Source organism: Poecilia reticulata, unplaced genomic scaffold, assembly GCF_904066995.2.
Source record: "Poecilia reticulata unplaced genomic scaffold, P_reticulata-male-v2 Scaffold_30, whole genome shotgun sequence".
Lineage (NCBI taxonomy): Eukaryota > Metazoa > Chordata > Actinopteri > Cyprinodontiformes > Poeciliidae > Poecilia > Poecilia reticulata.
The window spans coordinates 173,578-245,666 of NW_027675128.1; the positions used below are offsets into that span (position 1 = coordinate 173,578).

At 40.5% G+C, this 72,089-nt stretch overlaps 1 protein-coding gene, 2 long non-coding RNA genes and 3 pseudogenes across 6 annotated transcripts; all 6 read right to left on the minus strand.

Annotated features, from left to right (window-relative positions):
* Positions 1-4,851: 4,851 nt before the first annotated feature.
* On the minus strand, positions 4,852-10,239 carry LOC145550274 (NLR family CARD domain-containing protein 3-like; annotated as a pseudogene). Its single transcript, XR_014086182.1, has 3 exons — positions 9,125-10,239; positions 7,807-8,391; positions 4,852-5,529 (listed from the first exon to the last, which is right to left on the minus strand). The product of XR_014086182.1 is annotated as an NLR family CARD domain-containing protein 3-like (transcript).
* Positions 10,240-20,801: 10,562 nt separating this feature from the next.
* Positions 20,802-22,436, minus strand: LOC145550283 (uncharacterized). Its single transcript, XR_014086192.1, has 2 exons — positions 21,029-22,436; positions 20,802-20,935 (listed from the first exon to the last, which is right to left on the minus strand). It is a non-coding gene; the product is annotated as an uncharacterized LOC145550283 (long non-coding RNA).
* Positions 22,437-22,470: 34 nt separating this feature from the next.
* LOC145550278 (NLR family CARD domain-containing protein 3-like) lies at positions 22,471-30,572 on the minus strand (annotated as a pseudogene). The gene is made up of 6 exons (XR_014086185.1): positions 30,545-30,572; positions 29,589-29,869; positions 27,435-29,159; positions 24,902-25,079; positions 23,787-23,959; positions 22,471-23,266 (listed from the first exon to the last, which is right to left on the minus strand). The product of XR_014086185.1 is annotated as an NLR family CARD domain-containing protein 3-like (transcript).
* A 3,098-nt stretch (positions 30,573-33,670) lies between these two features.
* LOC145550281 (nuclear factor 7, ovary-like) lies at positions 33,671-35,263 on the minus strand. The gene has a single exon (XM_081604326.1). The coding sequence runs from the start codon at positions 35,057-35,059 to the stop codon at positions 33,671-33,673; it is 1,389 nt and encodes a 462-aa protein (XP_081460452.1). The 5' UTR covers positions 35,060-35,263.
* Positions 35,264-41,081: 5,818 nt separating this feature from the next.
* Positions 41,082-60,233, minus strand: LOC145550273 (protein NLRC3-like; annotated as a pseudogene). The gene is made up of 8 exons (XR_014086181.1): positions 60,141-60,233; positions 58,574-58,608; positions 57,573-57,858; positions 55,398-57,146; positions 53,377-53,555; positions 52,258-52,435; positions 41,987-42,134; positions 41,082-41,481 (listed from the first exon to the last, which is right to left on the minus strand). The product of XR_014086181.1 is annotated as a protein NLRC3-like (transcript).
* An 8,942-nt stretch (positions 60,234-69,175) lies between these two features.
* LOC145550282 (uncharacterized) lies at positions 69,176-71,194 on the minus strand. The gene is made up of 2 exons (XR_014086190.1): positions 70,350-71,194; positions 69,176-69,552 (listed from the first exon to the last, which is right to left on the minus strand). It is a non-coding gene; the product is annotated as an uncharacterized LOC145550282 (long non-coding RNA).
* Between the last annotated feature and the right edge of the window lie 895 nt (positions 71,195-72,089).

Sequence of the window (72,089 nt, forward strand, 5' to 3'; positions counted from 1 at the left end):
TGATGAACAGCTGATGTTTCTCTGTTTCTTCTCTGAACAAAAGTTTCAACAAATTTGAACACTAAACATCTAAATAAAACAAGTAAAATTACAACTGTAAGAATGATAACAAACATAATAATCTAACACGCCTTATGCCGAGTGTGTATTGGACGACCTTTAAAATATTGGGACCTCATGAACTCAACATCTGCTCAGAATTGCCAAATAGACCAATTTATCTCAGATTGTTAATCTTATCTTGTCCAGAAAGGATTCTTTCCAAATCAGTTTTGGTTCCATTTGTGCTTTGCACGCAAATGGAAGGAAAGGGGTCAGTCAGGTTGACCAAGAGAGGCGCCAAAATCCTTTTGCAAAAACAACTCCTTAAATAGTATTCCACTCTTACATAATCCACACTATTCCGCTTTCAAGCGGAATCCTAATTAACCTTACCAGTTGTTTTGTTAATTGCTATACTAAGTTTACATAGCTTCCCGAGAGTACAACTCTGTATATAAACCTTTAGAAATATAGATAAAAGTCACTTAAAGTGAAATAATGAATAGTGGGGGTAAACATTGTTTCTGAGTAACTTAATTAATATAATAATTCCTATACATTGATTATACACAATTGGTCATTGATTTGTGTTATTTCCAGGAAAAAAACTACCTTATGGTCCCCGCTCGCCATGGGCGACCACCAGTATTCCATAATCTGGCACAAATGTAACACAATCATGGATCTACAGTGACCCAAATCACCCAAGTCTCAAAGTGCCCACTATCGAATCAACCTCTTCTGACTGAGAGAAGGAAGAGATACGCAAACTAGCTGTTGACATATACGAGCCAGATTGAAACGGATCTTGAAAATCAGTACCAGACGCTGCCAGGGCTATAGTATCATCGTCTAAAACGGAGAGCCCTGCCCATGCTTTGCCCTGGGTCTGGGTCTCCAGTGAGAACAGAGCCACCAACGTCTCTAAGAGACTTGAGCAGTGCTTTCATCTGCTCCAACTCAGAAGTAAGATGGGCCACCTGCCCAGATAGGCCCTCTGAATCCCTGGAGCTCTTCTTGGTCCTCTGACGTGGAGGCTCCATAGCCTCAGGAGCCATACGCTTCACAGGCTGGCTGGCACCTTGAAAGTCAGCCAAATGAGCAGTACGCAGGGACAAGGGCAGAGCAGAACAATTAGGGCAGGCCACATCAGTCAAGGCCTCGTTTAGGTGAACTGGCCCCAACAAGAGGGACACAGATCATGCCCATCCTCCAACTAGAGAGGTGCCAAACAGACTCTGCAGCACGGCACATCCAGCATCTCACGCTCACAAGACAAGGTCAGTCGAGCTGAAATCACCACTCTTAACACTTAGCCTAATGGACTATGGAACCCGGTCGAGCAGAAAACGCCACCAGGGGTTCCAAGCAGAAAAAAAGCTGCAAGGAGCACTACGACCACCGTAGCACAGTTGCAATATTGTATGAGGCAAGCCGAACACGGCTGCACAACGTTAACAAAAAGAAGCCGAAGCGGCTATGCTAATAATACAAGACAAGCCAACACAGCGGCACAATATAAAAAAAAACAATCCTGAAAACGGCTGCAATACAATTAACTAAAGGCAATCCAAACGCAGCTGCCACAAATGCAAGCCGATACGGCTAAGCAACAAGCCGGACGGAGTTGGCTAACGCCGTACCAACAGCAACAGGAAAATTGACGCGGGAAGCGAACAAGCTGCCGCTCCAGTCGATTAAAGAGAGAAAAACGACTTACCAATCAAAGAACAAAGTTGTATCAATGAAGAGTTTGCGCAGCCTCTGGAGGGCGAGAAAATCCTCTCAGCGCTGACCGTAGTCTCGAGGCTACCAGCGACAAGCAACAATCAAATTCTTACCACCTATTCAACTGCATACGAGAAGATGAAAGGGACTGAGCTGTCATTGTCACGTGACTATATAGACTTACCGGTGTCACCAGGGGTCACACGTGACCATGTTGGTATAAGATTCTCGACATGTACATGCGCAAGAGTGATCATTCAGTGCTTTAACCACCGCATCTGGCGGTAAGTAGGCATGAAATAGAACTGTTGAATATTTAGGAGGTTGTAAGTTTGTCCTGGTTTACCTGCCCTTTGTTCACCAAGATGGTGCCCATCACTTCCGGTTCACACTTATCATTAACTGTTAATAATCTTAATGATGTTATTAGGAAACATGCCAAGACATATTTAAATGTGTCATCTGCTATAATAGATTTAACAAAAAAATAATGATGTTAAACAGCAAGAGTTAGCATGGCAGAAACCAAGTTGAAGCGTGAAAATAAAAGTTTTATTCTTTACTCTGGACTTATTTAACCTCCAAAACACCACTACTGGCCACTACTCTCTACTGTCCCCTGCAGTTTGAATAATTCATGTCAACAGAAATGTAGCTTAGGTATTATTTCCCTTTTGTAGCTGTTCAAACTAAAATGTCCCCTTCTAATGACGTTCATCAAAAGTTAAGCAATAATTTTGAATGTCATAAAGTAAACCTTTTGATTAATTATTTAAAATTACAATTTATTAAGACGATGTGAAGGTTAATCCTCAGAGCTGGTTGGTGATCTGGTGGAGTCAGAGCTTCTTCTGAGACAGAAAGTCTTCAGTTTCCTAACACTTGATTTCTCTGGCTTCCTCTTTCATCTTCATTTCCTTAAACTGCAAACATAAGAAGATAAAATCATTGATGAACGAGTTACAACAACAACCTCACAATATCAAAGTCTCTCTGTCAGACTGAGCTCAATTAAAACCAATTTATGAAGAAAACTATATTAAGTTGTAACAAACAGCCTCCATGCAGTTACACCATGAAGCTGAATGACGTTAACAGAATAAATCATAGACAGTTTTATAAAAGGAAATTTGCAATTGGTTTATTTGTAGATCTGAAAACAGCCTTTGATACCATCAATCATGACATCTTACTAACACTGGAAATGTCTGGGATTAGGGGGAAGCATTATACTAGAAGCTACTTTGGACAAAGGAAACAGTTTATAGAACTAGATAATCAAAATCAGTGTCATGATATGAGGGAAGACAGGAGAAGCAATCGTCGGTTGGAAAGCCGTACTTCTTTATTTAGCTAGAGCGCGAGGTAACAGCATGAACAGCTTCTTATTCAAACTCGTTTTCGGTATATCTTTCTAGTGTTCCCCCAGTGGTCAGGAAACCAAACTACTGTTACACTAGATATACAATGAAAACTAATCTCACAACAATCCGATTTACTAAACATGTGGGGTTCCACAGGGATCATTTTGGGACCCGAACTGTTCAATTTGTAAATAAATGGCATAGTCAAAGTAACAAACCTTATAAAATACATTATATGTGCAGATGATACAAGTATTTTCTGTACTGGAGAAAACATTCAAACCTCTCAGAGGTGGAAATGAAAAAACTACAACAATGGTTCAGAAACAATAAATTATCACTAATGATATTCGGAAACTGTAAAAAACAATAAAATAATGCAATTAAAGTAACTATTGATAGTGTTGATTTACAACAAGTCCATGAAATCAATTTTTGGGTGTCAGATGATAAACTTAGCTGGAAACCACAGATAAAATCTAAATTAGCCAAAAGTGTAGATGCTCTGATGGGATTAGATTTTTACTGGACAATACATTCAACTTGGGATGGGATGGGATGGGATGGGTGGATGGATGGACGGGAAATACATACAAAACAAATGTACAGCTTTTATACGTCACACAAAAAATCTATCTGATACATAAAGTGGGATGTTGGGAAACAAACCAGTTATTTATTAAATCAAATAAACTGAAATTCTGGGACTTTGTAACATTTAAAACTATAAAATTCATGTTTAAGGTCAGAAATCAGCAACTTCCACCCAACATACAGGAAATGTTTAGTGACAGAGAGGAGGGTTATAGTTTAGGAGGAGAAGGAAATGAAAAATAAAACAATGTATTCGAACAACCAAAACAGTTTTTGTTTATCGGTGTGTGGAGTAAATGTCTGGAATGGACTGAATGATGAGTTCAAAACATACAAATATAAACAAGTAAAAAAAACTGTTAAAATTTTGCTTATTGGTAAATATGTTGTATAGATGAGAGTTTCAAAGACCAAAATGATATTGATGATATTAAAGATGTATCAATAATTTTACATGTGAGATTTAAGTGTCATGTGGAAATAATCTCAGTTTATCTGGTGTTTGGAGATTTAAATGTTGATGAATATGAGGGGCAGGAAATCATAAGATCTGCTGCTTTTAAACAGATAATGTAACATTGCATGTCAGCTGGGCCTGATTGTGGAGGTTCTGGTTGATCCAATAGGTGTGTAGCTGAAACGTCCCTAGGGGACATTTAGCCAGGAGACTGATTCTCTCTCCAGGAGAAACCCACTAAGTCTGTGCCAAGAGATGGTCAGTTTTTACAGTTCACGTCTCCATCATCATGAGGAGGATCCAGGATGTCGGAACCTGAAACGTCCGTTTGGATTAAAATGTCCCAGAATCTGAGGACAAACCTGGAAAACAGAACATCTCAGCCAAGTAAACATGAGACACAGAGACAGAATCCACATTTCCTCCAACAACAACGTGATTAAAGTTAGAACGTTAAAAATAAAAGACTAAGAGAAGCATCAGAGTTCATTTTAATAAAATCCTGAAGAATTTCACAGAAAAGCTGTAAAACATGAGGTAAAGAGGACAATCAGGAGAAACGGGTTAAAGTCACTTCAGGAGGAAGAAGCTCCTCCAGATGATTACAAACTGGTTCAGCACATTCACTTTTTTACATGACAGAAAACTTTCTACCAAATGCCTCACAGTAGTTTACATCCCACCTCCACTAGAATAAAACGTAATAAGATCAGATTTTATGCTGCAGGTTCAGGTGAAGGATCGGTTTGGGATCAACGGACAGAACCAGCAGAATGACGCAGCTGCTGGTTTCCTCCAAGCGTTCAGTGGATGCTAGGCTACGCCGCTAACGCTAACCGCTTCCGTCAGTCGCTGGCGGCCATCTTGCTAAAATAAGTCTCTATTTAAAAATAATCCTGAGTTAAACGACATTGTGAGTCACGCGGGTGACCTCTGACCCCTGGTAGCGGTGGCCGTCTCTTCGGTGAGTGTTTTCGAGTCATTAGTTCGGAGCAAAGCCCGCCGGGAGGGATTCCTCCATCACTTCCTGTCTGGCTCATCCGCAGAAATAAAATCCTCCTGCTGCAGCTTCGCTCCGCTCGGCCGTCCGATCAGACGTCCGATCAGACATCCGATCAGACGACCTCCGGCCGCCACCGCCTCTCCTGGGCGCCGCCGTGCGCCGTCGCGCGCCGCCGGATGCTCTGGCCGCTCGAGATGAGGTTGGCGTAGCCGGGCGTGTGCGAGAAGGCATAGGCGGAGCGGCGGGAAGCTCGGTTTCTCACAAAGGCTGAGGGCTCGTCCTTCCTCCTCCTCTTCCTCCTCCTCCGCCTGCTGCAGGTATTTACTCTTGTTCCTCTGGACCTGCAGGCGGCAAACAGAACCGTTAAAAAGATGAAACAGTCAGCGGATAGTTCCCACAGGATGTAAGGAAATGCAAAACAAAAGCATATCAGAGTTTACATTGAATAAGTAACAGTAAAATCACATGTGAATAAGTTATTAAAACAACGATGCGTCACACTCATTGCACTTCCTGTTTGTCGTCTTTGTTGTTTCTGCCAGTAGTAACATCCGGTCACATGACTGGTGATGCGAAAAACGATTCCATTACAGTTTTTAAAGATACAGTGATAAAATGCAAACAATGTAGACAGAAAAACAACATCTGAGATTACCTTCAGAAATTTCCAAGAATAAATGAGTTTTCTGATAACCAAAAGTCAAAAATTTGAGAGAAAAATTCAAATTTCAAGATTAAGCTCAAGTTTTCCAGAAAAAAATAGAAAATTTCTGTTTGGAAAGTAGAACATTTTTGACAAAAGTTAGAAATTTCATTGTTTTTTCTAGAAATTTTAATCTGAAAATGTGATTTTTACAACTCAAATTATTATTATTTTTTACATACAAGGACATTTCTGAGCCCCAAAAGCCAAATATTTACGAGAAAAAAACAGGCAATTAAGATTCATCTCAGAAATTTTCTCTCATTAATCTGAAAAAGTTTCACATTTTTAAGGACATGTGAGAAACATGTTCTTAAAAATGACATGTTTCTCACATGTCATGTGAGAAACATGACATGTGAGTAAGAATCTCGGAGTAAGAATCCAGTTTTGCATTCACTGGATTTTGCAAAAGACTTTTTGTTGCAGACTGAAGCTTCTGAAAGAGGCCTTGGGGCAGTGCTTCTGCAGGGACCACCAGAGGACCAACATCCAGTTGCCTACATCAGTCACAAGCTGCTACCAAGAGAGAGGCGATACGCAACTGTGGAGAAGGAAGCCATGGCTATTAAATGGGCCCTTGATTCATTTAAATTTTATTTGCTAGGAAGAGAATTCACACTTCAGACTGATCACAGAGCCCTCCAATGGCTAGAAAGAATGAAGGACACGAATGGGAGAATCACCAGATGGTATCTTGCTATGCAGCCATTTCGGTTTAAGGTTCACTACATCCCGGCAAAGACAACACCATTGCTGATTACTTTCTCGATGCCAGAGGAAGATCAGGAAGTGGGGGAGTGTGTGATTGCAGAATCCATGGCCACACTTTGAAGTCGGTAACTTTTATGCACAATTTGTTTTTCATTCAAACACAACACTTTAGTTTCAACTCGGTCCATCACAATGCCACAGAGGAAACTGGGAGCAGACCAGACACATGATGCTCCCAGTTGTGGGTGAAGCAGTGAAAGTTCTCCAGGAACTGAAGAGGCTGGGATGTCTAAAGAGGTGAAGCTCATGTCTCTGCAGTGGTCTGTCCATCGTCTCAGAGGTTTGGATGTCAGAAGAATTGTTGCTAAACTCCTAAAGAGCTGAAGAGCAAAACCCTTGGAGGAGACGGAGCGTTTGGGTCCAGCAGCATCTTCATGGTGAAGCAGTGAAAATTCTCCAGGAACTAAAGAGGCTGGGATGTCTAAAGAGGCGAAGCTCATGTCTCTGCAGGTCTTCATGGAGGACAGCTAACAGCTTCAACAAAGGCGTCAGATGAAGAGCTGATGAGGAAAATGGTTCCAGCTCTGGAAGCAGATTCTCAGAGATTTGGGAGGATCTGACAGAATCAGGACTTTTTCTGGAACCAGACAACAATCACCATATTTTGGTCTCAGTTCCAACTCAGAGGTAACTAGTAGGAGGAGGAAGAGGTGAGGATGATGATGGGATGAAGAAGATCAACACTGTTCACAAAGTTTATAATTAATGCAATGGTTTATTTTAATGGTCCAAATTTCCATCAAATCTAAACAATTATTTTATAAAAACAGTCGAGATACTAAAGGGGAATTATGGAGCAGCAGCTCAATGAGTGAAGAGGAGATTAAAGTTTAAAACATCTCTCTGGCTGATTGGATCTTAGAGAAAACAAACATTTTCTAGAGTTCAGGGTTTTCTATTCATTTCAACCTGAAAACTGATAAAGTTAAATATTTTAAAAAGATCAAAATGTCTAAAAACCAGAAGCTGCAGCTGTCCTGGATGAACTGAATGTTTAGATGTTTGAATGGCTGAAATCATCCAGAGGATGAAGGAAGTGGTTAAAGGTCAAAACTTCCAGAATCAACTTGAAGAAAGAAGAAGAAACAGGAGGATAATAGTGCTGAGGCAGCATTCACACAATGAAAACATCTGGACTCACCAAGCCTTTCTGCAGTTCCTCACAGCTGAAGCCAGTCTCAGTCGTCCACCATCTGATGTCTTGTACTTCTCCAGGTCCAACTCATCCAGAACCTCTGACATCTGCAGCATGAGGCCAGAGCTGAACAGTCAGTCTCTGAGAGCTCTTTCCCTAAATCCAGCAGCCGTTGGATCTCCTGATAAAATGAGACGTCGTTCATCTCCACCAGACAGTAGAAGATGTTGATGCTTCTGTCAGCAGAGATTCTGTTAGTGTTCATCTCCTTCAGGTTGGTGATGATTCTCTGGAAGGTTTCTGGACTGTTCTCTGTTTGAGCCAGCAGATCTTCTAAGAGTCTCTGGTTGGACTCCACAGTGAGACCATGAAGGAAGCGGACAAACAGGTCCAGGTGGCCATTTTACTGCTAAGGGATTTCTCCATGACTTTCTTCATGAACTAATCTAGAGATGTTTCTTTGTATTCTCCAGGAACGTCTTGGTCACCTCTGACCTCCTGCTGGTGAAGCAGTGGAGCATGTAGATGGCAGCCAGAAACTCCCGGATGCTCAGATGAAGAAAGGAGTAGACGGTGTCATGGTGGATTTAAGGTTTCGAACCCACATGCAGGAACACACACGAAGAGATCAGTAAGTGCAATAATTTATTTACAGTATGTACAAGGAGATAGATTGCCACTGGAAGGAAGGTGGGTCCAGGAATCTCTCTGGGGCGACTGCAGGCAAAATGGAGATGGCGAGTATAAAGATGGTGGGAAATGACTAGACTACAGGATAAAGTTGTGCTTACCAAAGTAAGCAGGTAAAGTCCAGCAGAGGGGAGTGGGTGCCAAGAGAGGGAGTAGTGTAGAGGACGTCGGTAGACCGACGGTGATTATGGCGTTGGAGGGCGGACAGGTGGATCTGAGGAGGCTCGGAGGAACAGCGGAGGGCTTCCAACTAGAGGGGAGTCACAGGAAGGGGTAATCCTTGGGGGAAGGCTTCCCAGAGACCTTGTAGATGTCCTGGAAAAAGGTAACAAGAGACTGGTCAAAAGGCTACTAGGAGAAACAACTTGAAATACGTTTCTGAGAAATAACTCAGTGGGCTGATGTACCACTAAAGGCAACACTCTGGCAGAGAAGTGTTGGAAGCCCACTGTTCTTATACTCCTCCTGGGAGATGATGATGCCAATCAGGTGTGTCATGTAGAGCCTGTCAGCACACCCTCCTGCCAAGATCCAACCCACTGGCACCCTCTTCTGGGTCATTGGTGGTGCTGGAAAGGAAAACAATCTAACCCCACAACCTGGTACCCAACAGACGGAGATGTTGCGCGTTCCTCTCTCCTTTTTAAACATCTGAGTGAAAACTCCTGAGAACAACGCAGCATCTTTGATGTTGATGCCGCACCGTTTGAGGTCTTTATCATAGAAGATCAAGTTTCCCTCCAGCAGCTGATCTAAAGCCAGACTACCTAGAGACTCAATCAGCTTCTTGTTCTCTAGAGCTTCTTCAGCTCCTTCTTTATACCTTTCCTCCTTGATTGTGAACTGAAGCAGCAGGAACACTATATACATCTCAGTCAGGGTCTTGGGCAGCTCTCCTCCTCTCTGGTCTTCATCATTTCCTCCAGAACTTTAGCAGTGATCCAGCAGAAAACTGGGATGTAGCACATGATGTGGAGACTTTTTGATTTCTGGATGTGGGCGATGACCCTGCTGGCCTTCTCCTCTTCATCTCTGAATCTCTTCCTGATGTACTCCTTCTTCTGGGGGTCAGTGAACCCTCTGACCTCTATGGCCCTGTCAATAGATTTATCTGGGATCAAACTGGCTGCTGCAGGTCATGTGGTTATCCAGAGGAGAGCAGAGGGAAGCAGTTTTCCTGTGATGAGGTTTGTCAGCAGAACATCCAGTGAGGTGGACAGGATTCTTCTTGAAGTCCAGAGGAAGTCGACTTTCATCCAGACCATCAAGATGAACAGAACCTGAAACTTTTTAAAGCTGTGGATTTCTGTGTCTTTAATTTGATCAAAGAAGTGATGAATCAGTTCCACCAAGCTGAAAGTTTCTTCTCTCAAGTTATTCAGCTCTCTGAAAGTGAATGGAAATATGAAGTCGATGTTCTGGTTGGTTCTGCCTTCAGCCCAGTCCAAAGTGAACTTCTGTGTTAACAGTGTTTTTTCCAATGCCAGCTACTCCCATGGCCAGCACTGTTCTGATCCGTTGCTTTCTACCAGGGTTGGATTTAAAGAAGTCTTCCAGGTTTATTTTTGTTCCTTGATTAATGGATGCTGTTTCAAGCTGTCTGACCTCATGTTCCTGGTTGACCCCTGCAGTTCCTCCTTCTAAAATGTAGAGCTCTGTGTAAATATTCAGAGAGGTTTTCTCTCCACGTATTGCAATGCCTTCACAGATAGATTGGAACGTGTCCAGAAGAGACTCATGTTGGTCATGTTGACATCGATCAAAATCTGAACAAAGAGATAAAACACAAGATGAAACACTTGAAAAAAGGAAGACTCAATTGATTGAATTTTAATTTGATTGTTTCTATATCAGGATGTTTAAAGAAAGAACTCAATCAAATTATAGACCATGAGGAAGATTTCATTCAGAAGAAACATGAAACATTCAAATCATGAAACATTCAAGTCATGGAGATTTATGGTGCCGCTTTGCTTGTTAATAAATTGACTGGACTACAAACATCATGCTGAACATTCAATGTGTTTTCACACTAAGAGTCGCCTCCTGCCAATCTACAAGAAAACTTTTCTATATTTTCTGACCTACAGCCCAGCAGGTGGAGTGCAACCATAATGCTCCATTTATTTTTGTTATAATTAGTCACTGTTGGATGAGTTCACTTCCACCCAGTCATGATTGGTGAAGGGACTAACTAAATCAGAGGAGTCGGAGGACAAACTCAGCTGGTTGGACAGAGTAGGATCTATGTTGAGAAGACGTTTGATCATCAATCTACTGTCTCTCTGTCCTTTCTTCATCACCGCATCGATGGTGTCGCGGGCCTTGTTTGCTCTGGTTTGGTTCTTTGGAAGAATTTCTTCTTTCTCTGAACTTTCAAAGATGACATCTACCTCAAGGCCATCAAGGAGCTGATTCAGGATTTCCTCAGAAACTCTCTTCACAAACTCATTGAGAACCTTGAAAGTATTTTCTCTGCAGGCAGAAATCAGAAACATAATTAATTCAAACTGATGTCTAAGAGAAAACGTGATGAAGATCAACTATTCATGCTGCTCCATCCAGAGATTCAGAGTCTGTTGATCAGCTGCTCAGGTCTAAACCTGTTGTTGTGTTTCTGCCTCATATCTGAGTGACGACCACTTATTCTGTCTACATGAGACCAAATGAAGCTTTTCGTTCATCACTTTCTTTCCTCAATGCAGGAAGAACAATAAAAGAAACACCTTCTAAATATGGAGCTGCACTATTTTAGGAATAAAGGAAATTATATTATTGGTAAATATTGTGATGAAAATATTGACTGATTAACATTTTCATCACTTTTCTTTCTTCATCTCCATCTCTAAACTTTAGCATATCTGACACCAAGTGTTGGAATAAAAGACACAGAATGTCTGACATATATTATTAATAAATGATGTGATTACTGGATAAGTTAATCAGTATATATAGTAATATTCCTGATGTTAGAGTTATTATGTTTGTTATCATTCTTACATTTATAATTTTATGTTACTAGTTTTTATTTAGAGGTTTAGTGTTCAAACTTGTTGAAACTTGGGAGACAAAATTAAATCTTCCTTAATCAAGCATGTTTGTACAGATGGTGACTTAGATCTTCCTGGGAAAGTCCTGAGCTGTAGAACCTATGTGTTAATTTAGTTTCTGTGTCTCCCCTCTGTCTGTCTGAATTCACATCCTACTGTGAAGATAGGATGTGGGTTTCACCCCCTCCATTCCTGTTCACACCTTTCTCTCCCCTGCTAATAAAAGAGACAAACAAACTGAAGGTTTTCAGAACGCTCTATGAACGGCTCGGAGGAGCAATTGATAGAGTTTTTCTCCTTCTGCAGAAGTCGGCTAAAAACTCATATACGTTGTCTGTGGTTCTCTTTTTCCATGTAGGTTTCAGAAAATACCTAACACCTGAAGTATCAGAGCTGCTGGCCTGTTCTTCACTTCGGTTCCTTTTAGTTTCACCAGAGCTTCACTGAACAGGAAGCATGAAAACAAAGACACTGAGGCTGAGCTTCATCACATGGCAGCAACACAGGCTGTGATTGGTCAGTTTGTTCCTTTAAGATTCTTCATTTCTGCTTCTGATCACTTACCAAAATCCTGTTTCTCTGCCATCTTTTACCTGGAAAACATGAAGATTCGTTATGTTTCAGACTTTATTTCATGAATAGTTTATTTTATGCAGTTGGAATGGGAACTATAAATACCCTAAAAGTACTTATTTAAAACACACAAGCACAGACCCCTAAAGAAAAACATAATTATGTAATCATGAAAGCTACAATGTCAGAGCAAACTATTAAAAAACATCTGTGGTATAAAAATACATTTATCACATCTTTCTTTACAAGAAATGACGTTCCTGACTGTTCGTCTGATTTCCTTCAGGTTGAGATGTAAACATCTTCACCTCTTGCTTTTTGCCATCTGACTGTAATGTGTGGCTCCTGCCACCAGGTGGCAGCATCAGCTGCAGAAAGCTCCTCTAGTTTTCTGCTATTCTGGCTTGAAAAGCCCAACTTCGGTTCCCAGATGCCTAAACAACAACTTAACACATTTGCTACAGTTTTACTAGAAAACTAAAAGACTCACTGCAGCCATTTGAGTCAAAGGTCAAAATCCTGCCACCAACCCAAAGAGGAAAAGCTGCAGTGATTCTGAAGAGACTCTCAGTTCATTTATATTACATAAACACAGACATTTAGCACTGAACCAAAATAAAGATTTAACAACAAGTAGATTTATTTACTTCACAAGGAACTTTGATTTGTTTCATTAAAACAAGTTCAGACTAATGGAGAAATGAAGGCTGGAAATATCAGTGAAAGATTTCAGTGATTAAAATATTAAACATTTAAACAGTTACTATTAAAAGTAAATTATTACTGTGACTGAACCAATAATTATGCAAATATTTGCTAAATTATTTTAAAAACTCAGAAATAGAGCGATGGTTGGAGTGGAGGAAAGTTTTCTTGGTATAAAAGAAACTTAAACATCTGAGCTTTCACAACCAAATCTCAGAGTTTTAGTAAACTTTTTACTTGTAAGGTCAAATGTCAAAAATATAAAGAAATTAAAAATAAAACAAAACATTTGAACCCAAATGGCCGACTTCCTGCTGGGTGTGTAAATCTGGTCCAATAGTTTTTACAGGTTTTGATGTTTTAACTCAGTTCAGGTCTAAATAACAGCTATGGATGTTTTTAAATACTCTAGGGGGCGCTGTGTTGTTATGTCACCACAATCACTGATTATTGATCAATAATTGATTGAAATATGATCAGCTGTCCTCTGTCACCACAGACTGATTCAATCTACTGATAAAAGCCCAGATAAATCCTCTCTGATCAATAAATTATTGACTTCTTATTGAAATATTTTCCATCCACCAACCAGAACCCATATATCTCAGCCGGGCCACAAACACTCAGAACCTACTGGTACCAGTTTGACTCCACTATAAAACTGGGAGCAAACTCAGCTGGTTGTCTGAGTTACAGATGACAACTCAGAGAAAATCAGAGTTCCTGCTTGAAATCAGGAGCTGCAGCTCTGAACCAGAACCAGAACCAGGCCCAGTTCTGGTTCTGTCCAGCAGCTCAAAGAGAAAAAACCCAGTCAGGACTGGAAACCAGTAGAAAGTGGAGTTAAAACTCCCCTTAGACAGACCATCTGATAGACAAATTGGCATCACTATACAATCACAGCCTGGGGCCAAACAAAGTCCATCCGAGGGCCACAATTGGCACCCGACCCCACATTGAGCATCCCTGTTGGAATCTGTGAAGCGTGATGGAAACACTGTTTGTGTGGAGAACTCTGCCCCCTGGTGGACATTAAAGCAGGTCATTCTGCATGTGGATTGAAACTTAATTAAAGTTTAATATCACTGAAAGCAAAAGGTTGTAGTTATTTTAAAGTTTTTACTTTATTTTTCTTTATGGCCAGAAAACTTGAGATTATCGTTTAAATACAAGCCCAGGTTTCACTGCTAATTCATGAATATTTAGATGACAAATGTTTGCAAAATGTCCAGAATGAATCTGTTTTATATGCTACAAAGTTTTAATATGTTAAATTTACCAATAAAAATATGTAAAAGTTTTATTTATTTATTCTTTATTTAATTCCTTTCAAAAGAAGAATAAAAGTTTGGAGTTTAACTTTCAGACACATGATAAAGAATTTTAAAAAACGTGATGTTTTGGATTATTTAAAGCAAAACTTGTTGAAATATTTATTAATAATATTAAAATATTTGTTTCTGATTCCAACACCAATACAAACACTTCACTGCCATTAATATTAAAACATTAGAATCTCTCATTCTCAGTTTTAATTTCTATTCTATTCACAATTGTGTCTTTATGAAAAGTATTTATTTGTTAGATATTTAGAAGAATAAAACCAACCAGAACATGATGAGGCTGAAACAAATCGATGTTCTTCAGTTTAATAAAAACCAAAACCATACCGATGTTTTCAGAAGATGAAGGACAACAAACAGGATGAGAACCAACCAATGATTGACTCCCTGTAGATCAATCAGGTTGATCTTAATCTGCTCCGTTAGACTAGCAGGAAAAAAATGGAGATAGAGCGACACCAAGCGGCGACACGCAGTACTGCAGTGGTTAAACAGAACCCAGGTTCGGTTTTATCTGATTTACTACCTTAATTTGAGATATAAACATTTATGAAGCTACTATTTAATCACGGTTTTATACACATTTTCCTATATATTTTTTAAAGTATTCGGATTGAACTGGAAGCTGATTTGTTCTCTCAAAGAATATATTTATTTTTATTAATTATTTTAATTTCTCATGCAAATGAACAAACCAGAAGCAGATTTATATTTATTTCACTTCAAACATCAATTCCTCTTCTGCCCTCAAGTTTTACAAATCACTAATGTAACAATGTGAACAGAACAGTGTTATATCGACCACTTGTGGTGCAAGTCGACCACTTGTGGTGCAATAAAACAACCAATATAAAAAGGACAATATTTATTAGTACAAAATAAGAGGATGTATATTTGCAAAACAATAAGTAAACAAATAAATGAAAAACTATGGAAAAGGAAATCAAAGGAAATCAAAAGGAACAGCAGGGTGCAGCAACAACTGCAAAAAACAAAGAAACAAAATTACCAAAACGCCTATTAAATCTTTGAAATATAACCATGCAATTCAATTAAAAATTAAACAAAGCCTACCTGCAGCGTCGATCAACCACACGCCCAGGTAAAGCACTTGTCAAATTACAACATGTAGTGTGACCCTATATAAAGAACACCAAACACTGAGTTGATATAAATCAAATTAAAAGAGTTTTGTCTTTACAATAAAAAACACACACAAACCTGATGACAAACAGTGGAAGGCGTGGGCCAACACACCTGGTCCAACACAGAGGAGATTGACAATCTGCCACCAGTCCCGACAGCTTCCCTTTTATGGGCGCTCAGATGTGGAGGCAGCGACCCCTGGTGGTTCCACCTGTTACATTCCCCCCCATCATTATGCATCGGCGACCCGACGATGTACATAAAAAACTATTGCCCAATAACTGAATCATTTCTTTAGCACAGGACAGGGCAGCCTGTAAGGGTTGGAATGCTGTCCAGCAGTTTTCCGAGCTGACCTCCTCGGCTCAGGGATGATGGCGGTGTCAATCTCCTGTGCGGGCTTTTTGCCAGAAAGAGGCTGATCATCAGAATTTACATCTACAGGAATAACATCATTCTCAGCCTCTGATTGAATCTCAGATTCAGGCAAATCCACCACTGGTTCATCACCCACCTCAATATCTGTCCGCACATCTTCCAAACCATTTCTCTGATACCCTTCCCCCCCACTATTTTCAGGGACACTTCTAAGCTCGACCCTATGGACCTGACGGAGGGGCCCCTCCTGACCCACAGGTGCTATAGAGTACACTACCCCTCGCTCAGAAGGTGGACGAACCACTTGATAGGGAGTTGAATCATAAAAATCCTGAATTTTGCTGCGACCCCTCACTGAATGGTTTCTCGCATACACCAAGTCTCCTTCCAGAAAATCTGGCGCCACATCCTCATCCTGATGTCTCTGAGCCCTTCTACTCTCTACCTTTTGGCACACCATTTCATAGGCAGCATGGAGTGATTTTTGGTGCTCTTCAACCCACTCTTCCAAGGGCAGGTCAGGTCCTCCATCACTCTCACCCACACCCACAAATAAATCCACAGGCAACTGTGGTTTTCTACCAAACATCAAAAGTAAGGCGTCATACCAGTGGATTGATGGACAGTTGTATTATATGCAAAGGTGACTTGGGGAATGTGCCGGGGCCACCTGCGTTTCTGTTCAGGTGAAAGAGTTCTTAGCAAATCATGTAAAGTGCGATTAAAACGCTCACACTGCCCATTCCCCTCAGGATGATAAGGAGTGGTGTGGCTTTTCTCAATTTTATAAACTTTGCAGAGCTGATGAACCAACTTACTCTCAAAATTTCTCCCCTGATCAGAATGAATCCGGACAGGGGCCCAAAAAGTTGAAACCAGTGCTTCACCAGTGCCTCTGCAACAGTACTGGCACGCTGATCTTTTGTGGGGACAGTCTGTGTAAACTTTGAAAAAACATCAGTCATTACAAGGACATTTTCTCTGCCGTCTGTAGCAGGTTCTAAAACTGTAAAATCTATTGCCAGAATCTCATTAGGTCTAGATGCTTTAATTGTTCCCATATAGGTTTTAACTTTGGGCAACACAGCCTTTGACACCACACATCTCTCACAGTTTTTACACCACTGCTCTACATCTGAGTACATATTGGGCCAATAAAACCGGGACCGAATTAGCTGCAAAGTCCGCTCCACCCCCTGATGGCCATGATCATCATGAAGCGAACGGAGGACACCTTCCTGCAAACACTGAGGTAACACCACCTGTTCAACCTCTGTCTACCCATCAGAGACCTGAACACAGCGATAAAGGATCGATTCTCGCTCCCTAAACCGATTCCACTGCCGAACCAATTTCCGGGTAACTTTATCAAGGTCATTCCTCTCTTTAGCATCAGGCATCCTACCCCTCGTCCAAAATTGCATAAAAGAACGATGTTGGGATCCTTACGCTGCAATGTACACAGGTCAGCACCTGACAAACCAGGTAAGACACTGATCTCTTCCTGTACTCCAGCAAACCCCTCACATATACCAGAGCCAGCCCCTGCTTCTCTATGTGTGGTATGCTGACGGGACAATGCATCTGCATTGGCGTTTTGAGAACCAGGACGATATTTCAAAGTCAAATCGAACGCTGCCAGTTCCGAAACCCATCTCTGCTCTGTTGCTCCGAGCTTTGCTGTAGCCAGATGACTTAATGGATTATTATCTGTAAAAACTGTGCATTTATTACCCAGCAAATACTCTCTGAACTTTTCTGTAACAGCCCACTTAAGCGCAACAAGCTCCAACTTCATGGAGCTGTAGTTATTCATATTCCGCTCGGTGGGCTTCAGACTGCGACTAGCGAACGCTATAGGGCGCAATCTACCCCCATGATCTTGAGAAAGTACTGCTCCTAACCCCGCATGGCTGGCATCTACTTCCAAAACAAATGGCTTCTGGAAGTCTGCATAGGCAAGAACAGGAGTTGTTATTAATGCAGCTTTGAGCTTGTGAAAACTCTGCTCACACTCCTCATCCCAGAAGCCACCCAAGGGCTTCTTGGGGGTTTTGCCTTTTTTTCCAGGAGGGAGCATTCTAGCAACAAGACGGTTTAAAGGGGAAGCCATGTTCGAAAAACCACCAATAAACCTCCGATAGTAACTGGCAATCCCAAAAATGAACGAAGTTCAGCTAAAGTAGCAGGTTGCCTCCAGTCACGTACTGCCGCTACCTTGTCTGGGTCAGTAGAGACCCCTCTTCTGACACCACATGACCCAAATATCTAACCCTCTTCTGAAAAAAATGACATTTTGACAACTTAACCTTTAGCCCCTGGGTTTCTAGTCTGGAAAATACCTGATTTATCTTTCCAATGTTGTTCCACTGATGATGAAAAGACAATTACATCATCTAAGTACAGTAGTAATGACTGGTACAGGCAATCTCCAAACAAGCGTTCCACAAGACGCGGCAAAGCACGGGCTGCGTTACACAATCCAAAAGGCATGCGATAAACTCAAATAATCCAAATGGAGTGCAAAAAGCTGTTTTTTCCTTGTCTTTCTCAGCCATCTCTACCTGACTATACCCACTTGCCAATCTAGTGTTGTGAACCACTGTGCCCCAGCCAGAGCATCCAAGGATTCATCAATTCTGGGTAAAGGAATGCATCCTTTCTGGTTTTAGAGTTTAGTTGTCTATAGTCCACACACATGCGCAACGTTCCATCCTTCTTCTGAACTAAAACTATTGGTGAAGCATATGGACTGCTGCTTTCCCTAATAACATGACTTTGTAGTAGCTGTTGAATATGATTGCGAACTAAATCATACTGAGAAGGGACAATGCGTCGATAAGGTTGTCGCACTGGTGTTTCATCCAGCAGGGGGATCTCATGGTTATTAAGTTTGTACTACCCACATCCAGATCGCTCTGGCAAATACTTTGTTATATTTTAACAACAATTCCTTCGCCTGTTGTTTCTCTTTACCCTGCAGGTTTTCAAACTCGGGCAAATTCAAGTCTGTGTTAGACACAGTAGTTTCATGACTAGCAATTAATGCCATACAACTGTGAGAGTCAACAGAAACCTGAATCTTAGAATCATCTGTCACAGAGTAGCAGTTTGAACAGTGGCCACAACTCTACGAGGTGTTAACCACACATCAGATTTTCCTACATTAGTAATGGGAATGAAGGCACCACCCTTTGCCGCCTTCACTAAAGAAGGTGAAACCAACAATCCTCCGGGAGGCTACCCCCTTCAGGACCCAGAGGTTCAACAAACAAATCGATTGGTTGGTGTAACGGCATCTGTGGGCATGTCACTGGCACATGACAGAGGCTACCAGCTGGAACACAGAAAGGTTTCCTACCCTGCACTCTGACCTGATGAGGGTCAGGGGAGCTGACCATCACTTCCATCATTTGGCAGTATCTCAGCATTCTTCTCCATCCCGAGGTGCTGACTTGAGTACAGGTGCTTCCCAAAGGTCAGAGCCATACAGCCTATACAGCTGTGGTAAAGAGGTTCAAACACATTCATCCCCAAAACACCAGGTACATTCAGTTTCTTTTGTCTCATGTAGCTGTCTGTTGGATCCTCAACTATTAATACACCTCGACAAGGAAGCAACACCCCCAACACAACAACATCGAGCTCCACATAGCCATGGTAAGGAATCTTTAACCCATTTGCTGCCTTTAAACCCAACCAACCACAGTCCTTTAGTTCTTTATCAGACAAATGAGAAAATTGTTTTTAAAAAACTTTCTGTTACAGTGGTCACCATAGAGCCGCTGTCCAACAAACAATTTATCCTCACCCCAGCAAATTCCACCTCCCCCTGTGGACATTCACCAACTAAATTACATGGACTTGATTCATTGTCAATAGAGCCATGAAACTGCCCACCAATGTTTGGCTCTGCACACTGGCGGGTTCTAGTTTTCCGTTTGCTTAGGAGGAATAGCTTGTTTAGGCTCAGTGCTAACAAAAGCCGTACAATTTCTGGCAATATGCCCACTTGTTCGCATCTGAAACAAATTGGTTTTCCATCAGCAGTGCGTCTAGGACGAAAATTGCGAGTTCTAGGGGAGGTAAAGTTTGAGGGGCCAAAGCCTTCATGACCAGTTCTAACTGGGCCTGCTGAGCTTTTAACAAAGTCAACAATTCCCCATATTCAGAAGTGCGAGAGACTGAGCTTTCACAGGAGACAAACTTTCGTCAAGAATTGGATTATTAGATTTGTGTTTAGATGACTGATTTTCATGTTGTGCCATCCACCTAATGGCCTCTCCTCTAACATCACGAATCGTCCATTCCGGATTAACATGAACCAGATCTCTTAGCCTCATTCTAAGAGCCTGTTCTCTCACACCATCACAGAACTGGTCACGTAGATCTGTAGAGGAGTTTAAGGCTGCTTGTGCATCATTTTTTATTATCTGATCCATAAGGTCCATAAGAGCATGAGAATAATCAATCAATGATTCTCCTTCAAATTGTTTACGGTTAAAGAATCTACGCTGAAGTGAAATTCTGAATGCATACAACCATAAACATCTCTAAGAACATCAAAAATACATTTCACATTCTCCCTTTGAGCTGCTGGTAAGAATTTAATTTCAGTCCGAGCAGCGCCCTCTAGATGTTCATAGATAATCTGCGCACGTTCTTTTTCTGTGTTTCCTCTTGTTTGCACATAGTCTCTCATCAATTCAATCCATTCGTCCAAAGTCAGTGACTCTGCACTATCCAGTTTCCCAGAAAATAGTGACAGTTTCTTATCCTGCTGCACATAAATAACAGGATTGTGCCTTACAGGTTCTGTAGCTCCTGAAGACGTTGACAGTCTTTCCGAGTCCATTGCTGCCAACGTCGCCAGCTGGCGTTCCAGATCCTTTATTCGCTGCGACATGGCCTGCTTATCGCGCTCATCCCCGGCTTCAGCGCCACTTGATACGTCCATGTTGATGCCTTATGTCACCAGCGAGAACTTCACCCCGCTGCCCCTGCTGTTCCTTAATAACTTAAATCATACAATTAAAAATAAAAATAACTTCCCGCAATTGTTTGCCAAACAACGCCAAATGTTACGACCACTTGTGGTGCAATAAAACAACCAATATAAAAAGGACAATATTTATTAGTACAAAATAAGAGGATGTATATTTGCAAAACAATAAGTAAACAAAATAAATGAAAACTATGGAAAAAGGAAATCAAAAGGAAATCAAAAGGAACAGCAGGGTGCAGCAACAACTGCAAAAAACAAAGAAACAAAAATTACCAAAACGCCTATTAAATCTTTGAAATATAACCATGCAATTCAATTAAAAATTAAACAAAGCCTACCTGCAGCGTCGATCAACCACACGCCCAGGTAAAGCACTTGTCAAATTACAACATGTAGTGTGGCCCTATATAAAGAACACCAAACACTGAGTTGATATAAATCAAATTAAAAGAGTTTTGTCTTTACAATAAAAAGCACACACAAACCTGATGACAAACAGTGGAAGGCGTGGGCCAACACACCTGGTCCAACACAGAGGAGATTGACAATCTGCCACCAGTCCCGACAGCTTCCCTTTTATGGGCGCTCGAGATGTGGAGGCAGCGACCCCTGGTGTTCCACCTGTTACAATTTAGTCTTAATTTCTGTAGTTTATCTGTTAGTGATTCAGGATTTATACATTTTATTAAGCAATAGTTTGCCAACTTGGTATCTTTCTAGTCAGCAAGATATCAAACAAGCATGGAAGTGAAAATTGACAGGACTTCTCTGGATCGCTCTTGTTTTGAATTAAATTGATTTACAGTCTTTAAATCTAAGTGACTATTTTTATAGTACTTTTATAAAAGCAAATGTTGATATTAAAGCCCAGAACCTCCACGTAATGTATTACTAAATGATTATGTTAGCTGTGATGCTAGCGGGCATTGGTATTGTCTGAAACAGCAGCGTGACGTAGATAAAGCTGCTTCCATTGGCCCCGCCCCGATGACGTGATCCGCAGCTGCAGTCACATAATTTGTTTTACAACTTTGTTTAAACTTTGTTAGTAAATATTAGCTATTTAAAAAAACTGTATTACATGTAAAATGTCTCGTTAATTTGATCAATAAAACATCAAACCAGGAAGTAAAAAAGTAAAACACAAAAACAATCAGAGTTTCTGTGGGACATCCAGTTCTAAACTGGTTCAACTGGTTTCTGTGATGGAAGCTGAAGTTTCTCTGCAGTTTCCAGTAAAGCATCTTTTTATCTGTGGAGCTTTGAGGAACATTTTCCTGTCAGCAGAAGAAGAAGCAGCAGAGAAAGAGGTTTGAATGTCTTTCCTGATTCAGAGCTGAACTGAAATGATTCCCATGTTTCCATCTCAGACCATTTCTGGTTCCAGGATGAAAATGAACCAGAGAGAAAAAAGATCAACTTTCCAGTTGAATCCAGTTCAGATCAAAACTCCATGAAGCCTCTAAATCAGGGGTGTCAAACTCCAGTCCTCGAGGGCCGGTGTCCTGCAACTTTTAGAAGTGCCTCTCCTGCACCACACCTGAATAGAATAATTAGGTCATTAGCAAGGCTCTGGAGAACTGAGGAGGTAATTAAGCCATTTGATTCAGGTGTTTTGTACCTGTGGCACATCTAAAAACTGCAGGACAGCGGCCCTTCAGGACTGGAGTTTGACACCCCTGCTCTAAATGGAGCCCAGTTTGAATCGGATCTTTATTGATCCACAGAGACAACAACATCAGACACTAAATGATGTCTGATGTCTGATCCTGATGATGACAGAGGTCATCATCAGGATCCAGTCAGAGTCTCTTTAGACTCAAACTGCTGCAGCTTCAACCTCTGAGGATCAGCAGGACACAGAGACCGTTCTCTACTTTACAGAGATCAGTCAGAATCGTCAGAATCGTCCCACCTGCAGAGAGAAGAAGGAAAGAGAGATCAAAAATCAGTGAGTGTTTCCAGGCTCTCTCCTGCAGCAGTCAGTGACGCAGCACATCCAGTAGACGGTTTCCAGGCTGCAGTCAGACTGATCTCAGAGCTGTGACCAAGATGAACCTGATCAGTTGTTTCCTGTTGAACTGAGAGAACAAGCAGATCTGAGATCAGATCTGCTGCTGCCACAGTTTGATGAATGAGGACCACTGTCTCTAGACATGCTGGACGGCTGGAGTCCAGCTGGACGTCCTGGAGACATGGACACAGCAACAACACTCATCTTCACACCAACACAGGAACACAGCAAGCTGCTGCTGCTCTGATTGGCTGGTTGCTGTCTCTGTGTCCAATCAGGAAGCCTGAACCATTCTCCTCCCACTGAGAAGCTGCAGCTTTACTGGGAACACTGGAGCTTTGCTCTGATGCTAACTGGGTTTAGCTCAATATGCTGACAGCAGCTGGACTCACTACAAACATTTACTTACTCTAAAGTCTTTACAAGATCCTTCAGCTGCTGAACATCTGAATCCTTCAGGTTGTTTAATCTCAGGTCCAGTTCTGTCAGACGGAGGCTGTTGGACTTCAGAGCTGAGGCCAGAAAATCACAGCTGATCTTTGAAAACCTGCAGCTCCTCAACCTGAATAAAGAATAAAAGATGAGCTGAAGCCAACAGGATGCAGGTGAACCAGTCCAACAGAACCAGTTAAAGATTCTCATGAATATTAAAGCCAACAAGCTGCTGCTTCAATAAAGACCTGCTGACTTCAGAACCAGAACCAGAACCAGAACCTGGTACTGGGTCATGATGTGTTGGAGGATTTTAGTCAGTAAAATCATTCCAGGTTCTGATCAAAGTGTTGAAGCATCAATCATTGATTATTGATTTGTTCCTGTCAGATTCCAGGAATTCACTTTTCTAGACTGGGTTGAATGACCTTTGACCTGCTTGACCTGAGGGGATTTCTACACACTGGGGGTCCGAATGCTGTCCTGTTCTGACCTCAGATCAGCAGGTCCAACTCAGAGGGACTAAATTAAACTCTGGATCCAGGAACAAACTCAGAAAATATTTATTAGATCAGAAGAAATGAACTTTGATTTATGATCAATTATAGATAATTATTCACTGAAATATCAATAATTATATAATTACATACTCCAATGTTTCCAGTCTGCAGCCTTCAGTCTGTAGAAAACCACAGAGCTCCTTCAGTCCAGAACCTTCCAGGTTGGTTCCGTCCATGTCCAGATATGTCAGATGGGTCGGGTTGGACTTCAGAGCTGAGAACAAAGACGTGCAGCTGGTCTCTGACAACCTGCAGCTCTCCAATCTGAATAAAGAATAAAAGATGAGCTCAAGCCAACAGGATGCAGTTAAAACTGAAATATGAACAAATAAATAATAAAATGTAGAAAATTAATTTCCCTGAATGTAAAAGAAACTTGATGAACTGATTCTAACATCTGATCCAGTCAAACTGGGTTAAAGAGTCCAAACCAGCAGAACCAGAACATTTGATCAACAAAGAAACTCAAAGTTTTCTCTGAGCAGCAGCCTGGATGAGCTGAGCTATTTCTGCTGGTTCTGATCATCAGCTGGAGACCCGACTTGGTAACCGGATCAGAACCACTCAGTTTATCCATGAATGGCTTTGGGTTCTTCTTAAAGCTGCTGAAATCAATGGAGGCCATTATTTCCTCAGGAGACGAGACCTGATGAAGCTTCATCACAGAGACGAGGCTCCAACCGACTGAAGAGGACGGTTCCTCTCTGACCCGGCCCAACAGAACCACAGCTTCAGGACAGAGGGAGGAACCTGCTGCTGCAAACCTCACTGTCATTCAGCTCATCTAGATTTGCTTTTCTACAATCAGTCACTTCTTAGATGTTTCATTAATGGTGATCTGAACTGGTCAGTGTTTGTGGCTCGACTGGAGGATCAACATTTCATTCTGGATGTAAAGATGAGAATCAGAAATAAAACCATCTGAATCTTTACCAACCAAACTGAAACATATCCATCATTAATTAACTTCATTTGGATTATTTTACTCAGTTTGTTCATCAGTCAGAAACATTTTAAAAACTGAAAAGGTTCAATAATCTCAAAGTCTGAAATAAGAAATGTATTTATTTATAAGGTCAAACTGTTTGAAATTAAAATCTGACATTTAAACAAGTTGTTTTAAAATATTACAACTAAATATTAATGAAACTAAGGATTAAAGTATCAATGAATAATTTTATTGTATAAATAGAGAAAACAAACCTCAGATTCTTCACTTTACTGACTGAACTCTCCAGGATCTCAGACACATTCTTCATATCAGAATCTCCACCTTCATATATCCAGATCAGATTTATTTCCACTTCAGTCAGATGTTGGTTGGACTTCAGAGCTGAAGCTAAAACTTCACATTCAGCCTTTTGGATCGAACAGCCACCAAGTCTGTGATGAGAGAAGAAATAAATTCAGTTCTAATGAAATCAATCTGGATCATAAACAGGTAAAATATGATAACAGTGATGTCATCATGATGTCATCATCTGATCAACATCTGATCTTCAGTTTCCTGAGTTTGACCCGACAGAGAGTCTGTGCAGCTCCTGACTACAGTCCAGGTTCTGGTTCTGGTTCTGGTCCAGGCTTCATGTCCTCAGACCTTCAGCTCAGTCAGATGTTGAAGATCTTCTATCATCTGTGAAGGAAAGTTCAGTTTCTCTGCAGCATCAGAGCCTCAAAGGAGCTGCAGCAGCTGATGCAGAGGCTGACTGAGCTGGATGAAGGAAACTACTGGAGATGATGGAGAGGAGGAGGAACTGCTCACAGACTTTGACTAGACCGTTTGGCTCCTTGAGATCTTCCACCAAGCAGGAAGTGAGTTATAAATGAAGTGAGCAGAGCAGGAAGTCCAGCCTGCTGTGGACCTCTGGCCTCTCTGGGTTTGTTTAGCCCATATCTGCTGCTGCAGCATCTAGAATCCTCCTCATCAGTAATAATAGTAGCATATTCTATAGAAACGCGGCTCCCAGCAGCAGATGATTAAATGATGCCTGTGGATGGCCAAATCCATGGCCACACTTTGAAGTCGGTAACTTTTATGCACAATTTGTTTTTCATTCAAACTCTTTAGTTTCAGTAAAACATTTATTAGTTGATTTGGATACATTTGTTCTTTATGTTGGCGCGCACATTTAGTTAGCATGTGTATTTGTATCAACTTAAGTTCATTTGTTTGCTTCAGACTGACCTTTTGCTTGTGTTTTGCCGGTACTTACCAGCCTTGGAGTGGCCAGACAAAAGATGGAGGCCAGGGCTCAGCAGGCTTAAATGCTGATTGGACTACACCACTAGTTCCTGCTGGCAGGGGAAATTTGTAGTTTCTTTGTTTTGATAAGTTTTGTATTCAAGTAAATATTAGTATTTAAACTTTAATATTTTTGATTTCATTTTGAGAGTCTTTAGTTTAGCCAAACTTAGCTGTACTGTTATTGTTTTTGTGTTTGTAATTGTTTTCTGTTTAATTACCCCTGTTGTGTCTTAATTGGTCTGATCAGCCAGTATATAAACTCTGTGTGTCATTTCTTTGTTAGGTCAGTTATGTTTGTGCAGCCAGTTTTTTTACATTTTTGCCTGAGTTCAGTTTTGTTTCTTTCACCTCTTTTATGAGCTGAGTTCATCTTTTTGTCCTTTTATAATCTTTGGGTTAAAATAAAAAACCCTATTTTTCTAATTAATATCCTGTGACTCCTCCTGTTTTAACTCGGTCCATCACAATGCCACAGAGGAAACTGGGAGCAGACCAGACACATGATGCTCCCAGTTGTGGGTGAAGTAGTGAAAGTTCTCCAGGAACTAAAGAGGCTGGGATATCTAAAGAGGTGAAGCTCATGTCTCTGCAGTGGTCTGTCCATCGTCTCAGAGGAACAAAGGTTTGGACGTCAGAAGAAATTGTTGATAAACTCCTAAAGAGCTGAAGAGCAAAACCCCTGGAGGAGACGGAGCGTTTGGGTCCAGCAGCAACTTCATGGTGAAGCAGTGAAAGATCTCCAGGAATTAAAGAGGCTGGGATGTCTAAAGAGGTGAAGCTCATGTCTCTGCAGGTCTTCATGGAGGACAGCTAACAGCTTCAACAAAGGCTGCAGATAAAGAGCTGATGAGGAAAATGGTTCCAGCTCTGGAAGCAGATTCTCAGAGCTTTGGGAGGATCTGACAGAAACCCAAGACTTTTTTCTGGAACCAGACAACAATCACCACATTTTGGTCTTAATTACAAACTCAGAGGAAAGTAGTGGGAGGAGGAAGAGGTGAGGATGATGACGGGATGAAGAAGATCAACACTTTTCGCACAGTTTATAATTAATGCAATGGTTTATTTTAATGGTTCAACTTTCCATCAAATCTAAACAATTATTTTTAAAAAACAGTTAAAGATCCTAAAAGGTGAATTATGGAGAAGCAGCTAAATGAGTGAAGAAGAGTTTAAAGTTTAAAAAGTCTCTCTGGCTCATTGGATCTTAGAGAAAACAGACATTTTCTAGAGTTCAGGGTTTCTATTCATTTCAACCTGAAAACTGATAAAAAGTTAAATATTTTAAAAAGATCAAAATGTCTAAAAACCAGAAGCTGCAGCTGTCCTGGATGAACTAAATGTTTAGATGTTTGAATGGCTGAAATCATCAAGAGGATGAAGGAAGTGGTTAAAGGTAAAAAAACATCCAGAATCAACTTGAAGGAAGAAGAAGAAACAGGAGGATTATAGTGCTGAGGCGGCATTCACACAATGAAAACATCTGGACTCACCGAGCCTTTCTGCAGTTCCTCACAGCTGGAACCAGTCTCAGTCGTCTGCCATCTGATGTCTTGTACTTCTCCAGGTCCAACTCATCCAGAACCGCTGACATCTGCAGCATGAAGGCCAGAGCTGAACAATCAGTCACTGACAGATCCTTCCCTGAATCCAAAAGCCGTTGGATCTCCTGATAAAATGAGACGTCGTTCATCTCCACCAGACAGAAGAAGATGTTGATGCTTCTGTCAGCAGAGATTCTATCAGTGTTCATCTTCTTCAGGTTGGTGATGATTCTCTGGATGGTTTCTGGACTGTTCTCTGTCTGAGCTAGCAGATCTTCTAAGAGTCTCTGGTTGGACTCCACAGTGAGACCATGAAGGAAGCGGACAAACAGGTTCAGGTGGCCATTTTTACTGCTAAGGGATTTCTCCATGACTTTCTTCATGAACTCATCTAGAGATGTTTCTTTGTATTCTTCTCCCAGGAACGTCTTGATCACCTCTGACCTCCTGCTGGTGAAGCAGTGGAGCATGTAGATGGCAGCCAGAAACTCCCGGATGCTCAGATGAACAAAGGAGTAGACGGAGATGTTGCGCGTTCCTCTCTCCTTTTTAAACATCTGAGTGAAAACTCCTGAGAACAACGCAGCATCTTTGATGTTCATGCCGCACCGTTTGAGGTCTTTGTCATAGAAGATCAAGTTTCCCTTCAGCAGCTGATCTAAAACCAGACTACCTAGAGACTCAATCAGCTTCTTGTTCTCTAGAGCTTCTTCAGCTCCTTCTTTATACTTTTCCTCCTTGATTGTGAACTGAAGCAGCAGGAACTCTATATACATCTCAGTCAGGGTCTTGGGCAGCTCTCCTCCCTCTCTGGTCTTCATCATTTCCTCCAGATATTTAGCAGTGATCCAGCAGAATACTGGGATGTGGCACATGATGTGGAGACTTTTTGATTTCTGGATGTGGGAGATGACCCTTCTGGCCTTCTCCTCTTCATCTCTGAATCTCTTCCTGATGTACTCCTCCTTCTGGGGGTCAGTGAACCCTCTGACCTCTATTGCCCTGTCAATAGATTTATCTGGGATCAAACTGGCTGCTGCAGGTCATGTGGTTATCCAGAGGAGAGCAGAGGGAAGCGGTTTTCCTGTGATGAGGTTTGTCAGCAGAACATCCAGTGAGGTGGACTTTGAAGGGTTAGTCAGGACAGGATTCTTCTTGAAGTCCAGAGGAAGTCGACTTTCATCCAGACCATCAAAGATGAACAGAACCTGAAACTTTTTAAAGCTGCGGATTTCTGTGTCTTTAATTTGATCAAAGAAGTGATGAATCAGTTCCACCAAGCTGAAAGTTTCTTCTCTCAAGTTATTCAGCTCTCTGAAAATGAATGGAAATATGAAGTCGATGTTCTGGTTGGTTCTGCCTTCAGCCCAGTCCAGAGTGAACTTCTGTGTTAACAGTGTTTTTCCACTGTTCTGATCCGTTGCTTTCTACCAGGGTTGGGTTTAAAGAAGTCTTCCAGGTTTATTTTTGTTCCTAGATTACTGGATGCTGTTTCAATCTGTCTGACCTCATGGTCCTGGTTGAACCCTGCAGTTCCTCCTTCTAAGATGTAGAGCTCTGTGTAAATATCATTCAGAGAGGTTTTCTCTCCACGTATTGCAATGCCTTCACAGATAGATTGGAACGTGTCCAGAAGAGACTCTTTGAGGTCATGTTGCCATCGATCATCAAAATCTGAACAAAGAGATAAAAACACAAGATGAAACACTTGAAAAAAGGAAGACTCAATTGATTGAATTTTAATTTGATTGTTTCTATATCAGGATGTTTAAAGAAAGAACTCATTCAAATTATAGACCATGAGGAGGATTTCATTCAGAAGAAACATGAAACATTCAAATCATGAAACATTCAAGTCATGGAGATTTATGGTGCCGCTTTGCTTGTTAATAAATTGACTGGACTACAAACATTATGCTGAACATTCAATGTGTTTTCACACTAAGAGTCTCCTCCTGCCAATCTACAGGAAAATTTTTCTATAGTTTCTGACCTACAGCCCAGCAGGTGGAGTGCAACCATGATGCTCCATTTATTTTGTTATAATTAGACACTGTTGGATGAGTTCACTTCCACGCAGTCATGATTGGTGAAGAGACTAACCTAAATCAGAGGAGTCAGAGGACAAACTCAGCTGGTTGGACAGGGTAGGATCTATGTTGAGAAGACGTTTGATCATTAATCTACTGGCCCTCTGTCCTTTCTCATCACAGCATCGATGGTGTCCCGGGCCTTGTCTGCTCTGGTTTGGTTCTTTTGAAGAATTTCTTCTTTCTTTGAACGTTTAAAGATGCCATCTACCTCAAGGCCATCAAGGAGCTGATTCAGGATTTCCTCAGAAACTCTCTTCACAAACTCATTGAGAACCTTGAAAAGTACTTTCTCTGCATGCAGAAATCAGAAACATGATTAATTCAAACTGATGTCTGAGAGAAAAACGTGATGAAGATCAACTATTCATGCTGCTCCATCCAGAGATTCAGAGTCTGTTGATCAGCTCCTCAGGTCTAAACCTGTTGTGTTTCTGCCTCATATCTGAGTGACGACCACTGATTCTGTCTACATGAGACCATATGAAGCTTCTGGTTCATCACTTTCTTTCCTCAATGCAGGAAGAACAATAAAAGAAACACCTTCTAAATATGGAGCTGCACTATTTTAGGAAAAAAGGAAATTATATTATTGGTGAATATTGTGATGAAAATATTGACTGATTAACATTTACATCACTTTTCTTTCTTCATCTCCATCTCTAAACTTTAGCATATCTGACACCAAGTGTTGGAATAAAAGACACAGAATGTCTGACATATATTATTAATAAATTATGTGATTACTGGATAAGTTAATCAGTATATATAGTAAATATTCCTGAAGTATCAGAGCTGCTGGCCTGTTCTTCACTTCGGTTCCTTTTAGTTTCACCAGAGCTTCACTGAACAGGAAGCATGAAAACAATAAAGACACTGAGGCTGAGCTTCATCACATGGCAGCAACACAGGCTGTGATTGGTCAGTTTGTTCCTTTAAGATTCTTCATCTCTGCTTCTGATCACTTACCAAAATCCTCTTCCTGTTTCTCTGCCATCTTTTACCTGGAAAACATGAAGATTTGTTATGTTTCAGACTTTATTTCATGAATAGTTTATTTTATGCAGTTGGAATGGGAACTATGAATACCCTAAAAGTACTTATTTAAAACACACAAGCACAGACCCCTAAAGAAAAGCATAATTATGCAGGAAGTCAGCCATTTGAACCCAAATGGCTGACTTCCTGCTGGGTGTGTAAATCGGGTCCAATAGTTTTTACAGGTTTTGATGTTTTAACTCTCTTCAGGTCTAAATAACAGCTGTGGATGTTTTTACATACTGTAGGGGCGCTGTGTTGTTATGTCACCATAATCACTGATCATTGATCAATAATTGATTGAAATATGATCAGCTGTCCTCTGTCACCACAGACTGATTCAATCTACTGATAAAAGCCCAGATAAATCCTCTCTGATCAATAAATTATTGACTTCATATTGAAATATTTTCCATCCACCAACCAGAACCCATATATCTCAGCCGGGCCACAAACACTCAGAACCTACTGGTACCACTTTGACTCCACTATAAAACTGGGAGCAAACTCAGCTGGTTGTCTGAGTTACAGATGACAACTCAGAGAAAATCAGAGTTCCTGGTTGAAATCAGGAGGTGCTGCAGCTCTGAACCAGAACCAGAACTAGGCCCAGTTCTGGTTCTGTCCAGCAGCTCAAAGAGAAAAAACCCAGTCAGGACTGGAAACCAGTAGAAAGTGGAGTTAAAACTCCCCTTAGACAGACCATCTGATAGACAAATTGGCATCACTATACAATCACAGCCTGGGGTCAAACAAAGTCCATTCGAGGGCCACAATTGGCCCCCGACCCCCACTTTGAGCATCCCTGTTGGAATCTATGAAGCGTGATAGAAACACAGTTTCTGTGGAGAACTCTGCCCCCTGGTGGACATTAAAGCAGGTCATTCTGCATGTGGATTTAAACTTAACTAAAGTTTAATGTCACTGAAAGCCAAAGGTTGTAGTTATTTTAAAGTTTTTACTTTATTTCCTTTTATGGCCAGAATATTTGAGATTATCGTTTAAAATACAAGCCCAGGTTTCACTGCTAATTCATGAATATTTAGATGACAAATGTTTGCAAAATGTCCAGAATGAATCTGTTTTATATGCTACAAAGTTTTAATATGTTAAATTTACCAATAAAATATGTAAAAGTTTTATTTCTTTATTCTTTCTTTAATTCCTTTCAAAAAGAAGAATAAAAGTTTGGAGTTTAAGTTTCAGACACATGATAAAGAATTTAAAAAAACGTGAAGTTTTGGATTATTTAAAGCAAAACTTGTTGAAATATTTATTAATAATATTAAATATTTGATTGTTTCTGATTCCAACAGCAATACAAACACTTCACTGCCATTAATATTAAAACATTAGAATCTCTCATTCTCAGTTTTAATTTCTATTCTATTTACATTTGTGTCTTTATGAAAAGTATTTATTTGTTAGATATTTAGAAGAATAAAAACCAACCAGAACATGATGAGGCTGAAACAAATCGATGTTCTTCAGTTTAATAAAAACCAAAACCATACAGATGTTTTCAGAAGATGAAGGACAACAAACAGGATGAGAACCAACCAATGATTGACTCCCTGTAGATCAATCAGGTTGATCTTAATCTGCTCCGTTAGACAGGCAGGAATAAAATGGAGATAGAGCGACACCCAGCGGCGACACGCAGTACTGCAGTGGTTAAACAGAACCCAGGTTCGGTTTTATCTGATTTACTACCTTAATTTGAGATATAAACATTTATGAAGCTACTATTTAATCACTGTTTTATACACATTTTCCTATATATTTTTTAAAGTATTCGGTTTGAACTGGAAGCTGATTTGTTCTCTCAAAGAATATATTTATTTTTATTAATTATTTTAATTTCTCATGCAAATGAACAAACCAGAAGCAGATTTATATTTATTTCAGTTCAAACATCAATTCCTCTTCTGCCCTCAAGTTTTACAAATCACTAATGTAACAATGTGAACAGAACAGTGTTATATCTTTTATAATTTAGTCTTAATTTCTGTAGTTTATCTGTTAGTGATTCAGGATTTATACATTTATTAAGCAATAGTTTGCCAGCTTGGTATCTTTCTAGTCAGCAAGATATCAAACAAGCATAGAAGTGAAAATTGACAGGACTTCTCTGGATCGCTCTTGTTTTTGAATTAAATTGATTTACAGCCTTTACATCTGAGTGACTATTTTAATAGTGCTGTTATAAAAGCAAATGTTGATATTAAAGCCCAGAACCTCCCACGTAATGTATTACTAAATGATTATGTTAGCTGTGATGCTAGCGGGCGTTGGTATTGTATGAAACAGCAACGTGACGTAAAGCTGCTTCCATTGGCACCGCCCCCCGACCCGACGCTGACGTCATCGGCTACAGTCACATAATTGTTTAAACTTTGTCAGTAAATATTAACAATTTAATAAACTGAATTACATGTAAAATGTCTCATTAATTTGATCAATAAAACATCAAACCAGCCATAAAACCAACTACACTGTAAAACACTTGAAGGTGGTTTAACTTGAAAATTAAAGTCAATTTACTGTTTATTTTACTTCAAATTCTTGTTTAAATTTTGGATAAAGGTCTAAATTAGTTTTATTAATATTATCCTAAGCAGTTATTATAATTACTCATGGCCAAAAGTTGTACTTCAGTTAGAGTGAAACATTTAAATAAAAGTAAAAAGTTTCCATCCAAATGATTCAAGAGTAAAAATCTATTTGGTAAAAAAATTGACTCAAGTCCTGATCAGAAGATCATTTAATATTTAAAAATTACATCATTAGACAAGACCTCTCACTCTGAGTGATTTCAGAATCAGAGCTGAACTCAGACTAAAGAGTCAGATGAGAAAGATTAACGCTGCCCTGCTGCTTCCATCAGCCTGGAGATGAATCTGAATCTGATCAGAGATGAAGAAGATGATCAGATCATCTCCAGATGATCTGATCATCTCCAGATGATCAGATCATCTCCAGTTTCCTCTTTAAAACTCACAGTTTAAATATGATCAATAAGTTTTTATCTGGACTTTTTTCTTCATGCTGAGATAATCAGAGCTGCTGCTTCATCACTGAGATCTTCATCGGTACGATCTTTAATGTTTTATCAGTGGAGAAGAATGGAAACATCTTGTGAGTGAAGGTGTGTGTGAAGGTGTGTATGTGTGTGTTAGTATCCAGAACAGAGAAGGACAGTTTTCCTCTGTCCCAGTCCAGATTCACTCTGATCCTCTGGAGATTCTTCTGGACTGAGAGACGAGTGGGAGGAGCTGGAGGAGAACGAGCATAATATTTACCTGAAGAGAAAAATATAAACAACAATCCAGACTTTATGCCTCTCTTCCTCTGAACAGACTTTGCTAATACACCAAGACTCCAGTATTCACTGTCTCCAACATCAACCTTCCAGCTGTAGTTCCCTGAGTAAAAACCCTCAGAACTCAGAACAGACCAGTAATAATAATCAAATCTCTCTGGATTATCAGGAAGCTGCTGTTTCTCTCCTCTCCTCCCATTGGTCAGATCATCAAACAGATGGAGCCATGGACCAGCCGTGTTTGGGTCCAGAACCAGAGGAGTGTAGGTCACCATGGTCTCCATGTTGCTCCAGATGTTGAAGGCCAGGTTGCCCAGATGTTTGGCCTGGTCTATCAGAGCTCCTGAGGGCAGCTGTGGATCCTCCAGCAGTGGGCAGCGCTGGATTCTTTCCCCTGCAGCCTTGTAGTTGTGCAGGAATGAGACGTCTGCAGCTCTCAGCTCCTCCTCGGTGGCTCTGACTGTGTCTGAAAGAGCTGCTATCTCTCTGCTCAGAGCCTCCATCTTCTCCTTCATCATCCCTCTCTTCTGCTCCTCTTCCTCCCTCAGTGCAGCCAGCCTGGCCTCCTCTTCCTCTGCTAGAAACTGATGAAGCTGCTTAAACTGCTCCCTAATCTGCCTCTCTGTGTGTCGGGCCTGGACCTTCAGGTGTTCTGCTGTCTGATCAAACTCCTCCTGAACTTTCTTCCTGAGCTCCAGCTTCTCCTTTAAAGGCTCCAGAGTTTCCTGAAGCTTCTTCTTGTGTTGCTGAGCAGCTTCATCGATGGGTTTAAATCTGTGGTTGGTGTGTTTTTCTGAATCTCTGCAGACGAGACAAACTGGCAGCTGATGGTTCAGACAGAAGAGTTTGAGTTTCTCAGAATGCAGAGAGCAGAGATCCTCTGAAGCTTTTTGGTTTCTCTGCTGTAAGAAAGACTCACACAGATTCTTCAGAGCCAGACTTAAAGGTGGTTCATCTTTAGAAGATCTCCTTTTACAAACTGGACAATCTCTTCCTGGTTTCTCTCTCCAGTATTTCTGCAGACACTCCTTACAGAAGCTGTGGCTACATGACAGAAGAACCGGATCCTTAAATATTTCCAGACAGACCGGACAGCAGAGATCATCGTCTGATCTGGAAGCCATTTTGTCTCAGAGTGAAGCTGAAACCACAGCAGACAGAAAGTCAAACCTAGAAGTCAGTTTCTCTCCTGTAGAAACTTTCTGAACTTACTTTCACGTTGATTTGCTTGTTTTTCCTCCTGCAGCAGTCTGTGTTTCAGCATCTAGTTGCTCAGTTCTCTCTCTGTTCTCCTTGTTCAGAGTTAGTTTGATTTCAGTCGGAGACAAAGGCAGGTGTAAAGTTCATTCTCAGGTGCAAAGTTCATTCTCAGGGTGTTTACTCATTAAGTTTTTTTTTATCTTTGAACTGTTTCCTGGTTTTTCCCAGATGTTCCCATTGGAATCAGTCTTTAAGCGGAGATGTGGCACCCTCTAGAGGATTTCCTCTTAATCTGCAGTTTTATTAAAACACTACAGCTTTTCTGATTCATGACTTTGTTTCTGCTTTAAGTGAAAATATATTTTTCCTCTCCACACGTTTATGCCACCTGATAGTGATGGGTAGATGAGGCGTCATGTATCGTTTCGACCCAAAGCAAAACTGTGTTGATTCTGTGTTGATACTGTCACTCAATACTGACACCTGCTGGACATTAACAATTCCTACAGGCAACGTAGTGATTTGATGACCTAGAACCAGAGTGAAGTTGGCCCCCATTTTGGCTGCACAAACGTTTGACACCGATTTTGTCTGATTTGAAGAAGGTGGGGGCCAAACTTACCAGGACATGTGAAAACTGTTTCACCAAGGACAGAGCATTGTTTTAATTCAATGTCACAGTATTCCAATATTACTGCAGACAACATTTCTCCTTCCTAAGAACAGCGAGGATCAGCGACAGAACATTCCAGTTCACTGGACTTTACAGAAACCTGCAAAAAGAACAATAGAGCAATTAAACAGAGAAAGCATTTGTATTTAAAAAGTACAGAAAACAGCAAAGAAAAAAGTAAGATTACAATTTTAAGACGCTGTGGACTCGCCATGTGCGTGACATCATCAGAACTGATGATGATTGGGACGGGATGCCTCGGGTGGAAAAACATTTCTGGGTGTCTTTGCCTGTTTATGTTAGAAGTAGAAAATAATAGTCAACAATAAATGTAACCAGCTGCTCAGTAAGAAAAACTCCTTCCACCATGAAGACGATGTGGAGGTTCATCCTCAGAGTTGGTTGGTGATCTGGTGGAGTCAGAGCTTCTTCTGAGACAGAAAGTCTTTAGTTTCCAAACACCTGATTTATCTGGCTTCCTCTTTCATCTTCATTTGCTTAGACTGTAAAAATATGTTGAAGATAAAATATTGATGAACGAGTTAAAACAACAAACTTACAATATTAAAGTCTCTCTGTCAAACTGAGCTCAATTAAAGCCAATTTATGAAGAAAAATATATTAAGCCTCCCTGCAGTTACAGCATGAAGCTGAATGACATTAACAGAAGAAATCATAGACAGTTTTCTAAAAGGAAATTTGCAATTGGTTTATTTGTAGATCTGAAAACAGCCTTGATGCCATCAATCATGACATCTTACTAACACTGGAAACGTCTGAGATTAGGGGGGAAGCATTAAACTAGAAGCTGCTTTGGACAAAGGAAACAATTTGTGAAGCTGGGATAACATGTAGCTGCTCCTCCCAGCTCTTTCACTTCATACTCAGGCTGTAAGGCCCAGGAGACGCTTCATCTGACGTCATGCTACAGTTGCTCAGTTGGTAGTGAGGCAGTTGCAGCCAACCCTCAGAGACACGTTCTGTCAAAGAATACACCATGGTTCACCTACCAGCTCCTCCTGGAGTTTCTCCTGGTACCAATCCGTCTGTAATCTGTGCTGCCATAGAAGAGGGTGACATGTGGCAGACCTGGAGGGTAGGATCCCAGGGTTTCCACCTCAGGTAGACAGAGAGGATGCCCGTGGTGGATGGTCTCTGATCACATGTCTGCATACTGGGCCTCCACAGGCTGGAAAAATACTGTCCAAAGTTCTGACAGAGCCACAGGGTAAAACATTTCCATCTGGGAGAGAAACTGTCAAACCATCAGCACTGCACAAGATGGCTGCTTCCAATGTGATGAGGTCTAGTCCCAGTAAATTACCTGGCACTGTGGCAGAGCAAACAAAATAATGTTCAATAGTTTGGGTGATGAAGGGCCGAGTCACTGACAGAGTCTGTTTCCCCAGAGAAGCCTGCTACAGAGGTGGTTTGATTGGACAGTTCATCAGGTAAAGGCGTAACGTTGAAGGTTTAATAGGTAACTCCAGGTCATCATTACTGACCTTCAAGGACACCATGGGGTCCGCCATGGCCCTGATATTATGGCCTCTCTGTGGGGGTCATTGTTACCAGTTCTCTTCCCATTGTCCTGCTGCACACTGCTCTCTGGGTGCTGCCTGAGGATGAGGAGCAGCAAAACATCTTCTGCTTCCCCTTTGATGGGTACAACTGCTGGTTTGGGGCCACAGACGTATCAGGCTGTCCCTTGGTGATCTGCCCCTTCCTCCATGACCTCTCGTCCACCCACCACCCTTCCTCCATGACCTCTCGTCCACCCACTACCCCTCCTCCTCCACCTTACCCCTCATCCATGCCACCAACCAGCAGACCTGTCAATATATGAGTTAGAATAGATATGAGGAGGATTAGCTGGTTCTGTCACCACCATCATCTTTACTTTCTCATGTTTTCCAGAAACCACCCGTCTGGCCATGTTCAGCTGAAGTTTGACCAGCTGGGCCTGCATCTCCTCTCTGTCATCCTGAGTCCTAATGAGATAAGGGACGAGATGTTTCACTAAATTCACAACCAATCATTTCAGGATTCCCTCTCATGGCATCACTCACTTCATGAGAGACGCCGTTAAGAATGGCAGCTCTACTCGGCTCCTCGGTGCCCCGTCCGTACCTGGAGGCTGGCAAAATGACGGACTCAGACTTCTTTGCTTTTCTAGAAACACTTATGGATGTTGTTCAGGCTTCAGTTGTCCTACTGAAACTCAGCGACAGCTGCAGCAGCAGACTAAGGGTCATTCTCTGTAATTGGTGCTTAATGTAAACAGGCTGAGGCTTTTTAGGTGAAGCTGTTTTGAAGTAATATAATTAATGTAAATACTGCGAAAAGGTACGATGTGACATTGGGATGAGCCAGAAAAGCTTTCCATGATGCATGTTTCTAAAATGTTCTTTACATTCTTAAAACAAATATTGTGCATTATTTCACAACATTGGTGAAACAATGCACACCTTTAGTTATTTCTATGAAGTAACTTTCTAGGAAAGAAGTTAAAGTATTTATGAATCTTTGAGTTTGCTTGTTTTGTTTTTAAAGTCAGGAGAAAGAAAGGAAACTTACAGCAGAGTCAAAATGTAACATTTGTTTCTTTAAAAGTGTTTTATGTCATTATGGAAATCACTTCTACAAATAAATCCCTCATTATTCTGCAAGCTAAAGAAAATCTTTAAATAGCTTTAAACCTGTTTTATTAACCTTTAACATGTAAATACTAACAATAATGTCATGTTTTAGTCTGCTTTATTATAAACATACATTAATATGAGTAAACACAGTGAGGTTTTTTTCTAAACTCTGTGAAACTCAAAGGGAGGGGTGATAACGTTGAGCGTTGCTATGACAACTGAAGGTGGGAACAGGTTTGGTATGAGGGAGGAGTTAGGAGTGATCATCTCTGACAGGCAGTTCATGTACACCCTGAACACTATTAGGACAAAACAAATTGTCATTTCAGTCTTTAAAAGATCAAAAATAACCCAGCTACAATAATCAGAGGCAGTTTAAACATCTCCAAACATGAAGGGTCTGAATTTAACTCTGTCTGGTTTGCAACAGGGTGATGTGGAGAGATGGGAAGCTGAGGGGGAGCATGGAAACCAGTCGGTCATCATCTGGACCTTCCCTGCGCTCAGAGCCTAGATGGTGACCTTAAACGGCCCTGGATCCATCACTAGTTCTTTCCCTGGATGGAGGCTGACCTGCTGACTGTTCTTTAAAATATCTAAGATGAGCAATTTCATCTGTTGGTCTAGATGGATACTGGACAGGCATGTTTCCATCTCTATAAACTAACTTAGTTACTGTTGAACGACGCCTCAAATACAAACACTCTTGCATTAGTGAGCTCAACCTGCAGAATTAGACAGTTTCAACTGCAACAGGTTTCTGCTCTCCTGATTTATTGGGTCGACCCTCAGAGTTGGATCTGCAGTGATCAGGACTGCAAATCCATAAATCCTTCACAAGAACCGGGAGGAAACACCAAACTAAGATCAGTAAATCTCCCCTACATCATTATGCAAAGGATTAAAGCAGCACAAAGAGTCAGTGAGGTAAAATTAGTATGATTTATTGAATACAAGGATACAAAGATATATCTTTGGGATCTCAGAACATCATCCAGAGACTAAATACAATAACTAATTACCAATAACAATAACAAACCACCAAACAATAACTTTTCCCTAGACTCTGTTCAGCTCTTCCCTCTTTAGCTGCAGGTGAAACGTCTGTTTTCTAGCTGAAGCACAAAATAACCTTTTAGGAACGAACCTTCACCTGGACTCAGACATCCCTGACCTCACACTGACCTTCAGCACATAGTTATTTATCACAAGACACTGGAATAATATATTAACTGATTAAAAGAGTAAATGTAAAAATAAAACTTGAATCTGCCCACAAATCATTACATTATAAAAAATAATGTTTTTATTTATGATCATTTTTTTAAGGTCATATTTTCACCATGTTTTTCATACATTTATAAATGTCAGCGTTATAAACTAAATATTTAATTCAAAAGGTTAATATGGACAAAAATATCTACTTTTAATATTAAATATTTAGGTTGTAAACATGATGAGGCTGAAACAAATCGATGTTCTTCAGTTTAATAAAAACCAAAACCATACAGATGTTTTCAGAAGATGAAGGACAACAAACAGGATGAGAACCAACCAATGATTGACTCCCTGTAGATCAATCAGGTTGATCTTAATCTGCTCCGTTAGACAGGCAGGAATAAAATGGAGATAGAGCGACACCCAGCGGCGACACGCAGTGCTGCAGTGGTTAAACAGAACCCAGGTTCGGTTTTTTCTGATTTACTACCTTAATTTGAGATATAAACATTTATGAAGCTACTATTTAATCACTGTTTTATACACATTTTCCTATATATTTTTAAAGTATTCGGTTTGAACTGGAAGCTGATTTGTTCTCTCAAAGAATATATTTATTTTTATTAATTATTTTAATTTCTATTGCAAATGAACAAACCAGAAGCAGATTTATATTTATTTCAGTTCAAACATCAATTCCTCTTCTGCCCTCAAGTTTTACAAATCACTAATGTAACAATGTGAACAGAACAGTGTTATATCTTTTATAATTTAGTCTTAATTTCTGTAGTTTATCTGTTAGTGATTCAGGATTTATACATTTTATTAAGCAATAGTTTGCCAGCTTGGTATCTTTCTAGTCAGCAAGATATCAAACAAGCATGGAAGTGAAAATTGACAGGACTTCTCTGGATCGCTCTTGTTTTTGAATTAAATTGATTTACAGTCTTTAAATCTGAGTGACTATTTTTTACAGTACTTTTATAAAAGCAAATGTTGATATTAAAGCCCAGAACCTCCCACGTAATGTATTACTAAATGATTATGTTAGCTGTGATGCTAGCGGGCATTGGTATCGGCTGGTACAGCAGCATGACGTAGATAAAGCTGCTTCCATTGGCCCCGCCCCCCGACCCGACGGTGACGTAATCGGCTGCAGTCACATAATTTGTTTTACAACTTTGTTTAAACTTTGTTAGTAAATATTAACTATTTAAAAAACTGTATTACATGTAAAATGTCTCGTTAATTTGATCAATAAAACATCAAACCAGGAAGTAAAAAAGTAAAACACAAAAACAATCAGAGTTTCTGTGGGACATACAGTTCTAAACTGGTTCAACTGGTTTCTGTGATGGAAGCTGAAGTTTCTCTGCAGTGTCCAGTGTCCAGTAAAGCATCTTTTTATCTGTGGAGCTTTGAGGAACATTTTCCTGTCAGCAGAAGAAGAAGCAGCAGAGAAAAGAGGTTTGAATGTCTTTCATGATTCAGAGCTGAACTGAAATGATTCCCATGTTTCCATCTCAGACCATTTCTGGTTCCAGGATGAAAATGAACCAGAGAGAAAAAAGATCAACTTTCCAGTTGAATCCAGTTCAGATCAAAACTCCATGAAGCCTCTAAATGGAGCCCAGTTTGAATCGGATCTTTATTGATCCACAGAGACAAACGACACTAAATGACAGACATCTTGGAGGTCAGAGGTCATCATCAGGATCCAGTCAGAGTCTCTTTAGACTCAAACTGCTGCAGCTTCAACCTCTGAGGATCAGCAGGACACAGAGACCGTTCTCTACTTTACAGAGATCAGAACCTGCAGAGAGAAGAAGGATCAGATCAGTGAGTGTTTCCAGCCTCTCTCCTGCAGCAGTCAGTGACGCAGCACATCCAGTAGACTGTTTCCAGGCTGCAGTCAGACTGATCTCAGAGCTGTGACCAAGATGAACCTGATCACTTGTTTCCTGTTGAACTGAGAGAACAAGCAGATCTGAGATCAGATCTGCTGCTGCCACAGTTTGATGAATGAGGACCACTGTCTCTAGACATGCTGGACGGCTGGACGCTGGAGTCCAGCTGGAGGTCCTGGAGACATGGACACAGCAACAACACTCATCTTCACACCAACACGCAAACACAGGAAGCTGCTGCTGCTCTGATTGGCTGGTTGCTGTCTCTGTGTCCAATCAGGAAGCCTGAACCATTCTCCTCCCACTGAGAAGCTGCAGCTTTACTGGGAACACTGGAGCTTTGCTCTGATGCTAACTGGGTTTAGCTCAACATGCTGACAGCAGCTGGACTCACTACAAATATTTACTTACCTTAAAGTCTCTACAAGATCCTTCAGCTGCTGAACATCTGAACCCTTCAGGTTGTTTCCATCCAGGTCCAGATATGTCAGACGGAGGCTGTTGGACTTCAGAGCTGAGGCCAGAAATCACAGCTGATCTTTGACAACCTGCAGCTCCTCTACCTGAATAAAGAATAAAAGATGAGCTGAAGCCAACAGGATGCAGGTGAACCAGTCCAACAGAACCAGTTCAAGATTCTCATGAATATTAAAGCCAACAAGCTGCTGCTTCAATAAAGACCTGCTGACTTCAGAACCAGAACCAGAACCTGGTACTGGGTCATGATGTGTTGGAGGATTTTAGTCAGTAAAATCATTCCAGGTTCTGATTAAGTGTTGAAGCATCAATCATTGATTATTGATTTGTTCCTGTGAGATTCCAGGGATTCACTTTTCTAGACTGGGTTGAATGACCTTTGACCTGCGTGACCTGAGGGGGATTTCTACACACTGGGGGTCCGAATGCTGTCCTGTTCTGACCTCAGATCAGCAGGTCCAACTCAGAGGGACTAAATTAAACTCTGGATCCAGGAACAAACTCAGAAAATATTTATTAGATCAGAAGAAATGAACTTTGATTTATGATCAATTATAGATAATTATTCACTGAAATATCAATAATTATATAATTACATACTCCAATGTTTCCAGTCTGCAGCCTTCAGTCTGTAGAAAACCACAGAGCTCCTTCAGTCCAGAACCTTCCAGGTTGGTTCTGGTCAGGTCCAGTTCTGTCAGATGGGTCGGGTTGGACTTCAGAGCTGAGAACAGAGACGTCCAGCTGGTCTCTGACAAACTGCAGCTCCTCAATCTGAATAAAGAATAAAAGATGAGCTGAAGCCAACAGGATGCAGTTAAAACTGAAATATGAACAAATAATATAAAATGTAGAAAATTAATTTCCCTGAATGTAAAAGAAACTTGATGAACTGATTCTAACATCTGATCCAGTCAAACTGGGTTAAAGAGTCCAAACCAGCAGAACCAGAACATTTGATCAACAAAGAAACTCAAAGTTTTCTAAAAGTTTCTCAGGATCTTAAACTCAGTCGGGTGTTTTTCTCCCTCCATGTTTCCTTCCAGGCCCGTCTCCATCATTTATCATCAGATATTTTATGTCTCCAGTTTCTTCATTAATCTGTTAATGATGTTTTTCTGGCTGGTTGTATTTTAACTGCAGCTCGTTGCCAAGTATGACATGGAAACTGTAGGTATTTCTGAAACCTACATGGAAAGAGAACCACAGACAACGTATATGAGTTTTTAGCCAAGCATCTGCAGAAGGAGAAGACACAGTGAGCTGCTCTTACGAGCCGTTTACAGAGCGTTCTGCCAATCTTAGATACAGCTTTTCTTTTTTATTCAAATTAAATCAAGAGGGAGGAAAGGCAAGATAGACAGCAGAGGAAACAGCTGAGGTCGTAAAACCATTTTACCTAAACACAGCAAAGGTCGTAAAACAATTTAACATCTGTCCATGATCTGAGCCCGGTTCAAATCTCGGTCAAACTGTTTCACATGAAGATAACAGGCAGCTGTGACTTTCCAGGTCAGTTCACACATACAGTTTAAAGAGGAGAACACTTTAAACTGACTAACATTTAGACTGAAAGTAACAACAAAAAATGATAATACCAAAAATCCCTATCATTCCCCCTGTTTTCATTTTACATGTGTATAAATTGCAGTCAAAAGCCAAACATAGAAAAGAAAAGAAATAAAATAGAACCAATAAATGCAAGATCATAAGTATCAGTATTTTTATACCTTATCTAAACATAAAAATTACACAATCAAGAAATGAATATAAGATAATAATGAGTGAATAAAAACAAAAGAAAGAAACAGCACAAATCAAATGCAGTTTTTCATCATCACAACACCACTTGTTTTCCATCTTCGGTGTAGGAATCATTCAAAATGAATTAATCTGTTTATTGATTACAGAACATCATCATTCAGAAAATCGTCAGAATCTCAAAAAAGTCCTCTCTATTTGTCTCATAGGATGCCTTTGCTAGCTGATAGCTGACAAACAGTTGTGTTAACTGTTTCTAAACATCACTTCGTAGACAAGGAATAATGCAACTTGTAAAAAGACAGAACAGAACAAAAGAAATCAGAACAGGTGTCACGAGCTTTAACAGTAAAGTCCACCATGGACCAGACATGAGCCATGAAAACAAATCAAAAAAGGATGAGCCGCGTGTTCCACTCTCCACATATTTTTTAAGATCCTCCAGCTCATATAGAGCATCAGAAATGGTTCCTCCAGTTCCTGTTTCATCAGGAACGAATGTACAGCACGCTGGGCCAATGATTTTACAAACACCTCCCTGAGAGGCTGTGAGCAGGTCAAGCACAACACAATTTTGCAAACCATGTTTCTCAGTTCAGTCAGTCTCTCATGGTGCCATTTGCCAGCTGGTGGGTGCTGTTGATGAGTCGCAGTAATCCATATCTGTTGATTTCAACGTGACTTCGAACCTCTCCTACTCCAACTCCTGGAAATAGGTTTTGCATAAACTTTTCTCCACCGTTCCAGATCTTAAATTCCCAAGGAACTCCAGTGTCTGTAGTGAGGCCTCCCCAGCGTTTGACCTCCAGCATAACTGCACTCTTGGAGCGGGCAGCTAGAACGTGTTGTCCTTTCCTGATGAATGCAATCGGGTACAGGAAGTACCAGTCTGCCATCACCTGAACCTAGTCTTGGCACTATGCACAGCGTTGTCTCCTGTCGTCCGATTTGTGATGTTGAAACACCTCTCCTGAAGCATGTTGTCACAGTCTGGGTTGTCCTTCCAGACTTTGCATTGTGGAGTCATCCTTTGACCCTGCAGGCTGTGCAGTCAATGAAATCCTGTCGTTCGCTCTGTTACACAAATTCCAAGGTAACGTCCCGAATAACATGTCCATTATTGTATACACAGTTCCCAGAGATCCTGGTTTAGCTCCTGCTAATGAAATAATCTCTGGTATTTTCCATACAGTTTGTTGAGATGATGAAAAAGGAAGTACATCGTCTGCGAGTGAACAATTCCAGACCTTGCAGCCTCTCCCATTCGGAGGTCAGCTGAATAGTCCTTCTCGCGTGCTCTGTCTCCCCTTAGGGGTGGGACGCGCCGTGGTCTGGTGCTTAGAACATAGAGACACATCTGTTTGTTGTCAGTAATGTCACCTGGTCGGAGGCCTGAGTTGTGAATAGAAACCGGCAGCTGCGCACACAGCAGTTCACAGCATGTCCCTCGTACGCGGTTCTATTCATTAGTTTCCACCACAGGTTGGTGCTGTACGTGTTTGTGGAACTCCGGCTCACTTCCTCCTCCAAACATCAAACACGCTGCAGTCACAGCGCAGTAGAAGATCCATCTGGCATATGGAGTCTCCATTGCTGCTTGGCACACAGAGATGTCAGAACCCCAAACTAAAGGAGTGAGAATCTTAAGCGTTTCTTCACCGGGTTTGAGACGAACACACTAAAAGTAGCACCCTTTGCAGCCCGGAGGCAATAAAGCCCACCTTCCTCTCTACTCCGGATTAGGGGTCCAACACTCTCTGCAGCTTACAGTGACTGAGATGGATCCAGCTGGGTCTTTCAGCGATTTTTACAGCTGTTAGTGTTGTCATCAGCACCTGGAACGGTCCGTCCCACCGTGGACTTGCCCAGTTTTTTCGTTTGATGATCTTTATGTAGACCCAGTCACCTGGCTCAATGGGAGGTGCCTCCTGTGGCGGAAAGAGTCAGAAGGTAAATTTGCACTGGACACTTCCTTCAGTTTAAGAGTCCTGATCATATAATCTGCTGTTTGTTCTTCATCAGCTTTCAGTAAGTCAGGAGCAAACAGAGGCAGTCTGTAAGCTCTCCATGAATTATTTCAAACGGTGTTAGACCATCTGCTGTTGAAGTGACTCTCATATAGAGCTTCACCAAGTCTAAACATTCTGGCCAGGGTCGGCCAGTGTCTGCCATGCATTTTCTTAATCTGCTTTTCACCGTGCCATTTGTTCTTTCTACAAGCCCTGCACTCTGTGGGTGATAGGCACAGTGGTTTTTCAATGTCATTCCCAAGTGAGATGCCATGTTTTGTATCACTTGGTTTACAAAATGTGGTCCATTGTCACTGTAAACAGTCTGTGGGATGCATGCGTTGGGATAATAGTTTTGCAAATAGCCTTAGCTACTGTCAAAGCATCTGCATGCTTGATGGAACTATTTCAACCCATTTAGAAAAAGCGTCTATCATCACCAGACAGTATTTGTATGGCCCACTTTGTGAAAGTTCAATAAAATCCATATACATAGTTTGAAATGGATAAGATGGTTTTGGGAACCTGCCTCGTTTGGCCTTATGTTTCCCTGTGGGTTATGTTTCACACAGACTGGACATGCAGTACAAAATTTTTTAAGTAGATTTATCCATATGTGTAAAAGGCTGTTGTAGCATAGAAATCAGTTGACACATGACAATGTCATGTGTCAAAATCGCTGCTTCTCTAAATAGAGATTTGGAAGGACCGGCTTCTATTTACTGAAAAAATGTCATCATCATTCAGTGTCGCCCTTTAGTTGTCCATATTTGTTTTTCTGCGTTTGGAGCATTATCTTGCATGTCTTTTAACAGCTTTGTCTATCACGAGGATCTTCTGTCTGTATTGAGAAATTGTCTCCCCATGCCTCCCAGCTGCAGCTTCCCTTTTTATCAGTAATCTATTGCATTTGAAACCTCATCCTGTCCCGTGGTGTGCGCTGCACACTTACAAACTGCTAGTTTAGCTGGTAAATGTATGGCCTGCAAAGATTCTTAAGCACGGATGCATGGGTGACTGGTTTCCCTGTAGATGTTATCAAAATCAAAGCATAATCTTCCTAATAAAAATAACCATTCTGAAATTAAACCAAAACCTCAAATCCTCTAATTTCCATTTCTTTATAAATTTAACAATCATCAATTAATCAACCCTAGATTAAAAGTTTTAAACTTTAGTCTAGAAAGATTGCTTTAATTCAAAATCATCAGTTTGGAGTAACTAATTGCATCCACTAGAGTGGCTTAAGATATCAAATTGTCCTTAACTTTGTATTTCGGTCCAACTGACAGTGTAATTTTTTCATGTTATTTTTTAAAAGTAAATGATTAATAATTTGATTAGTTACTCAGTTCTAGAGTACAGTTTGTTTGATTCCTCAAAATCACCCACATACAAGCGACACTAACAGAAACATAAAACAGATTTGCAGTCAATCAAAATTTATCAGTCAAACTTCAGTCTGTTCTTATTGCTTTCTTTGGTGCTTATTGTTTTCATATTTTAGCCTAAGTCTGTTAGTTCATTGCTTAAGCTTTTAGTGATTGCAGTTTCCCTTCACTTTCCTATGGCTTGTGGACCTGAGATCACTGGTCCTTCTGTTAAGGACTGAGTTAACTGGTACAAAGTGGACGATTTTATTTAACATTGTACCTAAAGCCTTCAATATGTCCTTTTCTAGCTAGATAATTCTACCTGCTAGTAAGTAAGCAAGCAAGTCCTCATTACAGTAGAGGTGTGTGTCACAGCAGTGTGTGGTATAACTTATCTCGCATTTCTCCTGTCTCACTTCTCGCTTCCGGCTCCTGCTGCTGGCGTCGCTGCAGCTGGTGCCCCTCTGTCTCTTCTCCTGCTCCTGTCAGTCCAACTTGCCGGTGTTGGATTATTTATAAGTTGTCCAGACCGTCCCTTTGTCCACCAATGAAACAAGCGGCAAACAGTTCAGTTTGCTTTCTTTTCCAAACGTATAGCAGGACTCCATACAGTACGTAGTTTTGCTGCATGGCAGTTCCCAGATGTCAAGGAATTAAGCAGTGGACACTTTAGTGCCTTCAGTGTCCAGTTGGTAGAAATCGTCCTGTCTTTTTTCGCTTCTTATCAACTGGCTGGTGATGAAGGAGGGACGTCATCTGATTGGCAGGACAGATCAGAGCTGAGGTCAGAGGTCAGACGCAGAGCGAGGCTCAGACAGAGGAAGGAAAGAAGCAAATAAGAGTCAATTAGTGTTTGCTCGCATGTCTGTTTTTTTCTCTTCTTTTAATACACAAACATTTTCCATATAACTTTTTTCTTTTTATCGTATAGTTTTTAGCCACTTATTATCCAACTTTTTAAAAGTCATAAACCATTCCCTTATTCAAACAATATAAACATGAAACATGTTAAAAGCTGTAGTCTCTTTCATCATCTCAAGGCCTAAGAGAGTTTACGAGGCTGGTTAATGTCCAGGTCGTACCTTACTCTGACCGCTGACCCCTCCAGATAGAGCCAGAGGATCGTTTCACCAAGTTGGTGTTATAATCTAGTCACGACACAATACATTAACATTGTTCTCTGAGGAGAATTTTATTATTTAGTTTTATTTTTCAGCTTTTCCTCCTTCAGGAAAGCATACAAAGAAGTTGTTCCCATGTTTTATTTCAGTGAGACCTCTCTTTACTGTTTTTTTTCTTTAAAGGTGTAGGAATGCTCAAAAAGAAAAACAAAACAAAACAAACACCAGTATTTCTTAAAACAAATTATTTCTCACTTGTGAGGTTTACCTAATTCTTAGTAGCATTAAAATATTATTGCATACACTGATTCTTACAGGAATTCAATTTCTTTTATTGTTTTACTTAAGTGTCCCAAACTGCATGCACATGTCTCTAGCATTTCATCAATTGGACTGGGGGTTTGTGTTTTTGGGGTGTGGTAAAGTCTGATTATGCTGAGGATTTCTCCTATTTGTGGTCTCCTCGCTCCACCACCCCTCTTGTTGCCCCGTGCAGCATTCTTTGACGGGCAGTTTCTTGCCCAGTGACCAATATGCCACAAATCCAGCAGCCTTTTGAATGCCGTGGATTTTGTGGGGTGTTATTTTGGGTCGTCGCCTATTGTGACTTCCTCTGCCTCTGCCTCTTCCGCAGCCTTTTGTCGGTCGTTGGAAAAGGCAGAGGTATCTAAACCTCCAAATTTCTCCAGGTGAAAAACATCTGATCCTTTCACAGCTTTCCTGACCTCTTCTAAGGTACAGGGTCTAAAGATATATAAGTTTTGTGTCCCTTCCTCTAGGGAGGGATACAGTCGTGTTGCTGGAACAGCAGCGGCTGATACTGGGCAGACGGAGCTGCTGAAGCAGCAAGGGAGAGGTGGCTGCAGGAGCTTGCTCTCCCTGCACCGCTACAGCATTCCGTGTGCTTGGAATTACTTTATTTCTTCCTTCTCTATAATTAAGTTTTTAGATTCATTTAACCATAATTTAGCACACCTCAGCTCATTCTCCTTTTTAGATTTTTTTTTATTCCCATTTTTTTTCTACACTACTCTCCAAAATTCCACAATTATTTGCCATTGATCCATTTTTAGCTTTCCATCTTGTATTTCTTTTTCCATTTTGACATGTAAGTCATGCTACCAGGAAATCTGGACAGCATGTATTTTTCATCCCTTTCGGGATCCTCATCAAGTGAGGAATTACATTTATTTCCCTTTTTTTTCAGTACTGTAATTAGCTTACAATGGCTTGGTATTTTGTGCTTTTTCTTCAAAGAGAGTGCTCTAAGTGAGCGCTTAGTGTCCCCTGAAGAACAGTCTTCTAGGCCAGACTAGTTCTGGTCCGGTTCTTCACCTAGGATTCTAATTCCGAGGACAGAAAGTTTTACTCTCAATGTTGAGCACCATTCACACTTGCACACACACAAAAAAAGAATATTCCCTGCCTACGCGAGGATCTTCCCTTATGGGGCACCTCATCCAGAGGGGGACTCTAAATTACCCCTCCTTCCTTTTCCCTGCCTACGCGAGGATCCTTTAACCCTAGGTTTTGTGAAACAAATGAAGATCATCCTAGTTCTAAAAAGATTAGAATTTCTGACTATTTTTTATTTATTTATTTATTTTATTTTATTTTTTTTCAGGTTTTATAGGGTCAAGAGATTTCCTCATCCAGAGAGGGGCTCTAAAATACCTCTCTTTCCTTTCCTGCCTACGCGAGGATCCTTTAACCCTATATGTTATGTAAAACAAATGACCTGGCAATTTTATTTATTTATTATTTATTTATTTATTCTTCTTGCTTTCAGACTATTATTGATGGGCCAGGCTTTATAGGGTCAAAGAGATTTCCTCATCCGGAGAGGGGCTCTAAGTATACTTCTCCTTCCTTGGGACTCAAACTCGATTTTGGGACTCAAACCCGAACAGCTATTTTTACTCACGTTTCTGTTGGTTCGTTTTGTCTGTTCGGATCTCGTCAGTCCGTCGTTGGCAGACAAAGTTGGACCTAGGACGCTGGCATGGCGAAGAATTCACTTCCCGGGACTTTGTTTCCAGGTTCTGTTGACTCTGGCCATGCACGGTTTCAGCGCGTCGTCCTTTGTCTGTCAGCGAAACGGGTATGTTGAGATCCGGGTCACGGCACCAACTGTTAGGTATTTTCTGATACCTACATGGAAAAAGAGAACCACAGACAACTTATATGAGTTTTTAGCCAAGCATCTGCAGAAGGAGAAGACACAGTGAGCTACTCTTACGAGCCGTTCACAGAGCGTTCTGCCAATCTTTGGATACAGCTTTTCTTTTATTATCAAACTTCAAAGAGGGAGGAAAGGCAAGATAAGACAGCGGAGGAAACAGCTGAGGTCGTAAAACATTTTACCTAAACACAGCAAAGGTCGTAAAACAATTTAACATCTGTCCCATGATCTGAGCCCGGTTCAAATCTCGGTCAAACTGTTTCACATGAAGATAACAGGCAGCAGTGACCTCCAGGTCAGTTCACACATACAGTTTAAAGAGGAGAACACTTTAAACTTACTAACATTTAGACTGAAAGTAAAACAAAATTATAATACCAAAAAATCCCTATCAGAAACGGTTCATTTCAATCCGTCTAATTCAGAGTTTTACAACATCCATTACAGCTCAGATTCTGAAAGTTGATCATTTTCTCATTTTGTGCTGATTCAGTTTCTGAACCATCAACTAGAAAATATTGATCCTTTTCTCTGTCAGACTGATGTGGGTCATTTAGTTCCAGTTCTGAATCCTTCATCAGAGACGCTGCAGAAATGGGAACATTATCATAAAGAACAACCTGATGAGTTATTTTGAAATCTATTTTCCAGGTGAACACATGAGAATGACTCAGTGAACTGCTGGAGCTTGTTGCACACAAAGCTTTACAAAGGTAAGATCTCATTTCCTGTCCTACAAAAGAGCTGAATCAAGATGTTTGAACTGAAGGACTTTAACACCATAACCTTCACAAAGTCAGTATTTAATGAATGATCTTTGTATTATTTCTGTCTCCTTCATGTCCAGGAGACTGTGGTCATCCTGATAGAGTCTGACTGTCAGAACAAACTCAGATTTCCTCTGGAAGCTGCTCTCAGTGGTTTGGAGGACGACTGACTTGTCATTTGCTCCATCAGTGGAATTGACACTAAATAGAAACTCATCACCTGCTTCCATGTTGTTTTGCTTCCTGCCAACATCAAACTCCTGCCTGAGCTGCAGCTCCATATGAGCAGGCAGTCGAGTCCCCAGAAAGCTTCCCTGGTTCTAGGAACCATTTCATCCAGAGTTGGTCGACTTTCTCTGTCAGACTGTGAACCTTTAGTCTGAGCATGTGCAGAACCTCTCCTAACACACCTGGTCCAGATTCATGTGCTGCAGCCTCTGCTGTTCTGATGTCTGGACCAGAATACTCAGGTCCTGAAGAACCTGCAGCCTGTTGAGCTCAGAGAAAAACTCAGTGGTCTGGATTATTTCAGACGAAGCTGAAGTTGGTTTCTGATTGAGCTTCAGATCCAGGAAATGGATAAAGGGCGATTCCACCTAATTATTCACTACAACCAGCATCTTTAATCTGCTCTAGTTAATCATTAAAACACCTGGACTCTTCAAAGCTGGACTGGATGATTATCAACTAATAGCAGAATATTTAAAACTAAATGTGGGATTTGTGGATCTTCAATAAAGGGAGATTTTCATTCTCTGTGTTTCTGATCTGACCTTTGACCTGCTTGACCTGAGGGGGATTTCTACACACTGGGGGTCCGAATGCTGTCCTGTTCTGACCTCAGATCAGCAGGTCCAACTCAGAGGGACTAAATTAAACTCTGGATCCAGGAACAAACTCAGAAAATATTTATTAGATCAGAAGAAATGAACTTTGATTTATGATCAATTATAGATAATTATTCACTGAAATATCAATAATTATATAATTACATACTTCAATGTTTCCAGTCTGCAGCCTTCAGTCTGTAGAAAACCACAGAGCTCCTTCAGTCCAGAACCTTCCAGGTTGGTGTTCATCAGGTCCAGTTCTGTCAGATGGGTCGGGTTGGACTTCAGAGCTGAGAACAGAGACGTCCAGCTGGTCTCTGACAAACTGCAGCTCCTCAATCTGAATAAAGAATAAAAGATGAGCTGAAGCCAACAGGATGCAGTTAAAACTGAAATATGAACAAATAAATAATAAAATGTAGAAAATTAATTTCCCTGAATGTAAAAGAAACTTGATGAACTGATTCTAACATCTGATCCAGTCAAACTGGGTTAAAGAGTCCAAACCAGCAGAACCAGAACATTTGATCAACAAAGAAACTCAAAGTTTTCTCTGAGCAGCAGCCTGGATAAGCTGAGCTATTTCTGCTGGTTCTGATCATCAGCTGGAGACCCGACTTGGTAACCGGATCAGAACCACTCAGTTTATCCATGAATGGCTTTGGGTTCTTCTTAAAGCTGCTGAAATCAATGGAGGCCATTATTTCCTCAGGAGACGAGACCTGATGAAGCTTCATCACAGAGACGAGGCTCCAACCGACTGAAGAGGACGGTTCCTCTCTGACCCGGCCCAACAGAACCACAGCTTCAGGACAGAGGGAAAACCTGCTGCTGCTGCAAACCTCACTGTCATTCAGCTCATCTGGATTTGCTTTTCTACAATCAGTCACTTCTTAGATGTTTCATTAATGGTGATCTGAACTGGTCAGTGTTTGTGGCTCGACTGGAGGATCAACATTTCATTCTGGATGTAAAGATGAGAATCAGAAATAAAACCATCTGAATCTTTACCAACCAAACTGAAACATCTCCATCATTAATTAACTTCATTTGGATTATTTTACTCAGTTTGTTCATCAGTCAGAAACATTTTAAAAACTGAAAAGGTTCAATAATCTCAAAGTCTGAAATAAGGAAATAATTTATTTATAAGGTCAAACTGTTTGAAATTAGAATCTGACATTTAAACAAGTTGTTTTAAAATATTACAACTAAATATTAATTAAACTAAGGATTAAAGTATCAATGAATGATTTTATTGTATAAATAGAGAAAACAAACCCCAGTTTCTTCACTTTACTGACTGAACTCTCCAGGATCTCAGACACATTCTTCACATCAGAATCTCCACCTCCATCTATGTAGATCTGATTTATTTCCAGTTCAGACAGATCTGGGTTGGACTTCAGAGCTGAAGCCACAACTTCACTTTCAGCCTTTTGGATCCAACAGCCACCAAGAAGAAATAAATTCAGTTCTAATGAAATCAATCTGGATCATAAACAGGTAAAATATGATAACAGTGATGTCATCATGATGTCAGCAGATGATTAAATGATGCCTGTGATGGCCAAATCCATGGCCACACTTTGAAGTCGGTAACTTTTATGCACAATTTGTTTTTCATTCAAACACAACACTTTAGCTTCAGTAAAACATTTATTAGTTGATTTGGATACATTTGTTCTTTATGTTGGCGCGCACATTTAGTTAGCATGTGTATTTGTATCAACTTAAGTTTAATTTGTTTGCTTGAGACTGACCTTTTGTTTGTGTTTTGCCGGTACTTACCTGCCTTGGAGTGGCCAGACAAAAGATGGGGGCCAGGGCTCAGCAGGCTTAAATGCTGATTGGACTACACCACTAGTTCCTGCTGGCAGGGGAAATTTGTAGTTTCTTTGTTTAGATAAGTTTTGTATTTAAGTAAATATTAGTATTTAAACTTTAATATTTTGATTTTCATTTTGAGATCTTTAGTTTAGCCAAACTTAGCTGTACTGTTATTTGTTTTTGTGTTTGTAATTGTATTCTGTTTAGTTACCCCTATTGTGTCTTAATTGGTCTGATCAGCCAGTATATAAACCCTTGTGTCATTTCTTTGTTAGGTCAGTTATGTTTGTTTGTGCAGCCAGTTTGTTTACATTTTTGCCTGAGTTCAGTTTTGTTTCTTTGACCTCTTTTATGAGCTCAGTTCATCTTTTTGTCCTTTTATAATCTTTGGGTTAAAATAAAAAACCCTATTTTTCTAATTAATATCCTGTGACTCCTCCTGTTTTAACTCGGTCCATCACAATGCCACAGAGAAACTGGAGCAGACCAGACACATGATGCTCCCAGTTGTGTGTGAAGCAGTGAAAGTTCTCCAGGAACTAAAGAGGCTGGGATGTCTAAAGAGGTGAAGCTCATGTCTCTGCAGTGGTCTGTCCATCGTCTCAGAGGAACAAAGGTTTGGACGTCAGAAGAAATTGTTGATAAACTCCTAAAGAGCTGAAGAGCAAAACCCCTGGAGGAGACGGAGCGTTTGGGTCCAGCAGCAACTTCATGGTGAAGCAGTGAAAGATCTCCAGGAATTAAAGAGGCTGGGATGTCTAAAGAGGTGAAGCTCATGTCTCTGCAGGTCTTCATGGAGGACAGCTAACAGCTTCAACAAAGGCGTCAGATGAAGAGCTGATGAGGAAAATGGTTCCAGCTCTGGAAGCAGATTCTCAGAGCTTTGGGAGGATCTGACAGAAACAATGACTTTTTCTGGAACCAGTCAACAGTCACCACATTTTGGTCTCAGTTACAAACTCAGAAGAAACTAGTGGGAGGAGGAAGAGGTGAGGATGATGACGGGATGAAGAAGATCAACACTGTTCACAAAGTTTATAATTAATGCAATGGTTTATTTTAATGGTTCAACTTTCCATCAAATCTAAACAATTATTTTATAAAAACAGTCAAAGATCCTAAAAGGTGAATTATGGAGCAGCAGCTCAATGAGTGAAGAAGAGTTTAAAGTTTAAAAAGTCTCTCTGGCTCATTGGATCTTAGAGAAAACAGACATTTTCTAGAGTTCAGGGTTTTTTATTAATTTCAACCTGAAACAGATAAAAAGTTAATATTTTAAAAAGATCAAAATGTCTAAAAACCAGAAGCTGCAGATGTCCTGGATGAACTAAATGTTTAGATGTTTGAATGGTTGAAATTATCCAGAGGATGAAGGAAGTGGTTAAAGGTCAAAAACATCCAGAATCAACTTGAAGAAACAGGAGGATAATAGTGCTGAGTCAGCATTCACACAATGAAAACATCTGGACTCACTGAGCCTTTCTGCAGTTCCTCACAGCTGGAACCAGTCTCTGTCGTCCATCATCTGATGTGTTGTACTTCTCCAGGTCCAACTCATCCAGAACCTCTGACATCTGCAGCATGAAGGCCAGAGCTGAACAATCAGTCTCTGAGAGCTCCTTCCCTGAATCCAGCAGCCGTTGGATCTCCTGATAAAATGAGACGTCGTTCATCTCCACCAGACAGTAGAAGATGTTGATGCTTCTGTCAGCAGAGATATCATCAGTGTTCATCTCCTTCAGGTTGGTGATGATTCTCTGGATGCTTTCTGGATGGTTCTCTGTCTGACCCAGCAGATCTTCTAAGAGTCTCTGGTTGGACTCCACAGTGAGACCATGAAGGAAACGGACAAACAGGTCCAGGTGGCCATTTTTACTGCTGAGGGATTTCTCCATGACTTTCTTCATGAACTCATCTAGAGATGATTCATTGTAATTTTCTCCCAGGAACGTCTTGATCACCTCTGACCTCCTGCTGGTGAAGCAGTGGAGCATGTAGATGGCAGCCAGAAACTCCTGGATGCTCAGATGAACAAAGGAGTAGACGGAGATGTTGCGCGTTCCTCTCTCCTTTTTAAACATCTGAGTGAAAACTCCTGAGAACAACGCAGCATCTTTGATGTTGATGCCGCACCGTTTGAGGTCTTTGTCATAGAAGATCAAGTTTCCCTCCAGCAGCTAATCTAAAGCCAGACTACCTAGAGACTCAATCAGCTTCTTGTTCTCTAGAGCTTCTTCAGCTCCTTCTTTATACTTTTCCTCCTTTATTGTGAACTGAAGCAGCAGGAACACTATATACATCTCAGTCAGGGTCTTGGGCAGCTCTCCTCCCTCTCTGGTCTTCATCATTTCCTCCAGAACTTTAGCAGTGATCCAGCAGAAAACTGGGATGTAGCACATGATGTGGAGACTTTTTATTTCTGGATGTGGGAGATGACCCTGCTGGCCTTCTCCTCTTCATCTCTGAATCTCTTCCTGATGTACTCCTCCTTCTGGGGGTCAGTGAACCCTCTGACCTCTATGGCCCTGTCAATAGATTTATCTGGGATCAAACTGGCTGCTGCAGGTCATGTGGTTATCCAGAGGAGAGCAGAGGGAAGCAGTTTTCCTGTGATGAGGTTTGTCAGCAGAACATCCAGTGAGGTGGACTTTGAAGGGTTAGTCAGGACTGGATTCTTCTTGAAGTCCAGAGGAAGTCGACTTTCATCCAGACCATCAAAGATGAACAGAACCTGAAACATTTTAAAGCTGCCGATTTCTGTGTCTTTAATTTGATCAAAGAAGTGATGAATCAGTTCCACCAAGCTGAAAGTTTCTTCTCTCAAGTTATTCAGCTCTCTGAAAGTGAATGGAAATATGAAGTCGATGTTCTGGTTGGTTCTGCCTTCAGCCCAGTCCAGAGTGAACTTCTGTGTTAACAGTGTTTTTCCAATGCCAGCTACTCCCATGGTCAGCACTGTTCTAATCCGTTGCTTTCTACCAGGGTTGGGTTTAAAGAAGTCTTCCAGGTTTATTTTTGTTCCTTGATTACTGGATGCTGTTTCAATCTGTCTGACCTCATGTTCCTGGTTGACCCCTGCAGTTCCTCCTTCTAAGATGTAGAGCTCTGTGTAAATATCATTCAGAGAGGTTTTCTCTCCACGTATTGCAATGCCTTCACAGATAGATTGGAACGTGTCCAGAAGAGACTTTTTGAGGTCATGTTGACATCGATCATCAAATCTGAACAAAGAGATAAAAACACAAGATGAAACACTTGAACAAATTAAGACTCCATTGATTGAATTTGAATTTGTTTGTTTCTATATCAGGATGTTTAAACAAAGAACTCATTCAAATTATAGACCATGAGGAGGATTTCATTCAGATGAAACATGAAACATTCAAATCATGAAGAAAACGAGTCATGGAGCATTATGGTACAGCTTTGCTTGTTAATACATTGACTGGACTACAAACATCATGCTGATCATTCAAAGTGTTTTCACACTAAGAGTCACCTCCTGCCAATCTACAGGAAAACTTTTCTATAGTTTCTGACCTACAGCCCAGCAGGTGGAGTGCAACCATAATGCTCCATTTATTTTTGTTATAATTAGTCACTGTTGGATGAGTTCACTTCAACCCAGTCATGACTGGTGAAGGGACGAACCTAAATCAGAGGAGTCGGAGGACAAACTCAGCTGGTTGGACAGAGTAGGATCTATGTTGAGAAGACGTTTGATCATCAATCTACTGGCTCTCTGTCCTTTCATCCTCACAGCATCGATTGTCTCCCGGGCCTTGTTTGTGGTCACTGGGTTCCCTTCAAGTATCACCCGTTTCTCTGAAAGATTTAAGACCACATCTGTTTCCAGGTCATCGAGGAGCTGAATCAGGATTTCCTCAGAAACTCTCTTCACAAACTCATTGCAAACCTTGAAAAGTATTTTCTCTGCAGGCAGAAATCAGAAACATAATTAATTCAAACTGATGTCTGAGAGTAAAACGTGATGAAGATCAACTATTCATGTTGCTCCATCCAGAGATTCAGAGTCTGTTGATCAGCTCCTCAGGTATAAACCTGTTGTTGTGTTTCTGCCTCATATCTGAGTGACGACCACTGATTCTGTCTACATGAGACCAAATGAAGCTTCTGGTTCATCACTTTCTTTCCTCACTGCAGGAAAAACACTAAAGAAACACATAAATATGGAGCTGCACTATTTTAGGAAAAAAGGAAATTAAATTATTGGTGAATATTGTGATGAAAATATTGACTGATTAACATTTTCATCACTTTTCTTCATCTCCATCTCTAAACTTTAGCATCTCTGACACCAAGTGTTGGAACAAAAGACAGAATGTCAGATAAATTATTAATAAATGATGTGATTACTGGATAAGTTAATCAGTGTGTGTAGTAAATATTCCTAAAGTATCAGAGCTGCAGGCCTGTTCTTCACTTTGGTTTCTTTTAATTTCCATGTGAGTTCAGTTTTTACCTTCACGTTTCACAGAAACTCACAATGTTTCCACCAGAGCTTCACTGAACAGGAAGCATGAAAATAAAGACACTGAGGCTGAGCTTCATCACATGGCAGCAACACAGGCTGTGATTGGTCAGTTTGTTCCTTTAAGATTCTTCATTTCTGCTTCTGATCACTTACCAAAATCCTCTTCCTGTTTCTCTGCCATCTTTTACCTGGAAAACATGAAGATTCATTATATTTCAGACTTTATTTCATGAATAGTTTATTTTATGCAGTTGGAATGGGAACTATAAATACCCTAAAGTACTTATTTAAAACACACAAGCACAGACCCCTAAAGAAAAAACATAATTATGTAATCATGAAAGCTACAATGTCAGAGCAAACTATTAAAAAACATCTGTGGTATAAAAATACATTTATCACATCTTTCTTTACAAGAAATGACGTTCCTGACTGTTCGTCTGATTTCATTCAGGTTGAGATGTAAACATCTTCACCTCTTGCTTTTTGCCATCTGACTGTAATGTGTGGCTCCTGCCACCAGGTGGCAGCATCAGCTGCAGAAAGCTCCTCTAGTTTTCTGCTATTCTGGCTTGAAAAGCCCAACTTGGGTTCCCAGATGCCTAAACAACAACTTAACACATTTGCTACAGTTTTACTAGAAAACTAAAATACTCACTGCAGCCATTTGGGTCAAAGGTCAAAATCCTGCCACCAACCCAAAGAGGAAAAGCTGCAGTGATTCTAAAGAAAGTCTCAGTTCATTTATATTACATAAACACAGACATTTAGCACTGAACCAAAAATAAAGATTAACAATAAGTAGATTTATTTACTTCACCAGGAACTTTGATTTGTTTCATTAAAACAAGTTCAGACTAAAGGAGAAGGCTGGAAATATCAGTGAAAGATTTCAGTGATTAAAATATAAAACATGTAAACAGAGTTACTATTAAGCGTAAATTATTACTGTGATTGAACCAATAATTACGCAAATATTTGCTAAATTATTTTAAAAACTCAGAAATAGAGCGACGGTTGGAGTGGAGGAAAGTTTTCTTGGTATTAAAGAAACTTAAACATCTGAGCTTTCACAACCAAATCTCAGAGTTTTAGTTAACTTTTATTTGTAAGGTCAAAATGTCAAAAATATAAAGAAATAAAAAATAAAACAAAACATTTGATCCAAAATGGCCAACTTCCTACTAGGTGTGTAAATCGGGTCCAATAGTTTTTACAGGTTTTGATGTTTTAACTCTGTTCAGGTCTAAATAACAGCTGTGGATGTTTTTACATACTCTAGGGGGCGCTGTGTTGTTATGTCACCATAATCACTGATTATTGATCAATAATTGATTGAAATGTGATCAGTTGTCCTCTGTCACCACAGACTGATTCAATCTACTGATAAAAGCCCAGATAAATCCTCTCTGATCAATAAATTATTGACTTCATATTGAAATATTTTCCATCCACCAACCAGAACCCAGATATCTCAGCCGGCCCACAAACACTCAGAACCTTCTGGTACCAGTTTGACTCCACTATGAAACTGGGAGCAAACTCCGCTGGTTGTCTGGGTTACAGATGAAAACTCAGAGTTCCTGGTTGAAATCAGGTGCTGCAGCTCTGAACCAGAACCAGAACCAGAACCAGGCCCAGTTCTGGTTCTGTCCAGCAGCTCAAAGAGAGAAAACCCAGTCAGGACTGGAAACCAGTAGAAAGTGGAGTTAAAACTCACCTTAGATTCTCCTTCTGTTCACACAAACCGAGTCGGAGCGAACTGGAGAACTGGACCTGATTCTCCAGAACCTGAACCGGACCCAGCTGAGGCTCCGCCCCCTCTGACAGCAGAGGTGTGTTCACCTGTTGAAATGACAGGAATCCTGTCTGATCATTCATACCAGGAAATAAATGTTTAAAAGCAACAAATTCACATTTCAGTTTAAAGGTTTTTAATATTTAAAATATATTTTGCATTTTTTTATCAGTATTTTATTAAATTATTGGAGATTTTCAATTTTATCTATAAAGAACTTTAACAACCAACAAGTTTCTGCTCAGAAACACAAGAGCAATAAATCTAATAATAGTTTCTGCTTATTCTGATCTGAGCCAAAGAGCCAAGAACCTTGAAATGTTGAAGTTTCTCCACATGTTGACACGACTCTGATATGTTCATATTATCAGATACAGATTTTATTAATTTATTTAATCTTGTTTAATGTTGATCTGAAGGAAACTTTGATTCTCACCTGAACCTCTTTCCTTCTGAACATAATGTTCTTTAAGCTTTGCCTCTTTTAGCCTGGAGGCATCACACTGCTACAAGTTTGAACGTGCAGTAGGCATTTACTGGAAGATGTTTATGAGTTTGTGTCTCTGCTGTGCAGGAATGTTTCCTCATTCTTCAGTTTGGGTCGAGGTTCATCTGTCACACAGTCGGCCTCACATTTAACTCTACAATATTTAAATTTAACGTAGAAATGCCTTTGTTTGCTGCATTTTCTAACATACTGCTTCTGATAGTGGAAAAATAATAATGAAATATAACATCTAAAACTGAAATATGACTGTGTAAAAGTTTTAAAGCCGTCAGGATAATTACGTTGGGAAATTATATTGACAGTATATTGTTTACTGCAGTCAGTGCATTAAGTCAACTGTTTTTGACTTAATGCTCTGACTGGCGTGACTCACATATCGTAGAGAAGTAGTATAGCTTTGCTGGAAAAACAAATATCTTTTCAAAAATTTCTGTAAAAATAAAAATTGTTCAATCTCACTGACCCTGAATATAACACTAAGTGGGATAGTAAACTGAGTAAGACATAAAATAATGAGCTCATTATTTTGTGTTTAGTGATTCTGACCAGCTTGATTCACACAACATGTTTTTATCAATATTGATGTGAAATTGGCTGTAGATTTAACCCACTTGGCCTGACAGATATTTATTTACCATCACATCCAAATTCAAAACCACTCCACTTTATTTGCAATGATTTTGATTTTTTCATGTGGTTTATTTGTTAAAACAGACCAAATACAGTGACTGTCCCAAATAAATTTTGTGTTTAGAATATCTGGCCCATATTTACGGAGGACTGAAACTAACACACTTAGAAATAAATGCAGAAAAATGTTCGTCTTTTTTATTGAATATCAAGTTAAACAGAACTGCGCAATAAAGAGGCCCAATTTAAAATGTTTTATATACTTTGTGTTCAGCTGCACATGTTCTATCATTTGAGATAAATACAGATTTTAAAAAGAACAAATGGTATATTATTTGAATTTTATGTATAATTGCAAATTATAAAAAAAAAAATAAAAATGACTTGAAATTAAAGGTTCCTGACTTGAGACTTGACTCGACTTGAGACTTACTTTAGACTTGCAACACAGTGACTTGGTCACACCTCTGGCAATATTCAAACCCGCAATTTAACAAGATATGTAAATCAGAGCCGGACCACCAGACATATGCTGTCTTTACAGAATTACACTATTAAAAATATGAACAAGGGCACAATGCAACCTTTTAGTGACTGTAATCTATATAAAAGAGCTGCCTGTTTGCTGCAGTGGAGATGAAGATGGCCCATTCAGGAAAGCAGAGCTGCATCAAACTTTAACCTGGAACTGCAAAAAAAAGCAACAATTGAATTGTTAATGCTTGTCACCATGAGAAAAGCCTACTGAGTTTTGCTTAAAAAAACTTTTTAAAAATTTTAAATCACACATTTTTGACTCATAAAGATAACTTTCTTTTTTGCAAAAGAAACTTATTTGCGCTTGTCAAAAATATTTTCTTGCTATTCTAGTTTTTGTTTGTGACTCAAAGTTTTGCTTGTGATTCTCACATGACGTCTTGAGCAGGACCTAAAATCACAACACAAGATTTATGATGTGTGCAAATAAATGTTCATGTTTGGTAAAAATAAGTTATTTAGTTTAAAAGAAGTCTTTTAAACAAAACTTTTTGTTTAAAAAAATCATTACAATTCCAAACATTTTGATTACAATTTTATTTTACTTAACTGAGGTTAGTTTTTTTTTTCCATTGAATAATTGGGAAACAAATTTAACTTCATACTCTGTGAACCAGAAACTAAACTTAGTTTGGGTTGAGTTTTTTCCCCTTCATTAATGACTTTTATTACATTCATTATATCTATCATGGTAATACAGGGTGAGTTATTTTTGATTCTAAATGAATATCCTTGTTGGACTTTTATTTAAGTTTTATTCTCCTTCAAGATACATTTACCTAACGCCAGAATAAATTAAATGTACATTATGCAGCAAAGGAAATGACTTCTTAAAATGTTGGGTAATAAGTGGCTAAAAAACTATACGATGAAAAGAAAAAAAGTTATATGGAAATTGTTTGTGTAAAAAGAAATAAAAACAGAAAGACGAACAAACCCTAATTGACTCTTATTTGCTTCTTTCCTTTTCCTCTGTCTGATCCTCGCTGCAGCGCGTCTGACCTCTGACCTCAACTCAGACCTGTTCAGCCAATCAGATGACGTCCCTGCTTCATCACCAGCCAATGACAGTTGATAAAGAAGCGAGAAAGGACAGGACGATTTCTACCACCTGGACACTGAAGGCACTAAAGTGTCCGCTGATCCTAATTCCTGGACATCTGGGAACTGCCATGCAGCAGAACTACTGTATGGCGTCCTGCTGGACATTTGGACTGGAACTACAGTATATCTCCATGTTTGGCTCCAACTGAACTCTTTAGCTTGTCATAATCTTTAGCTTATTTGAAGCTAAAGATTATGACACATGGGCAATGCCATGTGTAAAAAAAAGAGGGGGAGGGGATAAGGGTGAGGTAATACTATATAACTACTAAATCCTTACATACAATTTTTTTTTGGTTATGGACCTTTGAAAGATCAAATACTGTCAGATGATGATTGATGTTTTCTTTAAATGGGTTGAAATAGTTCCAGCAAAGCATGCAGATGCTTTGACGGTGGCTAAGGCTAGTCGCCAACACACTACATTCCACAGACTGTTTACAGTAATAAACGATACAAAACATGGCTATTAACTTGGGAATGACATTGAAAAACCACTGCACCTATCACCCACAGAGTGCAGGGCTAGTGGAAAGAACGAATGGTACTGTAAAAAGCAGATTAAGAAAGTGCATGGCAGACACTGGCCGACCCTGGCCAGAATGTTTAGACTTGGTGAAGCTCTATATGAGAATCACCCCAACAGCAAATGGTTTAACACCTTTTGAAATAATTCATGGGAGAGCTTACAGATTGCCTCTGTTTGCTCCAGACTTACAGAAAGCAGATGAAAAACAAACATTAGCAGATTATACGATCAGAACTCTTAAACTGAAGGAAGTGTCCTGTGCAAATTTACTGCATTCTGATTCTCTTCCTTCACAGGAGGCCGCTCCCATCGAGCCAGGAGACTGGGTCTATGTCAAAGTCATCAAACAAAAGAACTGGACGAGTCCACGGTGGGAAATCGTCATGTTGTCATCATCCAGGTGCTGATGACAACACCATCAGCTGTAAAGATTGCTGAAAGACACAGCTGGATACATCTCAGTCACTGCAAGCTGCAGAGAGTGTTGGACCCCTAATCCTGAGTAGAGAGGAAGCCCGGGCTGCAAAGGGGTTCCATTTTTAAGGGTGGTTTGTCTCAAACCCGGTGAAGAAACGCTTAAGATTCTCACTCTTTAGTTTGGGGGGTTTTGACATCTCTGCGCACCCAGCAGCAATGGGGACTCCATATGCCAGATGGATCTTCTACTGCGCTGTGACTGCAGCATGTCTGATGTTTGGAGGAGGAAGTGACATCACTTTCCACCCACATGACTACAGCACCAACCTGTGGTGGCAGCTGATGAACAGGACTGCTCACGAGGAGAAAGAGGTGAATTGCTATGTGTGTGCGCAGCTGCCAATTGCCACACACAACTCAGGTCTGCATGCAGGACACATCACTGATGACAAGCAGATGTGTCTCTATGGCCTGAGCACACAACCACGACTCAGCATGCCAATGAAAAGAAGAAAATGTGAATGGTGCAAAAAGGGTTATTCTGTTCTACTTCGTACAGGAGATGCTGCGAAAGGGCTTTTTGGATCTATGAACTGTTCCTTTAATGCTGACGTACTCCCGTTTCAACTGTTCTCACTAACCACATGGAAAATACCAGAGACATTTCTTTAGCAGGAGCTAAACCCGGGTCTCTGAGGAGCTGCATTTTCAACGACGGACATGTTTCTCTTGGGATGTTATCTTGGAATTTGTGTAACACAGTTTACACCTACTGCAAAACGACACCAAATTACATCAACTGCATTGCCTGCAGGGGTCAAAGGGCGACCCCCGACTGCAAAGTCTTGAAGGACAACCCAGACTGTGACAAGTTGCTTCAGGAGAGGAGTTTCACATCAGATGAGAGGACGACAGGAGACAACACTGTGCAGCGCCATAGTGCCTGGAAACTATGGTTCTCGGGTGATGGCAGACTGGTACTTCCTGTGTGGAAATGGAGCTTACATGGTCTTGCCACGCTATTGGGGAGGACTGTGTGCCTTGGTCCCCTTAACCAGCCCAATTGCATTCATCAGGAAAGGACATCATGTTCTAGCTGCCCGATCCAAGCGTGCAGTTATACCAGAGGTCAAACACTTGGGAGGCCTCACGGTGGACACTGGAGTTCCTTGGGAATTTAAAATCTGGAATGGTGGAGAAAAGTTCATGCAAGGCCTGTTTCCATGGGTCGGAGTAGGAGAGGTTCGAGATCACGTTGAAAATCACAGCTATGGATTACTGCGACTCATCAACAGCACACGTCAGCTGACCAATGGCATCGTGAGAGTGCTGACTGAACTGAGACACATGGTTTTGCAAAATCGTGTTGTGCTGGACTTGCACACAGCCTCTCAAGGTGGTGTCTGCAAAATCATCGGTTCAGCATGCTGTACATTCGTTCCAGACAAAGCAGGAACTGGTGGGAGTATTTCTGACGCTCTACATGAACTGGAGGAACTTAAACATTATGTGGAAGGAGCAACGCAAGGATCATCTTCTTTTGATTTGCTTTCTTGGCTCTCTTCCTTACCATGGTGGAATTTACTGTTGAAGATTGTAACACCGTTTCTGACTGTGTTGATTCTTTTTTGCCTGTTTACAGGCTGCGTCATTCCATGCCTTCGACGTTTGATACTTAAGACATTTAACACCTCTGTGGTCAGCTATCAGCTGATGAAGATGACACAAATGAATACGACTTGTTTGAATATTTCTGATGACAAAGTGCTGTAATCAATGAGAAATTAATTTGTTTGCTGAATGATTCCCACACTGAAAATGTGAAAACAAGTGCTGCTAGTGATGAGAAGACTGCATTTGATTTTTGCTGTTTCTTTATTTTTTTCATTTATTTCATTGTATTTTCTATGTTTAGATTAGAAGAAAAATTCATGCATTTATTGGACCTATTCCTTTTCTTTTCTTTGCTCAACTTTTGAAGAAAGTTTACACACATGGTAAAATGATAAAAAGGGGGAATGTCAGAGATGTTTTGATATTATCATTTTTGTTATTTACTTTAATCATATTCAGTCTAATGTTAATCAACGTTCAGTCTAATGTGAGTCAGTAAATGACGTGATGCGAATACTTTTTGATTGTTGTGTTGAATATCGGTGTTCCGGTGAACTGATTGCTCCCTCCGGAGTTCGCTCTCAAGAGAAAGAGCTAGATGACCTGTGTGTTAGATAGAGCTCACCGCCTGTCTTATTGTTCATCTTTTCTGACTATGTTTCCCAAACAAAAGGCCTGCTCAAGCAGAGTGAGGCAGAACGCTCTGTGAACGACTCAGAGGAGCAGTTTGCTGAGTCTTCTCCTTTTGCAAAAGCTTGGTCATAAAATTCACATACGTTGTCTGTGATTCTTTTAATAAAGGTTCAAAAGGACAAATACCTATCATGTGTTGTCTTTTCTCTTTAGACTAAAATGTTCCCAAACTTTGACAGTTTTTGTTGCTTTCATTCCTTCTTCTTCTAAGCATCTCCGTTTCCCTCCATAGCTACAAACTATGGCACAAACGTTTGCATTGTGCAACACAAAACCTTCTGGCTAGACCGCAGTGCGCTGGATAGTTTAACAGTATTATTTTTACAATTTAATTAACGAAGCTTGGAGGCAAATTAATTTACCTCGAGGATTTTCAGTAATCGAGGTAGTTGAAGTATTAGAGGAATTGTTTCAGCCCGAGTCCAAACTGGGGAAAGTTTAGCTGGAAACTAAGAATGAGATTTTTTACAACCCCCAAGGTAACACCCAGTTATGATAGTAATGCTAGCGCCCTCTGCTGGGAGAAATGTGGACAAATGGAGGATTTTTCCCACATATTTTGGGAGTGTCCTATGGTAAAACTATTGTGAAACAATAAAAGGAGAAACAGGGAAAATATAAAATTTCACTACAACCTTTGAAATTCACCGTTTAGTTGTAGATGATATAAACATTGCTGCTGGAGAAATTTATAGTTTATATGTTGAAGCCCTTGGGTTAATTGCTCATCAGGTTATTACTGCAAACTATGGCTTCTCCTTGCAGGAGCTTGTTTTATGCCAGAGACTGACTTTACCTCCATGCCCGTTTTGTGAAATGCAGGTATGTTTTACCAAATCTCCTGTAGCAGATGGTTAACATGAGACTGAGTTTTATATTAACAGTTTTATATAATGATGTGGTTCATTTATGTTTCTGCATTGTTCTAAAATGCAAGGTTATATAAACTAAAAGATAAAAATGGCATCCAGTAAATTAAATGTCAGCATTTTATTTTATTTTTCAGAATATTTTAATTAGTTCCTTTATTTTCTCTGTATAACACACACACTGGTTGTTCTTTTACTGTAAAACAAAACCCACTATGCGATCACTGTAATTTGTAATGATTTTATTGTGGTTACCTTATTATGGGTAATCCTCAGAGCCATGAGGATCACCAACAATGAATTTGTTTTATGCCAGAGGCTGACTTTACCTCCATGCCCGTTGTGTGAAATGCAGATGGAGAATTAAAGAAACATCTGATGCCAACTTGAGCAGCTCCTTGTCATTCATTGCCACACCGATAGAAGCCACCAGAACCACATAGGCCACATTGGTGCCGTGACTTGTCCAGAACTACATCGGACCGGGCTGGTGATGTGCTTTTTCATAAGTGACTCTTTAGCATATTGTCTATCTTCTTCTGTCCTCAGTAACAACAACAAATCAGAAAAAGATGGTGGATTATCTTTCTTTTGTTCCAGCTGTAACTTGGTTATGACAGTGTTGTCCCAACACCCACGACAAAACTGTTTCAGTAGATGTTTATTAATGTCAGCAGGTGAGATTCCTCCTTGCTTCACAACAGTGTTGAGAGTGAGCAGAAGTCTTTGAAGGTAAGTGGACGGTCGTTCTCCTGGATTCTGCAGGATGTTTAAGTATTGTGCATACAATTCTTCCCCGTCCTGCACTGTTCCAAAGGCAGAATCTAGTACATTTAGCAAAACTGTTGGCACTGTGTTGGGGCTCAAACCTTTGACCAAATCAGCTGCAGGTGATGACAGGCTCTCTGTGATTCGTCTGGTGACATGTAGCGCAGAAAGACTGGGATCAGCAAGCAGAGACTCAATCTGGGAACGCCAGGACTCATAATCAGCTTCATTACTCGACTTAGGAAGCCTTCCTGAAAAAGTACGGAGACGAAGTGAGGTTGGACCAGTCAAATCAGTATTTCGGACCACATGTTCAACAACAACCCGTTGTATTTGAGGTGGATTGAGATCATTGGTGGACAGCGACAGTCCTGGAGCTGGCCCAGTTTGCTTTTGACGAGGTCGTGCTTTTTGGTCCGCGGAGGAATGAGCAGGAGGAAGGGAGGATAATGACCCTGATTCCGACCCTGTATGCACTGGCCGTGCAGCAGTAAATTTATCCACTTCCTCTTCCTCTTTTGCCTTTACTCCATCCTCTTCCTCATCATCATCATAGTCATCATCAAAATTTTCATCTGCTCCTGATGCATGCAAATGTTGGCCTATCTGGCTCATTACTGTCTTCAGAACATCTTCAAAACGATGGCCGCTTTGATCAGCAATTTTCTTAAGTTCAGCGATATAGTCGGGCTGATGGCTGCTGCTGCTGCCCTCTGTGGCTGCGTATTCGAGTGCCAAAACAGTGACACGGAACACATGGTCAGTATTTGTTTGAGAAGTGTAAGTATAAGGTAGAAGCTGTTGTAACGCGGAAAAAGCATCTAAATCCGCAAACTCAACGATCAGGTTTTTAAAAAAAGTGCTTGAGGAATCAGTTACATACAAAGTGCGATTAAGTTTACCATACCTACTCAAGCAATCAAGTATTTCTACATCGGCCTTGGTATTAGTAGCACCAGTAATCATCACAGACTGTGATACATTTACACCAGATTGCGCAACAAAATCCATTATATCTTTTTTTTTTTATTTTGTTTTTTGTCTTTTACCTTTCGGAAAAGTTGCTTATTTATTTTACTCAGGATTGTCTATCCCCAAGACTGAAAGAAATGTTCAAAAATGATAGGTAACCCAAAAAATATTCACACACACAAGCTCCTGGCTAGCTCGCCACGTGTAACGCTAATTAAGGCTAGGCGCCTGACTACGGCCAATTCTAATAACAGGCACTCAGATAGGTTCGGCTATGGAGCCCGTGTGTGTGAATAAAACACCATCAGACAAAAAGTACGTTCAAGTTATTGTATTCAAGTGTATATTCTTGCATATATTTAGGAAGATATTCAATAATAATAATATTTATAATAACAGTGATTTTCTATGAATATAACCGAAAGACACAACAAAGAAGAAACACAAGGAAAACAACAAAACAATAAACCCTGATGACACCCAAGCGTTTTTTTCTATTTCAAGTCCTTTCGTGAATCCAAGGTGATTAATGGTCCATCAATCAATAATCCAACTGTTTTTAGTCCATGATCCAGGGCATTAGATCCAGAATGCATGAAGTAGTTTGGTTCATTTAAGTCCTACCGCAAAGCTGCGGTGATCCGGGTAGCTCGCCATCCTGGGTTGACACAGGGGGTGGAAAAAAAACCTGACCTAAATAAGGTCATAAATAAAAGAAAACAGATTAACTTTCACGGTTAAACAGGGTTAAACTGTTATCCAAATTAACCAAACATTCAATAATTACAATAAAAAAAGCTATATTCCATCAAGTATTTCTCAGAAATCTTTCAAATGAATTTCAAGTTAAAGATCGTGATCAAGTTTACAGATCAAATTAAAGTTACAAGTCAAGGGTACAGATCAAATTAAAGTTACAAGTCAAGGGTACAGATCAAATTAAAGTTACAAGTCAAGGGTACAGATCAAATTAAAGTTACAAGTCAAGGGTACAGATCAAATTAAAGTTACAAGTCAAGGGTACAGATCAAATTAAAGTTACAAGTCAAGGGTACAGATCAAATTAAAGTTACAAGTCAAGGGTACAGATCAAATTAAAGTGCACTTTCAAATTGTATCCAAGTTTAATTGACAGAGTCAATTAAACTTAATTGACTTTCATATCATTTTCAATAAACAATTGTTTTTTCTCTTTTAGTTTGTTTCGCAACTCCCAAGAAATTAAGCAACCCCAGAGTTCTATAGGCCGTCTACAAAAATTAATGAAAAGTAACTAAAACTATCCTAAAAGGACGAATCTACAAAAATCAAAAGACCTATTTAACATTTTAAGGTTATATGATCTATTCGGCCACAAAATTAACAAAAAGGAAATGACCTTTTAATTAATAAGACCATTTTTTAATCACTAATACATAAATTGAGTGGGCGTGTCGCCACTGCATTTCTATTTCTGAAAAACTAACAAAGTACGTAAATCAACGACTCACCGTCGAGCGGTCGACAGAAAACACCCAATTTAGTCCTTCGGCCGTGTTAATAAGGCTCGATCCAGTCTTATTCTTCCATATGCTTAGAAGACGCCAAGACGAACAGCTAACCACAGCGACAGCAGCAACAGCAATTGAGATCCGAGTCACCTGTGACCCGGATCTTAAAGTGTGCTGTCAGTTTGACCCGCCAAAATAAAATACGGGTTGATTATTTTGTGCAGGTTACACTCTCCCCTCCTGATCCTATGTACGCCCTCGTACATGTACCAGGCTGGCAACAAATAGGTGGCTGGCTGGAGGGTGGGGCAATCAACTGGTGTTCTTTGTCTTCTTGGAGGGCAAAGGAGAAAGCAGAGCTCAAACTATAGAGCAAAGCCTGGATGCTTTTCAGTAATGGTTCGCCAGGTGTAGTGTACTGCAGTCGATCAGGTGGATTTCTTGTGCGGTTGGAACGTCTCAGAGGTTGGTCCTCAGTGTCCAGAGGTACTGAATCCATAGGTGAGTGAGGTTCTTCAGCATGGCTGGAAATGTCTGGCACATCAGGTCCTTGTATGTCAAGTCTTGCATTGTCAGACTCTGGAGTATCGAGATCTGGAGAGAGGCTTCCTTCAACTCTGGAGACTTCTGCAGGATTAATTTGTTCAGAGTCAATTTCAGGTTCCTCACCGTCTATTGCTAGTTGTTCCTCTTTAACAGTTGTGGGTTCCCCTTCCACAGGTATGGGTTCATCTTCCTCAGCATCACTGTCTTCTTCAGTTACAGGTACTGGAGATTGTGTGACGGGACCAAACTGTTCGGTGCTTGGGACAGACTGCTCGACAGGAGGTAGGTCAATATCAATTGTAAATTCAAAAGATGGAATGTGCAGAGGTGGATCGACTAGTTCTTCCTCTGATGGATCCTCTTCATCATCAGCAGGTACTGGAGAAAACACAGGAGATTCCTTTTTATCTCTGGTAGGTATTTCTTCTTCAGGAACAGATAAGTACCCACATGGCAATAAAAGGTCTCGATGCAGGGTTCTTAGTGGTTTGTTCTGGCCTTCTGGTCTGACTGTGTACACAGGAAGATTGCCGGCTTTCTTCACAACAATATACACAGATGATTCCCACTTATCTGCGAGTTTGTGCTTCCCCCTTATTCGCACGTTCCTCACTAGAACTCTGTCTCCAACGTCCAGTTCTGATGCAGTAACTTTCCGGTCAAATCGGGTCTTGTTACGTTGCATCACCTTAGCTGAGTTCTTACTGGCCAGTTTGTAACTTTCCTCCAGGTGGGACTTTAACCTTTGCACATACTGTGTGTGGGAGCAAAATCCATCCTCATTCAACGGCAGTCCAAAAGCTAAATCCACTGGTAGGCGGGGTTGGCGTCCGAACATCAGCTCGTATGGCGAATATCCTGTAACATCGTTTTTTGTGCAGTTGTAGGCATGCACTAGTGATTTTACAAAGTCTCTCCAATGGGTTTTTTCCTTTTCAGTTAATGTTCCTAGCATGTCCAGCAGTGTTCTATTAAAACGTTCAACAGGATTTCCTCTTGGATGGTATGGTGTGGTCCTTATTTTGTGAATATTTGCCATTTTACAGAGTTCTTGGATGGTTCTTGATTCAAAATCTGGGCCCTGATCACTGTGCAGTTTTTCTGGAATGCCGTAATGCATAAGGAAATTCTCCCACAAACACTTAGCAACGGTCTTAGCTTTTGGTTTGGAGTAGGCACAGCAATGGCATACTT

Coding starts and splice junctions, on each gene's coding strand:
- LOC145550281 (XM_081604326.1), bottom strand. CDS start 35,059: ATGGCTTCCAGATCAGACGATGATCTCTGCTGTCCGGTCTGTCTGGAA.